Source organism: Pipistrellus kuhlii, unplaced genomic scaffold, assembly GCF_014108245.1.
Source record: "Pipistrellus kuhlii isolate mPipKuh1 unplaced genomic scaffold, mPipKuh1.p scaffold_m20_p_55, whole genome shotgun sequence".
NCBI classification, from domain to species: domain Eukaryota; kingdom Metazoa; phylum Chordata; class Mammalia; order Chiroptera; family Vespertilionidae; genus Pipistrellus; species Pipistrellus kuhlii.
In genome coordinates this window covers 1,329,307-1,398,302 of record NW_023425557.1, presented here as the reverse complement: position 1 = coordinate 1,398,302, position 68,996 = coordinate 1,329,307, and the positions used below count along the sequence as shown (strand labels likewise).

The window sequence follows — 68,996 nt, the reverse complement described above, 5'->3', positions numbered from 1 at the left end:
GGATATTTGAGTTAGGGAATCTCTGAGCGAAAGTCTTTGTGCTGCAAAGGTCGTGAGGGGTCCTTTGTTCCTCACAGCCCCTTTGGAGGATGGGAGGTGGAGGTCCAGGATGGTTTCACTGCGCCCTGGAGCCCACAGTGAGCTGGGGGCTGAGCCAGGGCTCGAGTCCATCCCAGGCCTGGCTGCCTCCTGGGTGATTATGGCATCTGCCCATGTCCCCTCCCCCCACTCCACCAGCCTTACTACTGCCTCTGGGATCAATTCCAAACTCTCCCAGTGGTTCAGGCCAAAAAACCTTGCATTTGCCCTTGACACCCCCTCTCTGCCTCACACCCACGACCAATCCATCAGCAGACGCTGTCTGCTGCACCTTCAGATTCCAAACCTGACCTCATGTCGCTGCCTCTGTCAGCACCACCAAGGCCCAGCCCCTCAGCGGCTCCCCCGACTCATAGGACCTTTCCTGCCTTCCCACTCCCACCCGTGCCTGTCATTTCAACAGACAGAGTTCTTCTCCCCCCCCCCCCGCTCCTCCTCTTCCTTCTTTTCTTCTTCTTCTTCTTCTTCTTCTTCTTCTTCTTCTTCTTCTTCTTCTTCTTCTTCTTCTTCTTCTTCTTCTTCTTCTTCTTCTTCTTCTTCTTCTTCTTCTTCTTCTTCTTCTTCTTCTTCTTCTTCTCTTCTTATTCTCCTCCTCCTTCTCCTCCTCCTCCTCCTCCTCCTCCTCCTCCTCCTCCTTCTTCTTCTTCTTTTCCTCCTCCTCCTCCTCCTCCTCCTCCTTCTTCTCCTCCTCCTCCTTCTCCTCCTCCTCCTCCTCCTCTTCTTCTTCTCTTCTTCTTCTTCTTCTTCTTCTTCTTCTTCTTCTTCTTCTCCTCCTCCTCCTTCTCCTTCTCCTCTTCTTTTTCTTTTAAACTACAGCATTAGTTTTGCTTTAAAATTTATATTTCTTTCAACATGTGGTTTAGGGACAAGTCAGCAACTTGAAAAAAATTTAGATCTTTAACTTAGACTGTAAACAAAAATATGTAACTCACAATATATTTGAATATGTTATTATTATACCTAGAAAAAAACAGAGTTTTAGGAAAATTTTGGAGAAGGCATACATTTTTAAGTTTAGAATTACAATACAAAACATATTAAAATTACAAGATTTAACAGTACAATTTTTTTATTTTTAAAAAATATATTTTTATTGATTTCAGAGAGGAAGAGAGAGAGAGAGAGAGAGAGAGAGAGAGAGAGAGAGAGAGAGATACATCAATGATGAAAGAGAATCATTGATTGGCTGCTTCCTGCACACCCCCTACTGAGGATTGAGCCTGCAACCTGGGCATGTGCCCTTTTTAAAAAATATATATTTTATTGAATTTTTTACAGAGAGGAAGGGAGAGGGATAGAGAGTAAGAAACATCGATGAGAGAGAAACATTGATCAGCTGCCTCCTGCACCCCTCCTACTGGGGATGTGCCCACAACCAAGGTACGTGCCCTTGACCGGAATCGAACCTGGGACCCTTGGGTCCGTGGGCCGATGTTCTGTCCACTGAGCCACACCGGTTAGGGCTGGGCATGTACGCTTCACTTGATCTTAGCCAAAAGGTCGAGAAGCGATGGCACGTACTCTTGACCGGAATCAAACCCAGGTCCCTTTAGTCCACAGGCCAATGCTTTATCCATTGAGCCAAACCGGCCAGGGCAACAGTATAATTTTAAAACTCATCATGCTAAAGGCAAAACCATCTATACTATGAGACAATCAATTGGTTATATATGCACTATATCTGACTGTGTTTCTATCTTTTGTCAATTCATGGTCCTTGGTGCCAAACCATTGCCCTCAGGAATCCCCAGTTTGGGGTGCGGTGAAGAAGGAGACTTGATTCAGCACACAGCTCCACTGTGCTACAGCAGGACGGTGAGAACAGCAGGGCCGGGAGGCAGCCCGGGGCCAGGCCCCCGCTGCAGGCAGCTCGCTCTGCTCTGCTCCAGACTGGCCTGTGGAGCTGTGCTGGTCCGCTCCGCCTCATTCTGGTCAGCTCCACCCGGTGTGTCACTCTGCTCTGGCCCGCGCTGCTCTGAGCTGGCAGGACACCTTCCGGGTTTCCATGGGAAGGGAATGTGCACTTCCAGAGCCATTCCTTTAAAAAGCAAGTCAGAGGGGAAATGGTGAACAACATAGACGGATGAACAAGATCAGACCCAGAGACAAGGAGCCATGGGTCAGACGGTTGGACCTCAAAGGGAGGGGGATAAAAGGGAGAGATCAACCAAAGGACTTATGTGCACACATATGAGCCTAACCAGTGGTCAAGGACAATAGGGGGGTGGGGGCATGAGTGTGTGGATGGGGGATTGGGATGGGGGGGGGTTGAGGACAAATATGTGATACCTTAATTAATAAAGAAATTAATCTAAAAAAATTAAAAAATAAAAAGCAAGTCAGATCATACACTGCACTGTAGGCAAGAGAGGGGAAAAAAAAGATTTCTGTAAGAACTTGGAGGAACAGTGTAGGTTTCTGGTCTTAGGTTTGCGGAGGGAGAAGGAGCTTTCTGGGCATCTCTCCCACAGCGTGGGCATTTACAAATATTATGGATGGGGAAACTGAGGCACAGGAGGTTAAGTCACTTGTAGCAGACCTGGGACTTGAACCCTGGCCACCTGGCTGCAGAAGCTACTTCCTTAACCATTCTACCTCCCTGCCTCTTTCTCACATGTTTCTCTCTTCTCAGCCAACTTTCTCCAGGTATGCACCACCTCCTTAGCACCCCTCCTCCCCCCATCTAGCTGCTTCTCTAGCTCGTCACAGTGCATAGGATTCAGCTGATTCTATGCAATCGTTTCTGGTTGGATTTAATTTTAGTAATTTCTCCCCTTCATCTCCAACCCCCCTCCCAGGGGTACCCTCTCTAGGGTGCTCTGGACCCCAATCCCTCTTCTATGCTTTCACGAAAATCCGTGTATAGCCTTCAAGGTCATTTTGTGACATATATTTCTTCAATTTGCAAAGACGCCTTTGAACCGCAAGCCTCCCTTTCTTTCCTTGTGCTTCCTGAGAGCTCTCTGCGTGGTTTTGCTTATTTCCAGCTCTTGATGAGTGAGTGAGGAGGGCTCAGGAGAGGCTGCCTGAGCTGGGTCTCAGCCTGGATGGCCTGGGGCAGGTTACCTAACCTCTCTGGGCTCCAGCTTCTCTGTTTGTAAAACAGAGGCTGTGGTCCTGGCTGGTGTGGCTCAGTTTGGTGGGTGTCGTCCTGTGCAACAAGAGGTTACCAGTTAGATTCCTGGTCAGGTCTTATGCATGGGCTGTGGACTCAATCCCTGGTAGAGATGTGCAGGAGGCAGCCAATCAATGATTCGCTCAATGTTTCAATCTCTCTCTCTCTCTCTCTTCCTCTCCCACTCCCTCTTCTTCTCCCTCTCTCTCTCTCGTGTTATCATATGTGGAATCTAAGTAACAAAATAAACTGATGAACTGAGTAGATCCAGAGACATGGAAGCATGGAACAGAGTGTGGAATCTCGGAGGGAAGTCAGGGGAGGGTGGTGGGTGGGAGGTAATCAACCAAAGACTTTGTATGCATAGATGCATAACCCATGGACACATATTGGGGCAGTGAGGGCCTGGGGTGGAGGGGGGGCAGGGGCAGGCTGGAGGGGGTCAATGGAGGGGAAAGGGGGCATATGTAATACTTTGAACAGTAAAGAATTATTTTTCAAAAATAGAGTGTTGCCGAAACAGGTTTGGCTCAGTGGATAGAGTGTTGGCCTGCGGACTGAGGGGTCCCAGGTTCGATTCTGTTCAAGGTCATGTACCTTGGTTGTGGGCACATCCCCGGTGGGGGGTGTGCAGGAGGCAGCTGGTCAATGTTTCTTTCTCATCGATCTTTCTAACTCTCTATCCCTCTCCCTTTCACTCTGTAAAAAAAAAAAAAAAAAAAAAATCAATAAAATATATTTAAAAAAATAGAGGGTGTTAAATAATGGTACCTTTCTTATAAGCTCGTGGCACGCTGGCATCTTCAAGCATTTAGCATCAGGTACTTGCTAAGCATTGCATTGACTCCTTCTGTATTCCTGTGTGGTACTCCCTCATGTGTTCCGCATTCTAACTTCCGAAGCCCTAATAATAAACATAAAATTCCTTCCAACTCTCTGCCACCTAAACTGCCCTCATTCTCATTTGCATACATACCTCCTTTATGAGCCTGCTGGAGAGAGGGGAAATGGGGTTGTCAGCCACCTTCACATTCAATTTCCCAAAATATTGCTAGATGGCTCTTCAGAAAGGATGCGCCCAACTGTACCCCTACCCTCAGTGCTGGATGGCCCCTCCTTCCACACTCTTCTCTAGAACTCGGTGTTTGTTTTTGTGTGTGTGTGTTTTTTTTTAAATATATGTTTATTGATTTCAGAGAGGAAGGGAAAGGGAGAGAGAAATAGAAACATCAACGATGAGAGAGAATGATTAATCGGCTGCCTCCTGCATTCCCCCTACTGGAGATCAAGCCCGAAGCCCGGTCATGTGCCCTGAGCTGGAATCGAACCCGGGACTCTTCAGTCCGCAGGCTGACGCTCTATCCACTGAGCCAAACCAGCTAGGGCACTAGAACTTGGTGTTCTTAGACTGCCTAATTTTGGCCAGATGAACGCACGTGAAAGCACTGCTTTACTTTCTTATGTAGATCAGTTTAGCGTTTCTGGGCATTAGTCTTCCTCGCCACCCAGAGTTACTAAAAGCAAACACATGCCTGTGCGCGCGCGCGTGTGTTTGTGTGTGTGTGTGTGTGTGTGTGTGTGTGTGGGTGTGTAAGGCTCTGAATGCTAACACTTTAATATTTTAGCCCCTGTCACAGTAAACAAGGGGTCATAATAATACCCCTTTCTCAGGTTGTTAAGACGATTTAATGACATGACAACGGTCCCTGCTTATTGAGTCTTTACTGTGCTAAGCACTTTACATGCATCCATTCATCCCCTCATTCCCCCAAACACTCTGGGGCCCATGCTGCTGTCATCACCTCCATTTCACAGATCAGGCAACTGAGACGTGGAGACGTCGACGGCAAGAAGCGGAGCAGGGAGTGGAACCCAGGCAGACAGGCTCCTGGACCACCTCCCTGCCTGTCCCTGAGGTGACCCGGGAAGAGCGCCGAGGGCTGAGAAAATCCTCTGAGGCACCACAGCGATAATAACCACACAGGACAACCCGCGGGGGCTCAGGCGGTGTTTGCTGCTTCAGCAAAGATGATGATGGATTTGGCTTTTGGACCGTTTTATAATATAGCATCTTTAAAAGATGAAATAGAGAAGGGCGGAGACCAGGATGCCAGGACACAGGCTTTATTGAAGAGAAGAGTACCGCTGCCGGCTGCTGAGAGAGAGAGAGAGAGAGAGAGAGAGAGAGAGAGAGAGAGAGAGAGAGAGAGAGAGAGAGAGAGAGAGAGAGAGAACGAGGGCCGGGGGTCCCTGTATTTTTAAGGGGAGGATAGGGGACGGGGCTTAGGGCACTCAGCACACGCTGATTGGTGATTAGGGACCTAGGGACTTAGGAGTCGGGGGCTTAGGGTATTTGGCAGGTGCTGATTGGTGGTTCAGAGCTCAGGAATGTCTGGCTGCAGGTGGGGTTTACGTCTGTCCATCAACTGGAGGAAGGGAGGATCTAACAGCATCTCATATTTGAAAAAATCACGGGTGAAACTTGGAAGGGACTCACCTGGCCTCCGTGTCCCCATTTGTAGTCCCCATCCCTGTCACAGCCCTTCCATTTCCTAAATCAAAGCACCTGTGACTCTCACAGTTGGCTTCCTTCCCAGCACCCACCGGGAAACACGGACTGTGTGAATGAGACTGGTGGGCAGGTGTCACTCAGCTCTCCGCCTACTCTATGCCCGCGCCCGCCGAACGTGGCTGGACAGAAACACACGCTTCAATGAGGCTGGGCTCACCGTAAGTTCAAGGTCACTCACGTCCATTCGCTCTCCCATGCTCCTGGAAGCACTTTCTCTTCCCTCCTTTGACCTCTGCCACCTCCTCACGGTCCTCGCTCTCACCTTTGACCCCACTCCTATTTCGCAGCGAGAGGTGAGGCGGTCAGAGAGAACTTCTTTTTTTTTAATTTTTAAAATTTATTTTATTTTATTGATATTGTACAGAGAGGAAGGGAGAGAGACAGAGAGCTAGAAATATCGATGAGAGTCATCGATCAGCTGCCTCTTGCACACCCCCTACTGCGGATATGCCCGCAACCAAGGTACATGCCCTTGACCGGAATCGAACCCGGGATCTTTCCGTCCTCAAGCCGACGCTCTATCCATTGAGCCAAACCGGTTTTGGCGGTCAGAGAGAACTTCTACCGGTTCCCAGGATATCTACTCGCTGCCTGCACCCGAGACCCCGTTCTCTGCCCTTCCTCCTGTCAAAGACACACACACTCCTGGCTAAGGCCACTTCCTCATGTGCGCACTACACTCCTCCCTTTCTCCCCTACCCAGGGACGTAAGCCAAGCAGTTCTCTCCCTCTCTCCGGCATCATCAGTTCTCCTCTCTCTTCTCCATCATTCCCATTGGCATAAAAGCACGCTCTGAGACAAACACGCTTTATTCCCTTGTCTAGCTACAGCTCTAACATTCTTTTATTTCTTTCTTTTTAAAATATATATTATTGATTTTTTACAGAGAGGAAGGGAGAGAGATAGAAAGTTAGAAACAAGGATGAAAGAAACATAGATCAGCTGCCTCTTGCATGCCCCATAATGGGGATGTGCCCACAACCAAGGTACAGGCTCTTGACCAGAATTGAACCTGGGACCCTTCAGTCCACAGGCCGACGCTTTATCCACTGAGTCAAAACCGGTTAGGGCTTCTTTTATTTCTTGTTGATTCTCACCCGAGGATATTTTTCTATTGATTTTAGAGAGAATGGAAGGGAGGGTGAGAGACAGAGAGAGAGAGAGAGAGAGAGAGAGAGAGAGAGAGAGAGAGAGAGAGAAACATCAATGTGAGAGAGACACACTGGTTGCCTTCCACATACAACCCAACCAGGGTCAGGGATGGAGCCTGTAACTGAGGTCCGTACCCTTGACCTGGGACCTTTAGTCTGTGGACCGACGCTCTATGCACTGAGCCAGACTGGCTCCTATGTTCTTTTACAACAAACCCCTAAAAACAAAAACAAAAACAAGAACAAAACACGTTTGGCCCTAGCTGATTTGGCTCAGTGGATAGAGCATCCGGCCTTCAGACTGAAGGGTCCCAGGTTCGATTCCGGCCAAGGGCACATGCTTGGGTTGCAGGCTCTCTCCCCAGTAGGGGTTGTGCATAGGCATCCAATCAATTATTCTCTCTCATCATTGATGTTTCTATCTCTCTCTCCCTCTCCCTTCCTCTCTGAAATCAATAAACACACACACACAAAACACACCCAAAAGCGTTTGGATCCATATTCAGGTGTCCAGTGTCTTTCCTCCAAGCATTCTCCAATCGCTCCAGCCGGGATTTGGCTCCAGCACTTGGCCAAATCAACTCTTGAGGATCTCAGTGGCCTCCGTGTGGCTCAATCCAATAGGCCAGTGACCCACCCTCATGACAGAGCCTCTCACTGCTAATCACACCCTCTGCCTACGTTTGTGTTCTTCCCTTGGCCTCCAAGAGACTACATGCTCACGATTTCCCTCCTTCTTAGTAGCTGTTCCATTTCAGTCTCTACTGCTGTTTCTTTCTTATTTTATTTATTTTTTTATTTTAAAACTATATTTTATTTATCTTTTTACAGAGAGGCAGAGAGAGGGATAGAGAGCTAGAAACATCGATGAGAGAGAAACATCGACCAGCTGCCTCCTGCACACCCCCTACCGGGGATGTGCCCGCAACCAATGTACGTGCCCTTGACCGGAATCGAACCCGGGACCTTTCAGTCCGCAGGCTGATGCTCTATCCACTGAGCCAAACCGGTTTCGGCTTGTCTTATTTTTATTTTTTAAACACTGGAGGGTCTTTGGTACCCTTCTTCTTTCTCTCTTCATCACTCCTTTGGTGATGGTCTTCCAAGTTTACATATCTCTTTGGTTGGACCTGCCCCCAACCCTGAGTTCAGATTCATACGTTCATCTATCCTGACAACACGTCCATTGGGAAGTCCATTAGGTACCTCAACATGTCCAAAACCAAACTCCTGATGTCCCCACCCCCGAGTAATCTCAATAAAGGAAAACTTCATCTTGGCAGATTCTCAGATAAAAAAAAATCCCGCAATCATTTTTTGACTTCTTCTTCCCAACACCCAATCCATCAGCGAATTCTGTCAGCTCTACCTTCGGAATATATGCAGATTCTAAACATGTCCCACCACCCCCACGGCTACCACCCTCATACAAGCTACCATCTCTCTTTTGAATCATTACAAAAAAAAAAAAAATCTCTTGCTTAAAACTTTTTTATTGAGGTGAAAGCCACATATAAAATGAACCATTTTAAATGGCACAACCCAGAGATAGTCAGTACATTTGCAATATTAGGAAAGCATCATCTCTCTTTCGTTCCAAAACATTTCGTCATCCCCAAAGGAGACCCCACACCCACTGAACGGTGACTCTCCATCCTTACATCCATCCCACTCATCTCTTCCTGTCCCTGTGGATCTGCCTGCTTGGACATTGCAAATGAGTGGAATCGTACAATGTCTGACCTTTTGGATTTGGCTTCTTTCACTTAGATAATGTTCTTAAGGCTCATCTATATTGTAGCATAGATAATAATTTTAAGGGTTTTTTTTTTTATGGCTGAATACTATTCCATTGTATGGCTAGATCACATTTTGTTTATCCATTCATTCACTAATAGACATTTGGCAATTCTGAATGGTGCTGCTATGGCTATTTATGTACAAGTGTCTGTTTAAACATCAGTTTTCAGTTCTCCTGGGTGAATATGTAGGAGTGGAATCACTGGGTCATATGGTAATTTTATGTTTATTTTTTTGAGGAATTGCCAAAATGTCTCATTTCAATGATTTTAACAGCCTATTTTTTTTTAAAATATATTTTTATTGATTTTTCACAGAGAGGAAGAGAGAGGGATAGAGAGTTAGAAACATCGATGTGAGAGAATCATCGATCAGCTGCCTCTTGCACACCCCCTACTGGGGATGTACCCGCAACTGAGGTACATGCCTTTGACCGGAATTGAACCCGGGACCCTTCAGTCTGCAGGCCGATGCTCCATCCACTGAGCCAAACCGGTCCCGGACAGCCTATTTTTTTTAAATACATTTTTATTGATCTCAGAGAGAGAGAGAGAGGAAGAGATAGAAACATCAGTGACAAGAAGGAATCATTGACCAGCTGCTTTCTGCACGTTGGATTGAGCCCACAACGTAGGCATGTGCCCCTGACTGGACCCAGGACCCGTCCCTCCCCGCCCTGATCCACAGGCCAACACTCCATCCACCCAGCCAAACGGGCCAGGGCATCACAGCCTGTTTCTGACACAACCACCAGCAGGACCACTTAAAGTATGAGTAAAGTTATGTTCCTGCTGCCCCCCACCCTCAGTGGGTCCCTCTCATTCAGAGCAAAACTCGAAGATCTCATTCACAATGGCCTACACGACTTGGCTTCTACCACATTCCATTCACTCTGATTGGTCTCCTCACTGTTTTTTTATAATTGATTTCAGAGAGGAAAGGAGAGGGAGAGAGAGAGATAGAAACATCAATGATGAGAGATATGAGAGAATCGTTGATTGGCTGCCTCTTGCACGCCCCTTACTGGGGATCGAGCCGGCAACTGGGGTAGGTGCCCTTGACCAGAATGGAACCTGGGACCCTTCAGTCTGCAGGTTGGCACTCCATCCACTGAGCCAAACCAGCTAGGGCCTCACTGTTCGTTAAATGCATCAGTGTGCTCCCACCTCAGAGCCTCTGCATAGTTTGTTTCTTTTTTCTGGAAGGCTCTACCCCTGTACCCAGGAGGCTGGCTCCTTCACGTACTGCAGGTCTCGGATCTAAGTCAGCTTCTCTGAGATACGTTCGCTGACCAGCCTGCCTGCTTTACTCTCTCCCCCAACACTTATCCTCCTCTGACATTTCATTTTTTAATTTACTTTAAATATATTTTACTGATTTTTTTTTTTCCCCAGAAAGGAAGAGAGAGGGATAGTTAGAAACATCGATGAGAAACATCAATCAGCTGCCTCCTGCACACTCCCTACTGGGGATGTGCCCACAACCAAGGTACATGCCCCTGACTGCAATCAAACCTGGGACTCTTCAGTCCGCAGGCTGATGCTCTATCCACTGAGCAAAACTGGTTAGGGCTATTTATTTCTTTTTAATGGTTTATCTCCCTTTCACCCAGCACCCTGGAAAGTTCCTGGGACTTAGCAGGTGCTCAGTAATGCTTGATGAATGAATGAATGAATGCACTGAACTCTATTTATTGATAGAGAAAAGGGAAGCCCACAGAAGATGCATGATTGGTGTGAGTGCCCCCAGCTGGTAATAGGAAGCATTGGCCTCTATTCCAGGTCTCTGACTGCAAAGCTCAAGCGCTTATTTATTTATTTTTTTAAAATAGTGATATGTGTGTGTGTTTTTAAAAAAAAGTTTACTTTTTTTTTTTTTGAGAGAGAGAGAGAAAGAGAGAGAGAGATAAAGGGAGAGAAAAACATTGATTGACCTCCTGCACAGCCTCCTGGGGATCAAGCCTGAAACTCAGGCATGTGCCTGACCAGGAATCAAACCAGCGGCCTCTTGGTGATGGGACAATGCTCAACCAACTGAGCCACACTGGCCAGGGCTCAAGTTTTTAACTGGACTATTTTGTGACTTTAAAAAAGATATATATTTTATTAATTTTTAAAAAAATATATTTTATTGATTTTGTACAGAGAGGAAGGGAGAGAGATAGAGAGTCAGAAACATCAATGAGAGAGAGTCATTGATCAGCTGCCTCTTGCACACCCTCTACTGGGGATGTGCCCACAACCAAGGTACATGCCCTTGACCGGAATCGAACCCGGGACCCTTCAGTCCCCAAGCTGACGCTCTATTCATTGAGCCAAACCGGTTTTGGCTATTTTATTAATTTTTTTACAGAGAGGAAGGGAGGAGGATGGAGAGTTAGAAACATTGATCAGATGCCTTCCATACACCCCCTATTGGAGATGTGCCCGCCACCAAGGTGCATGCCCTTGACCGGAATCGAGCCTGGGACCCTTGAGTCTGCAGACCAACGCTCTATCCACTGAGCCAAACTGGTTAGGGCCATTTTGTGACTTTTATATCTAGGTCTCATCACAACCCTAAATGTTAGTCTGTCAGGAATACTCAGTTCACAGACTAGACCCTCATACCTCAATCCGTGGGTGGCAATGGCACGCCTGGCTGTTCTGCCTCAGGGTAGGATTTCTGGTACTAGCCTCTGGCACTCCCTGGCCACTCAGTAAACGCATAACGACTGGTTCAGGGTGGGGTTCTGGGAAAGCTCATGAAAGCTTTAGGGCCCAGGATTTGCACAGGATCTTCCGAGGCCCTGCCACTGTGTTCTGATGGTCTCGTTTACAGGAGGATATTTAAAATGCAAGTGGTTGCCGAAACCCGTTTGACTCAGTGGTAGAGCGTCGGTCTGCGGACTGAAAGGTCCCAGGTTCGATTCCGGTCAAGGGCATGTACATTGGTTGCGGGCACATCCCTGGTAGGGGGTGTGCAAGAGGCAGCTGGTCGATGTTTCTCTCTCATCGACGTTTCTAGCTCTCTATCCCTCTCTCCTCCTCTCTGTAAAAAAAAAAAAAAAAAAAAAAAAAAAATCAATAAAATATATTAAAAAAATAATAAAATGCAAGTGGTTGCTACCACTATCTTTTTCCGGTTCCCTCCCCGCTGTTGCACTTCCCTGTACCAGGGTGGTGATGGCGTAGTCGGGCATTTATGGGTCCTAGTGGGGAGAATAGGATTTGAGGGTACACTGAGGCTGAGGTTTGTGGGTTATTTGGTGGGTCCAGAGACACTTCCAGGTAGACTTCAATGACCTACCTAGTTTCATGGTGTAGGCATGGCTTCCAGGAATGCTCCTGTTGGCCAGGGTGCTAGCTCCCCAGATGCAAGGCCACTGTCTATTGTGGCATGAAATGTCCTATAAGTGTCTCACTCCAGAAGCACCTGCACAGTGAATAATTAAAAGGAATGAGCCGAAACCAGTTTGGCTCAGTGGATAAAGCATCAGCCTGCAGACTGAAAGGTTCCAGGTTCGATTCCGGTCAAGGGCATGTACCTTAGTTGCGGGCACACCCCCAGTTAGGGGGTGTGCAATAGGCAGCTGATCGATGTTTCTAACTATATCCATCTCTCTCTCTCTCTCTCTCTCTCTCTCTCTCTCTCTCTCTCTCTCTCTCTCTCTCTCTCTCTCATAAAGTCTCTCTCTCTCTTTTTAAAAAAATATATTTTATTGATTTTGTACAGAGAGGAAGGGAGAGAGATAGAGTTAGAAACATCGATGAGAGAGTCATCGATCAGCTGCCTCTTGCACACCCCCTACTGGGGATATGCCTGCAATCAAGGTACATGCCCTTGACTGGAATTGAACCCGGGTCCCTTCAGTCCCCAAGCCGACGCTCTATCCATTGAGCTAAACTGGTTTCGGCTCTATCCATCTCTCTTACTCTCTGTAAGAAATCAATAAAATATATCATAAAAAAATAAATAAAAGGAATGAGCCAAACCCTAGCTGGTTTGACTCAGTGGATAGAGCTTCGGCCTGTGGACTGACGGGTCCCCGGTTTGATTCTGGTCAAGAGCATATACCTCAGTTGCAGGCTCCTCCCCTGCCCGGGCCCTGGTCAATGTATTTCTCTCACATGGATATTCTATCTGTCTTTCCCTCTCTCTTCCACTCTCTAAAAATCAATGGAAAAATATCCTTGAGTGAGGATTAAAGAAAGAAAAAGATGAATGAGCCAGAAGCCAGTGTGTGGAAACATTTTCCAGAATTTCCAGCTAACAGATGAGATAAACTTCATGAAAGTTTTCACGAATTTCCTGCAAATTTAGACGACATCACCAATGCTGACTTGTGAAGCTGAAACTTAAATAAAAAATAAAAAAAATTCTGCCCTACCTGGTTTGGCTCAGTGGATAGAGCATTGGCCTGCAGACTGAAGGGTCCTGGGTTTGAGTCTGGCTAAGACACACGCGTGGGTTGCAGGCTTGATCCCCAGTAAGGGGGCATGCAGAAGGCAATTCTCTCTCATTGATGTTTCTATCTCTCTCTCCCTCTCCCTTCCTTTCTGAAATCAATAAAAATATTAAAAAAAATTCTAATGACTAAAAAAAGTTCCATCAAATATGCTAGAGGAAGGAGAATGCACTTTTCTTTTTTTTAAAAAATATATTTTATTGATTTTTTACAGAGAGGAAGGGACAGAGATAGAGAGCTAGAAATGTCGATGAGAGAGAAACATCGACCAGCTGCCTCTTGCACACCACCCACCGGGGATGTGCTCACAACCAATGTACATGCCCTTGACCGGAATCGAACCCGGGACCTTTCAGTCTGCAGACTGACGAGAATGCACTTTTCTTTCTGGAGATAAGGGTATTGTGAAATAAGCATCAGAAGCCAAAAAAGTAGGAAACATATCACAGAGGTGTGTCAGGCAGTAAATTAATAAAAACATTACGCTATCATCTTTTGGGATTTAGCAATGTTTGCCGTATTTGCTGGCTTAAAGAAAAAAATGATTGTAGAGATTGGAAGGGGAAGCGAGAGAGGGAGAGAGAGAGAGAGAGAGAGAGAGAGAGAGAGAGAGAGAGAGAGAGAGAGAGAGAGGAAGAGAAAGAGAGAGGGCGCGTGTGAGATAGAAACATCAATCGTTGCCTCCCCTACGTTTCTGACCAGGGCCACCTTTCCGTGTACCAGATCACGCTCCAATCACCTGAGCCATATCAGCCAGGGCAGCTCTTTTAAATATGTAATTTGTTGCTCCCGCCATTTGGCTCAGTGGATGGAGCGCCGGCCTCCGGGCTGAGGGGTCCCAGGTTCGATTCTGGTCAAGGGTACATGCCTGGGTTGTGGGCTTGGTCCCCGGTGGGGGGGATGCGGGAGGCAGCCAAGCAATGATTCTCTCTCATTCATCACTGATGTTTCTGTCTCTCTCCCTCTCCCTTCCTCTCTGAAATCAACAAAAATATTTTAAAAAATAAATATGCAATTTGTTATTAGTTCACGTTCGAAGTAAATGTTCACGATCATACACATTCTGTGCTTGTGATTTTTGTATTCCTTAAAGAACAATTCCCTCCCCTGCTCCCTCACCGCATTCTGTAAGCTGTATTCGCCCGATGATGCCTCATTGGTTTAGAATAGGTGTTCTCAAGCTGTATGGTCCCCAGCCAGCGGCTGTCCTTCTTTGCACCTGTTTCTTTGGTGGCAAAATGGGGATTGCAATAGCGCCTACCTTGCAGGGTTGCTAACTTTAAATAAAAAGCCAAGGCCTACTAAGTACTTAAGTGCAGGCTTGGGACGCACTGAGCGATGATGACAAACCTCAACCAGCCTTTCTTATGCTAAGAGCGCTTCCGCCGCTTTTAGACTACCGTCTAGACCTCTCCTTGCGCATGCTCGTCCGACCCCTTCCCCCCCCCCCCCGCCCCCTTTTTATGCCAGTGGGCGCGGCTTACTCTATCGCAGGGGGTGATGGGCGGGGTCAAGGGACTACTTCCGGGATTTCCCTCTCAAAAATAACAAAAAACCTCTTTGTATGACCGGCAGTAAGGATGAGCCAGCGGGGATTGGACAGGAGACTAACAGCCCCACCCCTTTCGAGCCTCTCTTCCGAGTTGGCCAATTGCAAGCTTTGGGGGGCGGGCTCTTCTCTGGGGGGCGGGACCAAGGAACGGGCGTCCTATCTGACGAATGGGAACTTGGTTGTGAGGAAGCCGGAGCCAATCAGAAGTGAAGATCCCTGATCCTGGGGCGGGGCTGGAGCTTCGGCGGTTGAACCGCTCGCGCGGAGGGTGGCGGCGGAGAAGGCGAGCGGCGCGGAGAGCAGAGCGGCGGGTGCGCGGGCCGGGTTGGCGGAGGGTGGGGTGGGATGGGGGGAGGGGGTCCCTTGGGGAGAGTGGGCCGCGGCCGGGCAGCCGACCCTGCCGTGTGGGAACCGGGAGGGCGTGCCCTTGAGCGCGGGCGGGCGCTTTGAGGAGGGCCCGGAGGCAGGGGGCGGACTGCGAGCCGGAGGATGTTTTGTATTTCGCTTTATTCCCCCCAGCATCTTTATTGGGGGAAGTGTGCAAGGCAGGAGACAGACAGCAGGTGGTAAAATATAGAAACGCCCTGGTGATAACTAGCCTTGCGATCTCACGGCGGTTTTCAGGCAGAGGGTTCTTACAGCGCAGCCCGGAGGGGCGGGGGCCCTGCGATGGGCTACAGGCTCTGATTTGGGGGGAGGGCACATGCAGAAGCAGTATTGGGAGCAGGGAGCGGGGCCTCCGGAGAGGAGGGTGTGCTTCAATGAGGTGCAAGGCTCAGCCTTTACTGGAACTGAGCATGTGCAAAGTACCCATCGAGTGTGTCATGTGAATTAACTCCTTAAACTTTTTTTTAAAAAAAATATATATTTTATTGATTTTTTACAGAGAAGAAAGGAGAGGGATAGAGAGCTAGAAACACTGATCAGCTGCCTCCTGCACACCCCCTACTGGGGATGTGCCTGCAACCAAGGTAAATGCCCTTGACCGGAATCGAACCTGGGACCTTTCAGTCCGAAGACCGACGCTCTATCCACTGAGCCAAACCGGTCTGGCAAACTTTTTTTTTTTTTTGCCTTAGGAGAAACTTGCTGTTTTTATTTTTGTTCCCCCCCCCTCCATTTTATTTACTTATTTATTAAAATATATTTTATTGATTTTTATTTATTTATTTATTTTTACAGAGAGGAAGGGAGAGGGATAGAAAGTTAGAAACATCCATCAGCTACCTCTTGCACACTCCCCACTGGGGATGTGCCGGCAACCAAGGTATATGCCCTTGACCGGAATGGAACCTGGGACCCTTGAGTCCACAGGCCCATGCTCTATCCACTGAGCCAAACCGTTTAGGACCCCCTCCATTTTATTAAGGTATTATTATATGTGTACATATCTCACCATTGCCCCACCCCTCCTTAAACTTTCTAACAGCCCTGTTGTTGAGGTTGTGGCCTCCGGGTTGCTAGGGTTGGAATCCCGGCCTTGCCACTGGCCCTGCCCTGGAACCATAGGGTGGTGTGGGGGAGTGATTTCACCCTTTGTGCCCCAGCTCCATCATGGGTGGAACGACCTCTTCTCTGACGGTTCCCGGCCTCACTCAGGGTTTGGGCTTCAGGTAGTCTCCATGGTGATATGTCCAGGCTGGCTGTCCGCGGTGAAACCCAGAGATCCAACGGCCGACCCTTTCCTACTTGCAAGTGCAAAGGACAAGCAGACTGAAAAACTTGTCCCAAACCAAACTCATGGGTGTTTTTTTTTGTGTGGTTTTTTTTTTTTTCCCTTCAACCTCCAAACCCATTTGATGGCATTTCTATTTTCCCAGGAACTCGGGACAAAACCTGGGAATTTCCCACCACTCCTCCTTTTTCTCAAAGCGCTCACCTATGCTCTGTCAGTCAGCAGGTCTCATCTGCTTTACTTTCAAAGCACACCCAGAATCCAGGTGCGTCTCACCACCTCCCTGGCCTAAGCCCTCACCTGTTCCTACTTGGTTGTTGCAGTGAACTCACTGGGGTCCCTGCCTCTGCCGTTGAGCCCCCGTTCAGGGGGGTCTGGGTAAAACCAGCCGGTTCAGGTCAGGTTGCTCCCCTGCTCAGATCCTCCCCAGTCTCCGCCTCTGGAAGGAATCCTTGCCAAGCCCACAAGGCCCCATCGTGTCCAGCTCCCCTCCTCCCTGCCCTCAGCTCCTCCCACTGCCTCTTGCTCACCTGCCTCAGCCACCCTGGCCTCCTCATGATCCCTCAAACATGGCAACTACCGTCCCACCTGGAGAATGTGCTTGCGGTCCCCTCTGGGTCCTGTTCTCCCCAGATGTCCAGCTAGCTGGCTTCTCCCTCACCTTCTTCAGGTCTCTTTTCAAACAGTCACCAGGCCCTCGCAGACCAGCCAGGCTAAAACCGTTTCTGTCACTCCCTGGCCCTTCACCACTGGGTTTGAGTTTTCTTTACAACATCACCACCTGACATACGTTTTTTTTTTTTTATTTTTATAATATATATATCCACTGGGATTCTTTTATTTATTTATTTTTTAGTTATTTATTGATTCCCTTTTCAAAATTGAATTTATCGAGAGTATAAAAATCCACTGATTTCTGGATATTTATTTTGTATCCTGCTACCTGTTGGATTCATTTATCAGTTCTGTAGTGTTCTGGTGGAATCTGTAGGGTTCTCTTATACTGTATCACGTCATCTGCAAATAATGACAGTTTTGCTTCTTCCTTTCCAATTTGGATGCCTTTTATTTCTTCTTCTTGTCTGACTGCTGTGTGTGGGCCAGAGTGTGGCTCTGGGGTGTCCACACTGAGCACAGCATTCAAGGGTTGACCTGGAGGATTGGCAAGAGTGAACCCTTGAAGGCTTGGCTGGGAGGCGGGGCCTAGGAGCTGAGGAGGGGAAGAGGAACTGGGAGAGACTTGGGACTGGAACAGAGCCAGCCACCGGGATGGGCCGCTGGCCACAGAGTGCGGATGGAGGATGCAGGTAGAAAGAAGCACAGGGTCAGCGTGGGGGCTAGCGGAAAGGAGATGGGAGGGAGGGGCTCTGGGCCCAGGAATCCCAGAATGGGGTGCGGTGTGTTCAGGGGTTAGGGCAGGGGTGGCTAGGAGGGAGGGGGGACAGGTCCAGCCCTGCACGGCACCCACTTTGGGGTCCAGAGGATGAGTGACACGTTGAAGTGGGTGGCTGTGGGGACCTCTGAGCTGGCCAGAGGGTGAAGCACAATTAATTGCAGGAGTGAGTTTTCCGGGGAAAGAGGCCTCCAGGTTTCAGGAGCCCCTCCAAGACCGGAGACCCCTCTGCCAACAAAGCCAAGAGCTTGCTTGGGTGTAGGGACAGGTGCCTGGCAGGACGTGTGGGGCTGAGGCGGTTGTCACTGGGCCTTTGAGAAAGGGGATCATCTGCAGATGAGAGCCAGGGAGCAGTGTTCTGGGAGCCCCTGAAATTAATTGCAAAAGTCATGGACCTGTTCATTTATCTGGGTGTTCAGAGATCTCATTAGATTCCAGGACTGTGAAAAGTTAAAAATCACTGACCTAGAGTTTCAGGGCTCATCTCTTTCTCGCTCACAAATGACGTCTCCCGATATCAGACTTAGGAGGGATCTGCCGGGGAGAGTGAGAGACTAAAGGAGGTGAATGGGGAGAGATCAGACGGTGGGCGGGGGGGGGAGGGGGGGTGCGCACAGCCCTGGGTGGCTCTCTTTGGCGCAGCTTTGGGACTCTGGACAGGGCCCTCATTCTCGCGGAGCCTCAGTTTCCCTATCTGTGCCCCAGGGAGGGAATGCACTTGCCTTGTCTCTGTAGGCCCTTTCAAGCTCAGAAACAACAAAGCAGTGATGACAGTGATGATGATGATGATGATGCCAGTTTGTATTGAGTGTTGTGTGCCAGGCGTGGCTCAGTCTCTCCAAGGATTTTAACGTGATTCATTCATTTCAGCCTTCACCCGTCTGGGCACTGTTATCCCCCTAGTTGTCCTCATGACCGTCATCTGGCGCGTTCACCCCTGCTCTCCTCACTTACCCCCTCCCTCCCTCAGGTTGCCCTTCTCGCTGTTCTTAGAACAAACTAGGAACTACTCACCTTGGGCCTGGACACTCTTCCCCAGGCATTCACCTGACTCCTCCCTCCCTCCAGGCCCTGCTCAGAGGGCCTTCCCTGGCCGCCTTAGCAAAAAGAGCAACCCCAGCCGTAACCGGTTTGGCTCAGTGGATAGAGCGTCGGCCTGCGGACTGAAAGGTCCCAGGTTCGATTCTGGTCAAGGGCATGTACCTTGGTTGTGGGCACATCCCCAGTAGAGGGCGTGCAGGAGGCAGCTGATTGATGTTTCTCTCTCATTGATGTTTCTAACTCTCCCTCTCTCTTCCTCTCTGTAAAAAAATCAATAAAATATATTATTACGATAAAAAGAAAAAAAAGAGCAACCCCATCCCCAGCATTCCCTTTCCTCACTACCTGACCTTTCTTACCTCTGACTGCTGCCAGCCTCCTGACAGGAGGGCCATAATCTGATGCCTGGATCCCCAGCACCCAGGGCGGCGCCTGCTTTAAGGATAAGGAATCTGGCTGCAGGGGAGGCCGAATAACTTGCTCATGTCCCTGCACGTGGGTGGCTCAGCCTGGATGCGAACCCGGGCAGTGGGGCTGCCATTGTGAGCCAGCCCCTAGAACCCAGGCTGGGGCGGAGGCCTGGCTCTCTCTTCCAGCACCGCATGGAGCCAACCATGAGTTACTAGTAGCTCTTCGGCTTAGAGAAGGTGATTGTGCTCACAACAGACGGATTCATTAAATCAAGTTTTTTTTTTTTTTAAATATTTTTTATTGATTTTTTACAGAGAGAAAGGGAGAGAAATAGAGAGCTAGAAACATCGATGAGAGAGAAACATCGACCAGCTGCCTCTTGCACACCCCCTACTGGGGATGTGCCCACAACCAATGTACATGCCCTTGACCGGAATCGAACCTGGGACCTTGCAGTCCGCAGACCGATGCTCTACCACTGAGCCAAACCAGTTTCGGCTAAATCAAGTTTTAATTCAGTGTGAACGACTTAGCGTGCCACTGATAATTTTGGCGCTGGCTGTTCTCTCCCCGGGACCTCTCTCTCCGGGGAGTCACATGGCCCTCCCTGCCCTCCAGTTCTCTGCGCAACTGTCAGCCGCTCACGGAGGCCTGCCCTCATCCCTGTTTGAAATCTCTGCGCCCCCCCCCCCTCCACTCTCTGTCCCCTTCCCAGCTGGATTTTTCTCTGCAAATGTTTGCTGAATGAATGAGTGAATGATGAAAAATATAAAATGAGCATAAGGATTAATAAATAATAGTATTAGCCATGGTATATTCTGTCAGCCAGCATGTTTTGGGCATAGTAATGTGCAGGGCACAGACTAAGTGCTTTTATGTGTATTGTTCAATTTAATCCTCACGTCAGCTCTGGGAGGCTGGTGCCGTTTTATACCCATTTTCCAGATGAGGAAATGGAGGCAGCGTCTCCTTCCCAAGGTGCCACAGCTGGTAAATGGTGGAACCAGGAAATGGACGCTGGCCTTCCAGCCCCTGAGCCTGGGCTCTCAGCCCCACTGGGTCCCTGTCTCATTCCCTTCTCCAGTGACCCTGACCATGGACCAGCCGGCCGGCCTGCAGGTGGACTACGTGTTCCGGGGGGTGGAGCATGCCGTGCGCGTGGCGGTGTCGGGGCAGGTGCTGGAGCTGGAGGTGGAGGACCGGATGACGGCTGACCAGTGGCGGGGCGAGTTCGACGCCAGCTGTGAGTGTGCCTGCCTGGGTGGGCTCGCCTGTTCTTCCGGGATCAGCTTCTCCTAGGACAGTGTTTCCCAAAGTGCGGTCCGCGTACCCCCAGGGGGACGGGGAGAGTTTGGTGGGGGTACGCGTTGCACCGGAGTTCGGTGGGGATATGCACTGCACCGGGCTTAGCTGCGCCTAATTCTACGCTCTCATGAGGACGAGGGGTGCTCAGCGTTACGGAAATTATGGAAGGGGCACACATATGTCAACAGTTTGGGAAACACTGTCCTAGAAGATGAGGCCAGCTGGGGCCCTGCCCTTGGACCTGACCAGAAGCTCTAAGGAGGGGAGCGGGGTAGGGCTCATCCCTCAGGCCGGAGGCCCCGGAGTCCGGGAACGTCAGAAAGCTCGGAGGCACTGCCCTGGGATGGGGCAGGTGCCAGGCCTGAGGAAGGACTTTCTTCCCACCTAGTCATCGAAGATTTGACTCACAAGACGGGGAACTTCAAACAGTTCAGCATCTTCTGTAACATGCTGGAGTCGGCCCTTACCCAGGTAAGGACCAAGCGGGGGCCGGGGAGGGCTCCGTCCCCTGGATTCCTGGGGGCAGAAGCCCGTCGGATGTATGCAAGACCTTCCCTCTCCTCTTTCATCGAAGGGGCAGGGCTGTGGCTTTCTCTTCTTTCCCAAATGTAAATGGCGTATTTTGGTTCTAATGAGAATTATTCTCATGTAGAATATTCAGGTCACAGAGAAATGTAAAGAAGAAAGAAAAAAATCACTCCATACGCTCCTGGTAATATTTTGGTGAAGATCTGGTCATTTCTTCATTTCTCTATTCATTTGTGAATCTGTGTGTGTGTGTGTGTGTGTGCGCATTTACATATCTATGATTATACAGGGCGGGGCAAAAGTATGTTTATAGTGTGAGTATGCAAAACACAGAATTTATTCTTGTGTTATTATCTATTAATTCTTGTATTGTTTTTCATACGAACAACTGCAAATCTACTTTTATCCTGTATATAGTAAATACTTTTGCCCTGCATATAGTTAATCCTTGTCCAAGGATATTTTTTCATTGATTTTAGGGGGGTGGGAGAGAGAGGGCAAGACAGAGAAACATTGATGTGAGAGAAACATGGATTGGTTGCCTCCTGCATGAACCCCGAGCAGGGCCCCGGGCAGGGAGGAGCCTGCAATTGAGGGATGAGCCCTTGACCGGAATTGTACCCGGGACTCTGGTCCTTAGGCTGATGCTCTATCCACTGAGCCAAACCGGCTAGGGCTAGTTGACACATTTCCCTAGGAATTCTATAATCTGCTTTTGAAAGATTCAACAATATTTCATAAACATTTAGTTACATTAGTGAATATAGCTAATGTTGGCATGGGGACACAGCCGTGAACAGAGACGAAGTCCCTGTCTTATGACATTCTAGTGGGAGAGAGACAATTGAAAAATATTATGTAATGCCAAGTAGTTAAAAGTAGTACTAGGAAGGAAAGCGCTGGTTGAAACTTAGAGCGACAGGGGAATGCTACTTAGGAGTCACTTTAAAACTGCTAACGGGAGGCTGCTGGGGTTTCCTCTGTGTTCGGTCCATGGGGAAAATCTGCCTGACCTGGACACGTGCTCCAGAGGGAGCCCTTAGTGTTTTCAGATAACCGTGCATGTCTTTCTTAGCTTAACACTGGATAGGTGGTGCTTTATTCTTTTAAATAAATCTTTATTTTTATTATTATTTTTTAATATAGTCTATTGATTTTTCACAGAGAGGGATAGAGAGCCAGAAACATCGATGAGAGAGAAACATTGACCAGCTGCCTTCCGCATGCCTCCCCTGGGGATGTGCCCGCAACCAAGGTCCATGCCCCTGACCGGAATCGAACCTGGGACCTCTCAGTCCGCAGGCCGATGCTCTACCACTGAGCCAAACCGGTTTCGGCATGACATTTGAGTTTTATCATTGGCAGCAAACACCGTCAGCTGTTTCTCTGGACGTGACAGCCTCACTCTGTTCATTTTTGAGAAAATGCCTGCCAGACACCCAGGGCTGAATAACCCTGGTTTTGTCTGTCAGTGGTTCTTCTGAGTAAAAATAGCGTTTTGTGAAAAAGTGGCCAACTTAGCTCAAAACTCGATGGCACAGTGCTTCCTGAGCCGGCTGTCGCTGGTGTGCAGCGGGCTGCATGCTGCCTGTTTGGTCGCAGAGAGGAGTACAAAGCCGTGCACGTAAGGGATGCGATGCAATAAAATTAATACATTTCACAGCGTCATCAAGAATATTCCCAGGTTCCATTTCCTGTGTTTTATCTGTCTGTCTGCTTATTTCGCCTTCCTGGTCCCCCACTGAGACGGCATGGCAGGTAGTGACTGCTAGGACATTTGGTGCCACGGGCTGAATTTCTCTAATGGCCCCAGCGTATTTACCCACCTTTACTTTTGCACCATTAGTGTAACACACACAGCGCAAGGGCAAAATGATCTTAACTTTCTAATGCAAATTGTGTTGACCTCTTGGGCTCCCTGGAAGGGCCTCGGGGATCCCTAGGGGTTGGCAGGCAGTACTTGGACAGCCACAGTCCCAAGCTGTCCCATGGTTGAGGGTTTAATTCTTTCTATTGTAGTTTCTCCCTCTGACCATGTCCCAGTGTCAGCACCTTGGACAGGGCCACCTTGCTCATCGGGCTCAGCCTGGGAAAGCCCCAATAGCTCCCAGAACAGGTCAGGGCGCGGTCCAGTGAGTGGGTTGGGTGCTCTGGTTATGGCCACGTTGAATCTTTTTAAAAAATGTATTCTATTGATTTTTCTCAGAGAGGAAGAGAGAGGGATAGAGAGTTAGAAACATCAATGAGAGAGAAACATTGATCAGCTGCCTCTTGCACACCCCCTACTGGGGATGTGCCCGCAACCAAGGTACATGCCCTTGACTGGAATCGAACCCGGGACCTTTCAGTCCGCAGGCCTACGCTCTATCTACTGAGCCAAACCGGTTTCGGCGGCCACATTGAATCTTGTGGTAGCTCCTCCTACATTCTCTCAACAGAGCAGCGAATCAGTCACCCTTGACCTGTTGACCTACACAGATCTGGAGTCCCTGCGGAACCGCAAGATGGGGGGCCGCCCAGGTCCCTCGGCCTCGAGGTCGGCCCAGCTCAACTCGAAGCGCTACCTGATTCTCATTTACTCCGTGGAGTTTGACAGGTGGGACCAAGGACCGGCTTAGGGCCAGGCTGGCTTTAGGGGGGCGGACGGGGGAGGATGTGGTTAGACCTCAGGTACCCAGGGTGGGTGGGGATATTGCTTTGAGCTTGCCTTTGGAATCTTCATTGTTGAGGTTTGTGTCACTTAGTATCGTGTTTAGCTACAAGCACCAGCGCCTTAAACAAACATTAGTTATCACTTAACAAGATGTCTAGGCAGGTGGTCGAAATCAATAATCTCATTAGAGACTTGGGCTCCTTATGGTTTTTTGTTTGTTTTCTTGTGTCATCCTTAAAGCGTTGGCATTTAAAAAAAAATCCTCATTGACATTTTTAGAGTGAGTGGAAGGGAGGGAGGAGGAGGAGAGAGAGAAACAGTGATGTGAGAGAGCCACATCAATTGGTGGCCTCTGTACTCAACCCCCGACCTGGCCTGGGGATGGAACCTGCAATCAAGGAACGCGTCCTTGACCGGGAATCAAACCGAGGGCAGGCTCTCTAACCACTGAACCAAACCGGCCAGGCCAACGTGTTGGCATTTTGATTTTGTCTGTATCTCTTCATGAGTCCCAAGGGGCTGCTGGGACTTCAGGCTTCGCACCCGTATCCAAGCAAGAGGAAGGGGAACAGGGCCGTGCTTGCTAAACGCAGCTACTGTCTTATCAGGAAAACAGTGTTTCCAGAAGACTCCCAACAGACTTTCTGTAATATGTGGCCGGAGATGGTCATATGCCCTTTCCCGCAGTATTTGGCGCTGCGTGGTCACAGGAAAGGGATGCTGGGAAAATGAGTGGCTATCTGTCTTTAGAGCGGAGGCAGGAAGGGAGAAGGGCGTTGGGAATGGCGGTTGGGTAGCTGGGCACAGCGTCTGGTCCAGTAATGAAGAGCTCCTGGATTTTCCCGTGGGAAGTTATCAGTCTTCTATGAGTAGCGCTTGGTGGGGCAGCTCATCAAGGTGCCCTACCTTACTCCAGCCTGGGGCACCCAGGCCAGGGTCCCAGGGTCTCCCACTATGGAGTCTCAGTTCGGATTGTGCTTGGTTGCAAGTGACATGACCCAGGGGTTCCATAGCTGCTATTATATGTAAGAGGGTTTTGGGGTGGGGGGTGCTGCCTGGTGCACAGGGGGCAGGGAGGGCTGGAAGCTGTGTTTGAACGTAAGCCTCTGGGCAGGTGAAGCTGTGGGAATTGTGTGCTTTTGTACCCCAAGGCCCTCAGGGTCTGGTAGACGCCCTGGGGATTCTGAGATGCCACGGTTCTAATCCTCAGGATTCACTACCCGCTGCCCCTCCCGTACCAGGGCAAGCCGGACCCCGTGTTCCTTCAGGGCATCATCCGCTCACTGAAGGAGGAGCTGGGCCGCCTCCGAGGGCTGGACGGCCAGGACCCTCGGGACACCCGGGATGCTGAGATCTGGCACCTGCGGGAGCAGTGAGTCTGGGACGGGCGGGCAGTTGGGGCTGTGGGCAGGGACACATCCCATCATGCACTGCGGCACCCTGTGCTCAGCACTGTTGGGAGGAAGGCGGCCCATCATTCACCAGATATTTATTGCGAGCTCCCCTGGCCGCCATGTGCTGGGTGGTGCTGGGGTCACAGTGGTGACGGGACAACCTTGGCCCTGCCCTGCTGGGACTCCAGGCCCGTGGGGGAGACAGATCTGTGAAGACGCAGCGTGCGCAGGGTGGGGGATCCCAGAAGGAACTGACCCGGCCTGGTAAGGGTGGTACTGCAGGCAAAGGGAACAGCAGGTGCAAAGAGGGTGGGAGGAAGCGCGCTGTTCGGTGCCTCTTTAGTGCTGGCCCCCTCCCTGTCCCTGAGTGACCGCCACAGGCTGCTGGATGTTGGTGCATAAGCACCGAGTGCATCACTGCGAGGGGAGAGGAGTGAGGGCCGGAGCCTGCGCTGTGGAAGGCTGCCGCAGGAACCTGATCCGGTCTTGGGCTGGGTCAGCGAAGGCGCTGGGAAGAGCGTGCTGGGCAGAAGGGACAGCATGTGCAAAGGCCTGTGTTAGGTGGGAATGTGGGGAGAACAGGGGGCTGAGAGGGAAGTGAGCAAAGGCTTTGGCCATACTGCGTGCCTGCTGCGTGCTGTGGGCTGAGGGGGCGCTGAACTGGGGCCGGGTCTCTACCTGGAGGAGGCCCCACACAGTGAGGGGGCGGGAGCTAACGGTAGTAATAATAATAATCCTATATAATAAAGATGTGATGCGCAAATGGTTGTTACACCATGAAGAGTAACCACCATCTGCATGATGACCCGATGACGGATCAGCAGGAGGGTGGGGCAGCGAGCTGCAGTGGGCTGCGGACAGCTACAGAAGGGGGCAGGGCAGCAAGCTCTGCGCGGGGGGAGGAGGAGGGGGCAAGGGGAGCTGCAGGAGGGTGGGGCAGCGGGTGAAGAGCTACTGGAGGGCGGCAGTGAGCTGCTGGTGCACAGATTCGTGTGCAGGGCTCCTAGTAATAGTAATACCAGTAGCAGATGTTGTTTAGCATTCAACAGGGTGCTCAGTGCTTTATGATTCGGGCCTCACAAAGGAGGAGACTGAGGCCCAGAGAGGTTGGAGAGCTTGGCCCAGGTCACGTGATTAATGTGGCCAGGCTGGATCTTGAATCCGGGCAGCCAGCATCAAGTCCCTGTGGGTTCCGCAGCCGCTGTGCACTTTTGTTTCGGTAATCCTCACCTGAGGACATTTTTTCTTCCCTTGATTTTCAGAGTGAGTGGAAAGGAGGGTGAGGGAAACATTCTTGTGAAAGAGACACATCCATTGATTGCCTCCCAAACGTGTCCCCACGAACTTGCAACCGAGGTATATGCCCTTGACCGGAACTGAACCCTCCACCCTTCAGTCCATAGGCCTGTGGTCTAACCACTGAGCCAAACTGACGAGGGCAGCACTGTGCACTCTTGGCAGCTACTAGCCCAGGACTGAGTCCTCAGTGCCCACAGGGAGGACCAGCCTCTCCCTGGCGGGTGTGAGAGCTCAGGGGGCTCGAGAGCCCTCTGGGTCTGGGAGGAGCGCGGGCTGGCCGCGCAGCGCGCCAAGCAGGAGGGCTTTACCTCCAGCCTCAGGAGCTGCCCAGGCCTGGTGGGTGCCTGCGTGCGTGTTTCTCAGGCTGGCCGCAAGGTGGCGCCCTCTGCCCTGAGATCCACAGCTTGGCAGTGGCTGCTGCTTTAGCGAGTTTGAGGACTAAGATTTATTCGTTCATTCATCCAATATTTAACGAGTTCATACTGTGTGTCAGACACATCACCCAGCACTAGGAATTTTTTTTTTTTGGCCCTTAATCAGTGCCAGCCCTGGTCTAAGCACTCTTCCTAGATTCCTACACGTTCTAGGTATTTTATTATCAGTGTCCCACTTCACAGAGTGAAGTGGAACTGCCCGAGGTCGCCCAGCTGTCCTAAGTGTGGCAGAGCTGGATGCAGGCAGCCTGGTCACAGAGCCCAGGTTCCTTCCCTCTGGCCGGGAAGGGGGAGGACCCAGACAGAAGACGGTGATCCCACTGTCCTCAAGGGGGAGGACCCAGACGGAAGACAGGCGATCCCACTGATAACCACCAGCGGAAGCCAGGAGGGCAATGCAGGGAGAGCCAGGAGAGCAGAGAGCAGGGCGAGGCGGCCTCTCTGGGAGGTGATGTCTGAAGGATGAGCGGAGTCCTTCCGCCTGGAGGAGGAGGAGGGTTGGGGGGGAGTGGGGAGGGAGCTATATCTGCTAAGGGAAGCTTGGAGAAGGGGAAGGTGGGAGCAGTGGGGGAGGGGATAGCTGCTGGAAGGGGCTGAATGGGAAACTCCTTGGAGGGTTTGGGACAGATTTTGAAAAGCATTTTATTAGGAAACATTCCTAACACACACACACACACACACACACACACACACACACACAAATGCGCAGCACTGGAGACCCGGCCTCAGGGGTCACGACATTTTGCCCATCTTTGTTTGGTCTATGTTCCTCCCTCTCCCCTGAGAAAAAAATTCAATATGTTTCTTTTTTTCTTTCTTTCTTTCTTTCTTTCTTTCTTTCTTTCTTTCTTTCTTTCTTTCTTTCTTTTTAAAATATATATTTTATTGACTTTTTACAGAGAGGAAGAGAGAGGGATAGAGAGTTAGAAACATCCATGAGAGAGAATCATCAATCAGCTGCCTCTTGCACACCCCCTACTGAGGATCGAGCCTGTAACCAAGATACACGCCCTTGACCAGAATCGAACCCAGGACCCTTCAGTCTGAAGGCCGACGCTCTAGCCACTGAGCCAAACCGGTTTCAGCTTACTGTAGCTTTATAATTAATCTGATATGGGCAGAGCAAGTTTTTCCCTTTTGTTTCTCATTTTCAAGATATTTCTGTTGTTATTAATCATCACGTGAGCATATTTTCCCCCCAATGATTTTATTTTTACTTTTATTTATTTAAAAAAATATATATTTATTGATTTTTTTTTTACAGAGAGGAACGGAGAGGGATAGAGAGTTAGAAACATTGATGAGAGAGAAACATTGACCAACTGCCTCCTGCACACCTTCTACTGGGGCTGTGCCCGCAACCAAGGTACATGCCCTTGACCGGAATCGAACCTGAGACCCTTCGTTTTACAGGCCAACGCCCTGAACACACTGGCCAGGGCTCAATATATTTTTGGCAATTTGCATTTCCATGTAAATTTCAGAATCAATAGATTTTTCAGTACAAGCACAAAAAACTTGTTGGAAATCTGATTGGCATTGCGTTGAATCAATAGAACTGTTTAGGGAGAGAGCTGAGATCTTTACAAATACTGTATTTGTATTCCAGTCTATAAACAATTTCTCTCTCTCTGTTTGTCTCATTTAATGTCTCAATAATGTTGTTCCATCCCACTTTATTTATTTATTTATTTATTTATTTTTAAAATATATTTTATTGATTTTTCACAGAGAGGAAGGGAGAGAGATAGAGACCCAGAAATGTCAATGAGAGAGAAACATCGACCAGCTGCCTCTTACACACCCCCTACCGGGGATGTGCCCGCAACCAACGTACATGCCCCTGATCAGAATCGAACCTGGGACCTTTCAGTCCGCAGACCCATGCTCTACCACTGAGCCAAACCAGTTTTGGCATCCATCCCACTTTAGATGCCCTTGTTAGTGGTTTCTTTACTTTAAATGTAAGCCATATTGCTTTTTGTATAGTTGATATGTATGTATTATTGTAGAAACTTCAGTCAAATGTCTTATTTATCTAGATTGTTTTTGGTTTTCAATGTTTACAAATGAGCTTTGCTAATTCCCTCTCAATCCTTATCTTTCCTTTCAATTTCTTGCCTCATGGCACTGGCGAGACCTGCAGAACGCTGAGAAGGAGATACCAGCAGGTGGCATCCTGGTCTTGATTGCAAAGGGGAAATTCAGTATTTTGCCCCAAATATGGGCACCTCTTTATATATTTCAGATCTTTAATTGGTTTTGATCTTCAGGCCAGGTGGTAACCACTGAGTTAATATACAGTTTTGGCAGCTATTGACAATCAATGGCTAGATGGATTTTTCATTAGGGGTTTTAAATGACTGATCTAATTCTCTAATACTTTTTGTAGCTGGGATTCATCAATAAAGAAAAGCATTCTCTCATCAACTATCTCGTTCCCCTGAGAGACATCTCCTATGGGAAAGGCATGATTCATGCTGGATTTTTTTATTTTTATTTTTTTTAATTTTTTTTTTTTTTACTTTAACTTTTGTCAGAAGAATTAGTTGGTTCTCTTACATCCTCCACGGAGACTGATGAGTTTTGTCTAGTTTTTACTGTCATCATGAACGCGTGAATTTAAACCGAATTGATGCCATGTTGGTGTCCTATGGCTTTCTGACAAATGACCATAAGCTTCGTGGTTTGAGACCACAGGAATCTTCTGTTGCAGCCGGAATCCCAGAGGCCTGACGTCACTGTCATTGGGATTCGGTGAAGGTGTGGGCTGGGCAGGGCTCTGCGGGAGAACCCAGTTCTTGCCTCTTCCAGCCGGCGGCTGCCATCGTCCTTGGGCTTGTAACCACTTGATGCCAGTCGATGTGCCTGTGGAGTGGCATTGCCTTCTCTCTTATGAGGATACTTGTTGGTTATATTTAGGCTCACTTTATAATCTCCTCTTGTTAGGTGCTTGATTTATTATTATTATTTTTTAATCCTCACACAAGGACATGCTTAGAGAGAAGGGAGAGAGAGAGAGAGAGAGAGAGAGGAACATCAATTGGTTGCCTTCCGTGTGCTCCCTGAGAGACAGAGACAGAGAGAGAGAGAGTGAGAGAGAGAGACATCAATTGGTTGCCTTCCGTGTGCTCCCTGACTGAGGATTGAACACAAAACCCAGACACATGCTCTGACCAGGAATAGAACTGGCAGTTTTTCGGTGCTCAGGATGCTGCTGCAGTAAGCTGAGGCACTTTGGCTGGGCAAGGGCCTTGGTTTCATTGGGCACATCATCAGGTGACGTTCACAGGGCCCGGGGTCTGGGCATGCGTACATTCTGGGAGGCTATTTTCTGGCATGTCAAGATGTCCTGGACTTCTTTCCGCTTTTCCGGCCTCAGAGCTGGTGTCATTTCCCCAAGGAGCTGTGGTTTCTTTTAGTGGGAAATTGTTTTTAGAGATCACGGTCTGGTTATTAGGGGTGCTAATTGCCATTGGGTTGACATTACTTTTAGGCCTTTTACATTTTTAGAAAGAGAAAAATGATGTCCATGTTGACCTCTTTCATTTGTATGGCTTTTTAAAAAATATATATATTTCATTGATTTTTTTACAGAGAGGAAGGGAAAGAGAGAGAGAGAGTTAGAAACATCGATGAGAGAAACATCAATCAGCTGCCTCCTGCACATCCCCTACTGGGGATGTGCCCACAACCAAGGTACATGCCCTTGACTGGAATCGAACCTTGGACCCTTCAGTCAGCAGGCTGATGCTCTAGCCACTGAGCAAACTGGTTAGGGCTGTATGTCTTTTCTCATACTGAAAGTCTTAGTTTCTAGTTACAATAACATAATTATTTTCTTTATCCTAATGACACCAGTATAACTACTAAGAAGAGCACTGAATGAAATTTAAGGTTTCTTTGCAGTTCTTTGTGCCCTTAGACTATTTCCTACTTGCTAAAATAAAGTATGTGTGTGTGTTTTGTTACTTGACATAATTCCCCAATATGCCACTAACTTTGATATACAGTTAGGTCTGTTTGAGTGATTGCTTAAAAAATTTTAGTGATTGCTTTTATTAAAATTTATTTCCATAAAACATTTTCATAGTTCCAAATTCAAAACTAACAAGGAGGTACATTCAGAGGGGTCCAGCTTTTATCCCTGTTGCCACCTTTGTTCCTCCCATTTAAACGTTTTTGATTTATCCTTATATATTTTTGAAAATATGAACGTTATAATTTATAATATCCCTTTTTCTTTTACACAGATAGACATACAAAACATTTTTTTTCTGTACTGTTTCTAAACTTATATCCTGTCAGGATATAGAGATCTTCCTGTTCCTCCTTAGGGGTGTGTGGTACACATTTTGGTGGATGTACCATAGAAATTCAATTCCTGTTGATGCACATTTTGGTTATTTCCACTCTTGATATTACAAAAAGTGCTGCAAGTAGTAGCCTCTGTGTACATCTTTTTCTCAGAGGATTTTGATCACTGTAGTGCCGGATTGTATTTGCATTTTAGAAAGAGTCCTCTGGTGAGTAAGCAGTGAGAGGCAGCTAAGGGGCCAGAGGAGGCTGGGACCTCAGGGTTAGGCTTGGAGGGTGTGGAGAAAGATGGGTGCTATATTTCGGAATAAGAACAACACAGCTGTGTCCTCCCGTGGGAGGGATGGGGTAATGTGGCCAAGTCCTTGTCACGTGGGGCAAATGGAGGAGGGGAGGGGGTGGCACCACGGGGACAGCAGCGAGTGGTGGGTTTCCATTTGTGGGGCAGGTGAGATGGTGCGTGTCCGTGGAGGAATGCGGAAGGGACTCCGGGCTCCCCCCCAGCCCTTCCCCTTTTCTCCCCCCCACCCAGGGTGTCCCGCCTGGCTGCTGAGAAGCGAGAGCTGGAGGCCCAGCTGGGCCGATCGCGGGAGGAGGCGCAGGCCGGGCGGGCGGCGCGCCAGGAGGCCGAGTCGCTGCGCGGGCTGGTGCGCAGCCTGGAGCTGGAGCTGCGGCAGGAGCGCGGCCTCGGGCCCCGCGGCGCCGGCCGCCGCAGCCAGGACTGCCGCCGCCTGGCCAAGGAGGTGAGGTGGCGCGGCGCCGGCGGGGCCCGGGGGCGCAGGCCTGGGCCTCGGACCGACCTCTGCGCTCCTGTCCTCTCCTTGCAGCTCGAGGAGGTGAAGGCGTCCGAGCGGAGCCTGCGCGTCCGGCTGAAGTCGCTGAACTGCGAGCTGGCGGCGTACCGGAGGGGGTGAGGGCGGGGCGGGGCCTGGGCCCAGGGGCGGGGCCTCGGGCCTTGGGGCGGAGCCTGCGTTGAATGGAGGGTTGGGCGAGGCTGCCGGATTGCCCGTGGCTAACGGGACTCCAGCAGATGGAAAGGGTGAGGGGCTGGAGAGGGGGCAGGGCTGGAGGCGGCATTCTGGAGTTGGGCTGCTCGCAGGGACCAGGGAAGGGGGGCCCTGAGGGCGGGACGTGGCGGGATCTGGGTGATTGGTTCAGGTCTTTATTGGGGTGGGTGGTAGGTAATTAGTGGGGGAGGACCCGGGAGCTGTGGAGACCCCAGGAAGCAGGCTCAGGGGAAGGGCTGCCAGGCTGTAGGGAAGTGACACGGTGCTTTTAGGAAGGGGCAGTGGGGCTCGGGGGGGGGGGGGGGGGAGCGGGGGCGGGGCTCCGGAGGAGGTTCTGGGGGGTTGTGTGCATGAACGAGGGCACGGATGTCTGGAACCCGTGGTCCTGAAGGTCCGCAGGGGGGAGTCCGGGAAGAGGCTGGGGCAGGAGTGGCCGTGGCCGGTGGGAAGCTGACGGCGGGTCCTGTGCTCAGGAGACGGGCCTCGCCGGCGGGGCCGCGCCCAGCCCGGGAGGACCGCGCCTCGTCGTCCAGGGAGCGGTCCACGTCGCGGGGCCGCGGCGCCGCCCGCTCGTCCTCCCGGGAGAGTGGCCGCGGGGGCCGCGGGCGAGGCTGCCCCGCGCGCACCTCGCCCTCGCCCTCAGGTCTGTGCAGCCTGCCCTGCCCGCGGCGGGCGGGGGGATGGACCAGGGAGGTGGAGGCAGGATCCTGTGACCCAGCCTCTTCCCTCCGCACCTCCTGCCCCATCCTAGGTGGTCGCCTGCCCCGTTTTGACCCCACAGCCTTTGTGAAAGCCAAGGAGAAGAAGCTGCGGGAGATCAAGATGAAGTTAGCACCTATTCCCCCCCCCCTCCCCGCCCCATCTCTGCCCCTCCCCGCCCCTCTGCTCTGTCCCCATCTCCCGTGTGTCCCATCACCGGCCCCCCGCCCAGCCCCCCTCTTGCCTCCGGTGGCCTCGGCGCGTCCCCGCCCGGGCTGTGCCCGCCGGGCGCCCTCCCCGCGCTGGCTGGCGCTCAGGCGGCTTCTGCTCGGGCCCGCAGGCAGCAGCAGCAGCAGCGGCGGCAGCGGCACCGGCTGGGCAGCGGAGGAAGCGGGGACGGGCCGGCCATCTCCTGGGCTCGCCAGGCTCGTCCCCCTGCTGCCGTGACGGGCCGAGGGGACGCGGCTAACCGCTCCCGAAACCGCAGCTCCTCGGGTAACCGGGCTGGAGGCCGGCGGGCGGGCTGGGCGGACAGACTGGGAGTGCTGGGGGCTCACCACCCCTCCTCCCTCCAGTGGACAGTTTCCGCAGCCGCTGCTCCTCCGCCAGCTCCTGCAGCGAGTTCGAGGATTTCTCGGGATCCCTCTCTAGGGGGTAACGCTTGGGCCGGGATGTGGGTGGGTGAGGGGGGTGAGGAGGACGCCTCCGTACAGGTGGCTGGGGAGACTGGGAACAGCCTTGTTGGGAAACAGACGGGAGGCGAAGGTGGGAGATGCCAAAGGTCCCTCCCCTTGGTCTCATCCCTCCCCCTTTAGCATTCTCAGCCGCGGGAAGCGGTCCGGATCGGCAACCATGAGTGGGTCCAACACGGTGAGTGTCTTCCCTCAGGCCTCGGAGAGGGGCTGGCAGCACGAAACCACCAGAAGCCGATGCTCCCTTCTCCCGTGTGCAATGTGGGGATTGGGTTGCAGAGGCGCCTGGAAGTGCTTCTGGACACAGTGTTCTTGGACCCCTGGATTGGAGGGGAGGAGGGGCCGGTGGAGGGACAGAGGACACTGGTCAAGAGCACAGCTTGACCACAAATTGCCTCCTACGGCCTGTGTGACCCCAAGATAGATTCTCAGTCTCTGTGCCTGTTTCTTTTAAAAAATATGTATTTCCATTGGCCCCAGCTGGTGTGGCTCAGTGGATAGAGCATTGGCCAGCGGACTGAAGGGTCCCGGGTTTGATTCCGGTCACTGGCATGTACCTTGGTTGTGGGCACATCCCCAGTAGGGGGTGTGCAGGAGGCAGCTGATCGGTGTTTCTCATCTATTTTTCTTTTTTTTTTTTTTTTAAATATATTTTATTGATTTTTTACAGAGAGGAAGGTAGAGAGCTAGAGAGCTAGAAATGTCGATGAGAGAGAAACATCAACCAGCTGCCTCCTGCACAACCCCAACCGGGGATGTGCCCGCAACCAATGCACATGCCCTTGACCGGAATCGAACCTGGGACCTTTCAGTCCGCAGACCAACGCTCTACCACTGAGCCAAACCGGCTTCGGCTCTCATCTATTTTTCTAACTCTCTATCCCTCTCCTTCCTCTCTGTAAAAAGTCAATAAAATATATATTTAAAAAATATTTTTATTGATTTCAGAATGGTAGGGAGAGAGAGAGAGAGAAAGAAACATCAATGATGAGAGCGAATCAGCGATCAGCTGTCTCCTGCAGGCTCCCTGACCAGAATGTGCCCTGACCAGAATCCAGTGCTGACCTCCTGGTTCATAGGTCCAAACTCAACCACCAGCCACACCAGCCGGGCCTCAGATTCTTTATCAGTTAAACGGGGATGGGAATAGTATTCACTGCGAGGATTTTGGTGAAGGTAGAAAGTTATAGGTGCCTAATACGTGTCAGCTCTTATTTTTCCCGAGGTGCTCAGGTGCAGAATTCCTGGTGGGGTTTGGGGGCAGGAGTGGAGGGAGATCACCGACTCCTCTCCTGTCTCCCCAGTTGCAGAAGTTCACTCCCATGGAATGCGGCCGCCGTCCGAAGCATCTGGCCACTTCTGGGGGCTGGGTCCCCATCAAAGGTGAGCCGGGGACTCCACGTCTCCCCCTCACTCCTCAGAGCCTGCTGGGGTGGTACTGAGTGCATTGATGGGGCCCCAGAGCTCCCGTGGCTTCAGCCCCTCACAGTCCCCCAAACCCACGTCTGCTCTCACAGAGTACAGCTCTGACTACCAGTCAACCGACATAGCGGAGATAGACGCCCGTTTGAAGGCCTTGCAGGAATACATGAACAGACTGGACACAAGGTCATGACCTTGAGGAGCACTGCCCCTCCATCCCTTGCCCACCCATGGATTGGCTGGGGGCGGGGCTGCTGTGTCCTCTCAGCCCCGCCCAGGCCCCTACTCCTCTCACTCTCCCAGGCATTGCATGCTGGGAGGGAAGGTCTGTGTATTTTGTAAATAAACATATTTACCCTTGGGATCCCTATGCTTATGGCTTAAGGGTAAGGGTGGAACAGGGAGATATCAGGACTAGGGGGACCATTTCTGGGCATGTCCGACTGGGAGGCAGACTGGGGTTCAGGCTCAGGAAAAATCTTGCACCCTAACGCAGTCAAAGTGGGGGGACCTGCCGGGTGATGGCGAGCAGGCCATCCCCATGGGATCCCGGCAGAGTCCTGCGCAGGACATCTTGGACTGTGTGGTGTGGTGGGGAGCCTTGCAGGCTGGGTCACGGCCTGGGAGGCCCCAAGCTGCTGCCAGTGACATCCGGGCGGCTTGTGCTGGTCCCTGCGCACTGACCTGAGAACTCCGGCTACTGGGCCGTGATGCCGCTCTGAGTTGGCATCTCTGGGTGTGGGTTCAGGGTTGGGGCCTCTGGGTGCTAGGAGGTGGGTGAGTGACAGGGCTCTGAGGGAGGAGGTGTGTGGCGGGCATGGGAGCACAGTTGGAGTTGCACTTTTATTGGAGGGGGCTTCTCACTGAGGGGTGGGGACAGTCAGGGCCTCACTCTTCGTAGTGGTGTGGCCACTTCCGGATGATTTCGTAGAGCTGGTCGCCTGGAGATTGCGTCTGCTGCACCTGGCGGTGCCCTCTGACCTCATAGTTGGGACTCAGAATTCCCTGAGCCACTCCGCAAGCCAGCAGGCTCTGGGCCGCCCGGATGGCCCGGGGCGGGGGTACCCGTTCTGGGGGGACAGAGGCAGGATGTAAGCTGGGGTCTCCTCAAAGGGCAGAGGTGGTGTGGGTAGTGGTTCCACTTGTGCCCTCCCAGCTTGGCCTGCTAGGACCCAGAACCCGGTCTGCCACTCCCTGTCAGTGACTTGGCCTCGCGTGCCTCAGTTTCCTCGTCTGTGAAAGGAGAGAATACAGTGGCACCTGCCACAGAGCTATGGCACCGACAGACGAGTGAAGCCCTCGGAATGGCGCCTGGCCCAGCAGGTGCTGACCGCAGGGTCCCTGTCATTCTCCCCCTGCCCCTAGGCTTGGGGTCCTGCCCACGGCAGTGACATTGTCAGCACTTCTTAGGTGGCAGGGCCTGGCCTGAGAACTTTCACACAGATTAACTCCTCCTCATCCGAACCATGTGGCTGAAAGTTCTCATGATCCAAAAAGGAAGAAATGAGCCCTAACCGGTGTGGCTTAGTGGATAGAGCATCGGCCTGAGGACTGAAGGGTCCCAGGTTCGATTCCGGTCAAGGGCATGTACCTTGGTTGCGGGCACATCCCTCGTAGGGGGTGTGCAGGAGGCAACCGATGGATGTTTCTCTCTCATTGATGTTTCTAACTCTCTATCCCTCTCCCTTCCTCTCTGTAAAAAAATCAATAAAATATATTAAAAACAAACAAAACAAAAAAGAGGAAATGAGACTCGGAAAAGCAGTCACTTGTCCAAAGTCACAGAGCTATGGGTGGCAGAGCCTCTTCACAACTACACACCATGTTCTCCCCACCTCTGCGGGCGACCCCCACGCCCACCCCCTGCCCCCCGCGCGCCGCCCGGCCATGGTGGCCCCTGTCCTGACCGGTGGAACAGCCACTCACTCATGTAGTTGCCCATGAAGGTGATGCCGATGGACATGGGGTTCCAGGTAGGACCGGAGTGGTCACCCTTGACCTTCCAGCCGCGGCCCTCGTACACGAGCCCGTCTTCTCCAATCAGGAAGCTGCGGGGGTGAGGGAGACTGATGGATGAGAGAGGGCTTCCTGGGAGAGGACTCCCTCCTCCACCTGCCCTGCCCCTGCTCCCGCCGCTCACAGTTTCCCCTGCACCCCTCTTCTCCCCGGTGACAGCGGCCCCTAAATGCCAAGCACAGCTCTGGGTGCACCTTTTTCATCCTCACAGCAACCCATGAGTCACTATCGCCCCATTCTGTAGATGATCAGAGAGGTAGAGACACCTGCCCACCGTCACACAGCCCGTCAGGGGCGGAGGCAGGATTTTCACCCGGGGCCTCATGGCTCCCACCCCCAGGATCTGACGCCTCGCTCTCTCCTGCCCCCGGGGAGGATGTGTTGAGCTCTCGCGTGATGTCCTCTGAGAGAGGCACTGCTGTCACCCCCCTTGAAGCTGAGGAAGCAGACTTAGAGAGGTGACTGGCCAAGGTCATGCCCCAGAGCTCCTGCCTTAGATATCTCCACTGAGAAGCTCCGACGCCCTCACCCCAGCCTGCCTCCTGCTTCCTGCTTCCTGCTGGGGGTCAGGACCAGGGACTGAAGGGCTGGGCCACCACCAGACACGGACCCTGGAGCCCGAGCACCTGGCAGGTCTTTAAGGCTCTCATTCAACACGTCCTGATCGAGCGAGCCTGACCAGCTTGTGGAATTAACTAGAAGGTCAGCGTCTTTGGAGAAGCAGAACCACTGCTCACTCTTCCTGCTCCCTCCACACCCTGAGCTCTGGCCTTCAGGCACGAGGGGCTGTCTCTCCCCCCCCCCCCCAGCCTTCCCCTCTGCAGTGCCCCAGGCCACCTCAGAGCCACCAAGACTAAGGTGACCAGACGTCCTGATTTGACCCGCGTCGTTTTAAAAAGTCCCGAACAATGCGGGACAAATTGTTAGAAATCGGGACGACTGGTCACCTTAACCAAGACGGGAAGCCGGTCCCTTCGGAAGGAGCCCCGGTGGGTGTGGCTGCAGCTTCTGAGGCCTCCCTCCATCACTTTTTTTTCTAGAGAAAAGTTTCCACTTATTTCTTTAGAATAAAGATTTAGTGCACAAATACAGCCCAAAGCCAACATAAAAATAGCTTTGCCCTGTCATTTCCCTAAGAAAGCACTGCAGTTCTTCAGAATAGGCCAAAAGGAAAAAAGCAATCCCTGGAGATCTAGATTTCATGGAAGGACCACGCTTGCTCATCACGTCTTTCGCCCCCTGAGCTCCCAGTGCTGCGTTATCTCCCCATCCCAGCATCCTGCCCCGTGGCCGCGCGTGGAGCAGGTGCCTAAGGGCAGAGCCCACGGACTCGGGGCTCCCGCTACATGCCAGGGGGTGTCCAAAGCACTCTGCGTGTGCGGGCTTCATGATGAGGTGGGCCAGTCCTGCTGACCGCAGAGGAGGCAGTGGAGCGATGGGACAGCCCGCCGGGTCCCAGGCAGCCCTCACAGAGCTGGGGGCCGGGACTGGCCTCTTAACAAAGGCGCCGGGCGCCGGGCGAGGGGGGCAGAACTTGAACTTCAGCCCTTCTCTCATTGGGGCATCCATGCCTCGGGGCATCCCGGCCCAGCCGTCTATAGTCAGGTGACCAGATCGTCCCCCTGTTGGCGGGACAGTCCCGATTTTTAACAATTTTTCTCATTTTAAAAAACCGCGGGACGTGGGAAAAATTGTTGAAAATTCTTTCCAGCCAAAACCGGCTCGGCTCAGTGGCTAGAGCACATGTGTCAAACACAAGGCCCGCGGGCCAAATCCGTCCCGCCAGGCCTTGCAATGTGGCCCGCACCACGCTGTCATCACTGCACTCCGCTGCGTTTCCATCACAATGACAGTTTATGACTGTTCAGTAAACCATTCGGCCCGCGATTTAGGCTGGATTTTAGATTTTGGCCCCTTCTCTGATTGAGTGCGACACCCCTAGGCTAGAGTGTCGGCCTGCAGACTGAAAGGTCTCGGGTTGAATTTGGGTCCAGGGCATGTACCTTGGTTGCAGGCACATCCCCAGTGGGAGGTGTGTAGGAGGCAGCTGATCCATGTTTCTCTCTCACCGATGTTTCTAACTCTCTGTCCCTCTCCCTTCCTCTCTATAAAAAAAATCAATAAAATATATTAAAAAAAGAAAAAAATTCTTTCAAAAAAATTGGGACTTTTTAAAAAATATATATTTTATTGATTTTTCACAGAGAGTAAGAGAGAGGGATAGAGAGTTAGAAACATCGATGAGAGAGAGACATTGGTCAGCTGCCTTTTGCACATCCCCTACTGGAGATCTGCCTGCAACCAAGGTACATGCCCTTGACCAGAATCGATCCTGAGACCTTTCAGTCCACAGGCCAACGCTCTATCCACTGAGCCAAACCGGTTTCGCTGGAACTTTTTTTTTTTTTTTAAATGCTGCGGGATGTGGGAAAAAGTGTTGAAAATCGGGACTGTCCCGCCAAAATTGGGACGATTGGGTCACCTTACTGCAGTGTTTCCTGTTGTGGCCAGCAAGACCCGGTGGAGGCAGGGCTCCAGATGGCTAGCAGGACCCTTTTGAAGCAGGGCTCCAGGCCAGGGAAGGAACGAGCAACCAGACCCACAACAAAGCATGCAGCATGATATGCTTTGGCTAAGCATAACTGTTAGCCATAAAATAGTTCTGTTGCAGGGCTCAAACCCCAGGCAGCCACGCCCTGTTTCCAGTAGCCGCATGGCAGAGCAAACAGACCGAACCAGGTGAAACAGAGACTGCTTAAGCTGAAAATAAACCCCAGCCTCAGGTGTTGTATAAACTTTACATGTTACTGTACTAGTGGAATTTTTCTATAGCTTCTAACTGACCTTTCTTTGTTAAAACTTTTAGCCAATCATAGTCTGCCAGGCGTCCCTAAGACAGGGATAAAAGGAGCATGCTTAGAGTGGGCCGGGGCTCTCGCTGCTGGCTGCTGTGTCAGTTGAGACGTGAGCCCAGACTCTCTTGAATTCCAATGTGGCTGACTGGTGGTCGTCATTCGCGGGTCACCCACAACATTTCCCAAACGTTTGACATATGTGTGTGCCCCTTCTAGAATTTCCATAACGCTGAGTACCCCTCGTACTCATGAGAAGGTAGAATTAGGCGCAGCTAAGCACGGTGCAGTGCATATCCCCACCGAACTCCGGTGCAATGCGTTCCCCCACCAAACTCTCCCCGTACCCCTGGGGGTACGCGGACCGCACTTTGGGAGACACTGCAAGCGGCCGAGGAAGCTGCGCAGGCGCCAGCGGGGCGGCTCCAAGACCTGCGCCCCCCCCCGCACCCCCCCCCCGCATCCCCCTCCGGGCCCCCCACCTCCCGCCTCCCGCCTCCCACCCCCGCTCCCCGCTCTCACTTGTAGGCCACGTCGCAGTAGCCCAGCGTCCGCACGTGGTAGTGCTGCACGTTCTGCGCCTGCTGCAGGCACAGGGCCGGCGTGTCGCAGGGGCTGCCCGCCGTGTGCGACACCACCACGTAGGGCACGGGCACCTCCAGCTCCCGGGCGCACGTGGACGGCAGGGCCCCCCACTCACTGCGCGGCACGATGGTGCCGCAGCACGCCTCGTCCTCCGCCTTGAGCCCCTTGAGGGCGAGCAGGGCCCAGGCAAGCAGCGAGCAGAGCAGGGCCATGGCGAGGAGCAGGCGTGCAGGGCTGGCCAGGAGCGCAGCGGCCTTTATATGCTGGGGCCCGAGGGCGGGGGTGGGTGGGGGTGGGGGGTGGGAAAGAACCTTGCTTCACATCCTGGCAAGTTACAGGGACCCCAGGTTCCAGCTTCCTTCTCTGGCCTGGCTGCAACAGGATGCGAGTGGTTGGTTGGGCCTGAGGGAAGCGGGAGAGGGGTAAGGGTGAGGGTGGGGGAAGGGGACCCAGGGGCGGGGAGAGGCGCACAGGCCCCTGGGCACTTAGCCAGGTGGTTTCTGGAAGGCTCCCTCAGGGCCTGGATCCTTGCCCGCGTTGTCTCCTCCCAGTGGGCATTGCTCACCTCTCCAGAGAGAGGCCCCAGGCCTCTTCCTTCTTCCTGCAGAGAGGTCACCAGGCTGCCTGTGTTTTAGTTCTCCCATTCCCAGCCCCAAGCCCGAGGTCATTTCACCCTCTCTGCGAACCGGAGAGGGGAGTATGGAGAAGCCCACTTCACAGCTGGGTACACTGAGGCTGGGGGAAGGGAAGTCAGGTTGTGGAGTCCGGGGGCCCAGAGCCTGGACTCAGAGCCAGGCTGCCTGCAGCTGAATTCTGGCCACATCCCAGTGTGTGGGCTCAGGCAAGTGGCCCAGCCTTTTCTGTGCCTCGGATCCCCCCACCTGCAAAATGGGGGAGGTGTTTAAAAACAGGGTCCTTGTGGGATTAAATGGGGTGACAGCGCTGAGCCTTCAGAGGATGCCTGACCCATAGTGTCACGTAAGCTCCACTGGGACTTGAATTCATGTCTGTCCTGGTAGTAAGCAGCATGCTTTATGTGGGTGCCCCTACCGGCTCCGCGCTGCACAGGAGGGGATCTGGGGTCCCGAGAGGAACAGTTGTTTGTCCAGCGCCAGGCAATGGCTTGGGGCCACCTGTTGGAGCAGAAAGCTTTCCTGGGGCTTCTGCTCTGCCAGGACCTCTATCCCACTCCCCGATAGAGACCTGGTGAGCTCAGAACAGACTGCCTAGTTTGCTCATCCTCCTTTCCTGCTACTTTATTGGGGGAGGGGGGTGGACGTGGGATGGGGGGAGACAGCCTGGCCAGCATGGCTCAGTGGCTGAGCATTGATCCATGAACCAGTAGGTCATGGTTTGATTCCATTCCTGGTCGGGCCACATGCCCTTATGGGTTCATTCTCCGGAGGGAGGCGTGCAGGAGGTAGCCAATCGATGATTCTCTCTCACCATTGATGTTTCTCTCTCTGTCTCTTCCGCTCTGAAATCATTAAAAAATATATATTTTAAAAGATGACAAAAGGGTTGGGGCACTGGGTGGAAGAGGTGAAGGGACTAAGAAGCATGAATTGGTAGTTACAAAATAGTCAGGGGCACATAAGTAAAGCATAGGGAATATAATCAATAATGTTGTCATGACTATGTAGGAATACTGCATAAAGCATATGATTGTCTAATGGCTAAGCTGTACACCCAAAACCAATACATAAATAAAAATGATGAAAAAAATGACAAAAATGACACATGCTAGCTGTAAGAAGTTGAATTGAGACGAAATGTTAATCACCCGTGTCCTGCTTTCTCCTGCTCTGCCCACCTGAGGACACCAATGAGAACACTGTGGTATGTTTTCTTCCACCGTATTTTCCATGCTCAGGTAGATCATGCTTATACTCACAATAGCACAGAATGGCACACCAGGTATCTCCAAGCGTTCTTCCTGGATTACCTCCTCATCTGTTCCCAGCAGGTCTGTGCGGTAGATTCATTATTAACCCCTTTTACAGCCAAGGAAACAAGCCAGAGGCCTTACCTCCCTTTGAAGATGGGGATGCCAGGGTTTAGGCACAGGCTTCCTAGTTCCAGAGATTAAATCCTAAACCATATATTCCACTACCTGCAAACATATAGAAGGACAAGTATCTATAATAGTAAAAGCATAATATGCTAATTAGGATGGACATCTTTCTGGACAACCTTCTGGATAAAGCCAGGGCTGCGAGGACCAAGGCGGCCGCCCCAGCGGGCGGGGGCCAAGGCAGAGGAGGCAGCCGCAGCGGCGGTGGTGGTGGTGGTGGTGGTGGTGGTGGTGGCGAGGGCTGAGCCCCTTGCATGAATTTCGTGCACTGGGTCTCTAGTTAAAAAACAAAAACCACACGTATCACTTTGTCTTCTGTCACCTAGTATTTAATGCACATTGCCCCAGGTTACTACATCTAGTTTATTTTTTCTTTTAATGTATAATAGACAATTTTATTTAAAGTTTTCAAACTTGCAGAATGCTACCTTTTTTTTGGGGGGGGGCAGGGGCATAAAATAGGTACTAAGAGCATCAACTCATGGTCAGAAATTAAACAACCAGTTTATGATAGTGGTTACCTTTGATGGAGGGAAATAGGGCTGAGAAAGGGCATATGGGGGTCCCCAACTGTAATGCTTCTTTTCTTTTTTTTTGGGGGGGGTATTGCTTATTTTCTTGAAAATCAGGAATATACACAGCCTTTTAGCTACATCCTTTCAAGTATTTAATCATTTTAAAAAATCAATTTTTAAGTGAATGGTAGAAAGATGGTAAGAGTATAGCTAAAGAACTAAACTGAACCTCTACATTTTTTTTTCTCCTAAAAAAATAAGGGTCTTTTAAGTAAACTTGTGCCAGTTTCAGATTCTTGGCAAATACTTTCAACAATTCTATACATTTTGTAGTAGGTCTATTTTTATAGATGAAGCCAGATGTTGAGATATCATTGTTATCCCTGATCGTTTAGGCTCAGTGGATAGAGTGGACTGAAGGGTCCCAGGTTCGATTCCCATCAAGGGCATGCACCTTGATTGCGGGCACATTTCCATTAGGTAGGGGTGTCGAACTCAATCAGAGAAGGGGCCAAAATCTAAAATCCAGCCTAAATCGCGGGCCGAATGGTTTACTGAACAGTCATAAACTGTCATTGTGATGGAAACGCAGCGGAGTGCAGTGATGACAGCGCGGTGCGGGCCACATTGCAAGGCCTGGCGGGACGGATTTGGCCCGCGGGCCTTGTGTTTGACACATGTGCTAGGGGATGTTCAGGAGGCAGTTGATCGGTGTTTCTCTCTCTGGATGTTTCTAACTCTCTATTCCTCTCCTTTCCTCTCTGTAAAAAATGAATAAAATATATTTTTAAAGAAGATGTCATTGTTAAATGGTCTACTGAACATTTGAACACAGGTATTATTTAATCAGTTTGCAAACCAAGAAGGGGTAATTCCTCTTGAAAAGGCTCGTTTAAACTATACACTCCATAATCGTTCTGTGTCAGAGGACGTTAGCTATACATTGCAAGGCTGGTGGGGAAAATGGTTAAGGGAAAGGGGTCAATGTCAGGAAGCGTTAGCGTTAGCAAGGTCCTTGGGGTGGGAAGAAACAGAACTACAGCGCTGGTGGCCTTCAGAGCCTTGAACAAGACAAGTCTCTAAAAAAGTAACCAAGAATTGGCAGCTTGTTCACTGTACAGAAGGACGGATGAGCAGATGAATATCCCTGTTTCTTCCTGAAGGGAGGATTACTGGCTGGCTCAGATTTGGCAGCCATGGGGCCTATTGTTAGCCTCCTGAACCGAACCTGTTGTGTCCCAGTGACATGGAGGCGGGACGTCATTGTCAGTCAGAAGTCAGTTTGTGCTTCTCCAGGAAAGCCTGCCACAAAGAAAAGGTACACACGACTGAAACCGGTTTGGCTCAATGGATAGAGCGTCGGCCTATGGACTGAATGGTCCCGGGTTCGATTCCAGTCAAGGGCATGTACCTTGGTTGTGGGCACATCCCCAGTAGGAGGTGTGCAAGAGGCAGCTGATCGATGATTCTCTCTCATCGATGTTTCTAACTCTCTATCCCTCTCTCTTCCTCTCTGTAAAAAATCAATAAAATATATTTAAAGAAAAGGTACACGCAGTACTTTCAGTGACTGTCTTTGGCAAAGTCACTTAACCTCTCTGGTCTTCAGCTTTCACATCACTAAAACAATACTCTCATAGGAACTGAGGAGACTGGATTCAATAAAATGCCTATAAATTTTAGATCCAGAAGTCTTCCAGGATGTTAATCTTCCTTTCTAACGTTCCTTCTAGGTATAATATCACTTATTCACTTTAGATCCTTGCTTCTAAGTTACTTGTAACCTTCCTATTTCCAAATTTTCGTCCCATGCTTTACCCTCGACCCTATTAACAACCTAAACCCAGGAAATTTAACTTTACTCTTCTTAGGACTTCTATAGCACAATGGATATTCATCATAAGCTGGGTAATCATATGTATGTTCTGGTTTTCACTTGTCTTAGCATGATGAAGACTACCCTAATCATAATTTACTTGTAGATTAAAATATTTGAGAGCAGAGTGTTTGCATCCTATATAATAAAAGCCTAATATGGTAGGTGTCCAGTCGACTGGTTGGCCCTTCTACCAATCAAAGTGTGATATGCTAATGATATGCTAAGCCTGCTCAACTGCTCACTATGACATGCACTGATCATCAGGGGGCAGATGCTCCGACTGGTAGGTTAGCTTGCTGTTAGGGTCCAGCTGATCGGGAATGAGTGAGACGGGCCAGACATGCCCTAGAGCCCTCCCACAGCCCCTCCCCGGCTGGCCAACCTCCCCTGTTTCTCCCAGGCCCTGACTGTGCACCCTCCTGCAGTCCGGGACCCCTGAAGGGATGTCAGAGAGCTGGTTTCTGCCTGATGGCAGAATGACCAGTGCCTGTGATACACACTGACCACCAGGGGGCAGACCCTGAATGCAGGAGCTGCCCCCTGTGGTCAGTGTGCTCCCACAGGGGGAGCACCGCTCAGCCAGAGCCTGGGCTCACGGCTGGCGAGTGCAGCAGTGGTGGCAGAAGCCTCTTCCACCGTCTCCACGGCAGCAGTGCTAAGGATGTCTGACTGCTGGGACCAGGCCTAAGCCAGCAGTCAGACATCCTCTGAGGGCTCCCAGACTATGAGAAGGCGCATGCCGAGTTGAGGGACCACCCCTCCCCCCAAAGTGCACGAATTTCATGCTCTGAGCCTCTAGTTGTATGTGATAGCCAAAATCCTTCCTTGTATAAGGTAGCTTCTGATGTTAGACAAAGTGTAGTCTTTTCATCACATCCATTATGCGGTCTCTCCAATGCTCTATCAAGCTCTCACGTGTCAAAATGCAACCACTCTGCACTGCCTCTCATAAAGGAAAGATAAGTGCCGGAAACCAATCATTGTCTCACTAATAGAAAGAGGCTGGTCAGCCTTGAAGCTCTGAAAGGTGAGAGCCAACCACTCCCTATCTAACTGAGACAATGGTAACTGAGGCAACTTCCCCATCTTGTAATCATGTAAATCCTTACTGATATGATAATCTGCTTTTACCTGCCTAAGGGCTATGGGTGTTTTCCAAAGCTGCTTAAGGGTAATGGGTGTATCCCATAGCCTCAATAAAAGGGACCCAAAGCCAGAGCCTAGTGGTAGTCTTCCCACTAGAGGTTGACTCCTGCCTGGATGCCATTTTGTCCCAAATTAACTCTTTTCTAGTCTCTCTCTTCATTTTAGTGTGCAGCCTCCTCCAGAAACCGGACTCTGAGTGGGCCCTGAACCATGCAGGTCGTGTTAAGGGTTCCCACAGATAAGGTCCAGAGTGTTCAGGCAGATTGTAGGTTAGAGAAGGAGCTAATCATTAACTACCCTGTTTCCCCGAAAATAAGACAGTGTCTTATATTAATTTTTGCTCCCAAAGATGTGCTAGGTCTTATTTTCAGGGGATGTCTTATTTTTCCATGGAGAAGAATATGGTACACATTTATTGTTAATGAAAATAAAGGAAATTTATTACCTGTATACTGTACGGTAGTACGGTAGTTGTCAACACAAACCAGAGAAACTGTGAATCCTACAATATCAAGAATTTACTCATTTATTCAATGACAATCATGTCGTCATCTTCTGGAACATCATCATAGCAATCCAATTCCTGAATTTCCTGGTGAATTTCTTGTGAGTCCATTTCTTTCAGAATCAGTGGACCAAATCTCTCATGTTTAGCCTAGGGGAGGCCTTATTTTGGGGGGATGCCTTATATTTCACTCAGAAGGAAACCTGTAAGTAGGTCTTATTTTCGGAGGATGTCTTATTTTCGGGGAGACATGGTAGAGAAGAATCAGCATGTGATAATGGTTAATATCTGGGAAAGAAACCAAAACCGAGAAACTTAACAATTAAGTTATAGTCTCTGAAGACAAGATGGTCCTAGCCTAGTGGTTGGCAAACTCATTCGTCCACAGAGCCAAATAGCAATAGGACAACGATTGAGATTTCTTCTGAGAGCCACATTTTTTAAACTTAAACTTCCTCTAATGCCACTTCTTCAACATAGACTCGCCCAGGCCATGGTATTTTGTGGCAGAGCCACACTCAAGGGGCCAAAGAGCCGCATGTGGCTCGAGAGCCACAGTTTGCCGACCACGGGGCTAGCAATAGGGAGGCCAAGGCTTGTTGCGAGCTCTAAGGGTCAATGGGAGGTAAAAGAGGACACAGGTGATACTTCCAACAATAAAGATAAAAGAACACAAAACACAAGTTCTTAACAGACAGCCTAATGCAGACAGTGCTTTCCTTCTTACAAGAAGGGAAAAGGCTGAGATTGTAAGGGTTGATCTTTTCAGCTGGAGCTGAGGTCTTAAGAGAAATAAATGTGCTTCCGTTTCTCAAGTCTTCATGCTTTCTGGGGGCAGGGGGAGAGATCCAGCGCCCGCTGAGTGCATACCACAAGAAGCCATGATGGAAACAGTACAGATTCTCACCAAGCTGCAGTAACTCTTTTATCTTTTTAAAAAAATATTTTATTGATTTTCTTTTTTTTACAGAGAGGGATAGAGAGTTAGAGAAACATGGATCAGCTGCCTCCTGCACACCCCTCACTGGGGATGTGCCCACAACCAAGGTACATGCCCTGGACCAGAATCGACCCTGGGACCTTTCAGTCCCCAGGCCGACGCTCTATGCATTGAGCCAAACCGGTTTCAGCTGCAGTAACTCTTTGAAACGCATGGAGAAGGGTCCCCTTTTTTCGATGGTTCCATGGGTAATTCCCTAATAGCATCTGCAGCATCGTTACTCTTGTGCTTCAGGCCTCCGACTGCCTTGGCTTTCGACACATTTGCTTGCGACACGACCAATTCTGTGTCCTTCACGCCCACACCTGTTTCATCAGCCTCGTCCTCTTCCCGCTCCTCCAGGACAGATGGAGCCCGTGTGTTTTCTTGAGTGTCCGAGACAGCTTCACCTTGAACGTTGGACTTCTCAGCAGCGGCTGGCTGTGCTTGCTGAGATAAATCCTCGATCTTGGCTTCTCCCCCCACAACTACGTAGGCATCGGAAGCAGGGCTCTTGCAGACTTCTGGCTTTGTCTAGTAGTGAGATGGGCTGGACATGCCCGAGAGCCCTCCCACAGCCCCGCCCCCGGCTGGCCAACCTCCCCTGTTCCTCCCGGGCCCTGACTGTGGGGTCCCGTGGCCTGGTCTGCACCCTCCTGCAGTCCGGGGCCCCTGAGGGGATGTCGGAGAGCTGGTTTGGGCCTGATGGCAGAATGACCAGTGCCTATGATGCACACTGACCACCAGGGGGCAGGCCCTCAATGCAGGAGCTGCCCTCTGTGGTCAGTGTGCTCCCACAGGGGCCCTTCATGGAAATGCAGGTAACCTCCAGATTTTTGTGTCCAGCCTAGAACTTGCAACTGATAGAGGATATTCTTAGATTTCCATTTGGGGGCCCTGGGAACCCCTGTAAGTTGTCCAAGACCCAGTTTGGACCTAGCCTCCTGCGCCTGCTTTTCAGCCGAGCTCTGTTTTGCTTTACTGACTGGTTCTTCTTCGATTTTAGCTGCTGCTGCCGCCAGGCGGGTGCTGGCCGGAGCTCTGGTACTGATCCATCAGGGTCAGATTCTGTTCCAGACCCTGCCTCAGCCTGGGGCTGTGGCAGCTCCTGCTCTGAAGCAGGGATGGGACCTGTGGCTTCACCAGGTAGGGCCAGTGGGGGCTGGCGGGCCAGGGAGGGACTGCGGGAGGGTTCCTGTCCCTCTGGCCAAGTCCCATTGGCAGGACCCCAGCAGCAAGCTAACCTAACCTCCCGGTCAGAGAGTCTGCCCCCTGGTGGTCAGTGCCCATCATAGGGACTGGTCAAGTGATAGGTCTTGGTAACTTTAATTGGCATTTTTATGACCATTCAGGAGAACGAGTATTTTTCTATGTATGCTGTCCATTTGGATTTGCCAATCGGATTTGTCAATTGTCTGTTCATCTCCCTTGTCCATTTAAAAAATAAATTGGGGCCGAAACCAGTTTGGTTCAGTGGATAGAGCGTCAGCCTGCAGACTGAAAGGTCCCGGGTTTGATTCCAGTCAAGGGCTGTACCTTGGTTGCGGGCACATCCCCAGCAGGGTGTGTGCAAGAAGCAGCTGATCGATGATTCTCTCTCATCGATGTTTCTAACTCTCTATCCCTCTCTCTTCCTCTCTGTAAAAAACAAAACAAAAAAAAAAATCAATAAAATATATTAAAAAAATAAGTTAGGGTGTTTGCTGTTCTGTTATCAACTTGGAGAGTGGAGAAAAGAATGTCGTAGCTGGTATTGCTGAGTTGTTGGATATGTACATTTTGTGTCTCAGTTCTTTTTGAAAGCATGAGAGACTAACGCACGTACAGACCAATGTTCAGATGTACTTTTTGTAGGCTTACTAGAATTAGGGGAGTGGAGAGCTCTATTAATTTCCACATCATGAACACGCCCAGAGCTACATTTAAAACAATAGTAGGTATTGCCAAACACCATTTCACAAAATGTATTGCCAAACACCATTTCATTCCTTCCCTGTCACCACGGCAATGTGATCAGTTTCAAAATGCTTCACCAGCCCAGCGGATGGTATCTTATTAGTGTTGTATCTGCAACTTCTTGAACATCAGAGAGGGTTTCGTCTTTTTACATATTTATGACTACAGCCATCTTCTGCAAACTGTTAACCTTTTAAAAACATTTTTATTGATTTCAGATAGGAAAGGAGGGAGGGAGGGAGGGAGGGAGGGAGGGAGAGAGAGAGAGAGAGAGAGAGAGAGAGAGAGAGAGAGAGAGAGAGAGAGAGAGAGAGAGAGACACATATCAATGATGAGAAAGAATCATTGATTGGCTGCCTCCTGCATGTCCCCCCTATTGGGGATGGAGCCCACCGGCTAGGGCAGACCTTGCTTTAAATTTTAGCTCTACCACTTATTAGCTGGCTGATCTCAGGCAATTGGGCAGCATTTGGCACAACTGGCCACTTCCTTCTCGCAATACGCTCTTCCCTTAGCTTCTGTGTCATAAGACTGCCTGGGTTTTCCTTCTGCTCCTGTGGCTGGTCCTTTTTGTCCCTTCCACTCGTTCTTCCCTGTTTGTTACACTTCTCCTGCCAGGTGGTCCTATCCAGGTAATGGCTTCAGCACCCACTGACGTGCAGATAACCTCCAGGTTTTTATTTATTTATTTTTTGTTTATTATTATTATTTTAAATATATTTTATTGATTTTCCACAGAGAGGAAGGGAGAGGGATAGAAAGTTAGAAACGTCGATGAGAGAGAAACATCGACCAGCTGCCTCCTGCACACCCCTTGGCTGGGATGTGCCCGCAACCAAGGCACATGCCCTTGACTGGAATCGAACCTGGGACCTTTCAGTCCGCAGGCCAACGCTCTATCCACTGAGCCAAACCGGTCTCGGCTATAAGTGTATTTCTTGTATCACATGATCTCATGCATCTAGGGGAAATAATGAACAACATAAACTGATGAACGTAAACAGACCCGGAGACAGGAAAGCATCAATCAGATAGTCAAACCTCAGAGGGCGTGTAGGGGAGGGTGGGGGTAAGAGGGAGAGATCTATCAAAGGACTTGTGTGCATGCATATGAGCCTAATCGGTGGTCATGGACAACTGGGGGGTGTGGGCATACGTGGGGAGGGGTTTAGATTGGGAATGGGGGGATGAGGACAAATATGTGATACCTTAATCAATAAAGAAATTTAAAAAAAACATTAAAAAATGAGTCACATTTTTCTGTGGCTTCTCATGACTCTCAGGAAGGGTCCCAAGCTCCTCACCATGGCTGCCTTTACCCGCCCACCTCACTCACTCCCTCTTCCTGCATCTCCCCCTCCCCCCCATTTCTGGCTGCCCTTGAAGATGCTTTGACCGCCCTGCCCCTGAGCGCACAGCTTTAAACCGAGGAAGCTTGTGCAACCCAGGAACCTCGTACCTTAGCCTTAAGGTTACAAAACAGGCAGCCGGCCTTTTGTCAATATTTGGGCGTCAGGTTCCTCCATGATAATAAGACGGTAATTATGAGCCGGGGGTGGCGGTGAGGTCTTCTCTTGTTAGAATTTTATCTGGTCTGCATCGTATCCGCCTGAAATGGTGACGTGCACGTGTGAGCACTCGCTGACACGTTAGTCATTGGGCAGTTGTTCTATTGCCTTTCATCTCAAGGTTTTCTAGGAGGAAATTCAATTAGATTTGCTCCCCGCATGCTTTAGGAAGTTAACATTTTAAATATTTAACTTATCGAGAGTGCGAGAGTGCGGATGGAGGCCTCCTCTTGCTAAGCAGGTGCGGCTCAGTGGATAGAGCATCGACCTGGGGACTCAAGGGTCCCAGGTTCGATTCCGGTCAAGGACATGTGCCTTGGTTGCAGGCACATTCCCAGTAGGGGGCGTGCAGGAGGCAGCTGATCGATGTTTCTCTCTTATCGATGTTTTTAACTCTCTATTCCTCTCCCTTCCTCTCTGTAAAAAAATCAATAAAATATCAATATATTAAATAAATAAATAAATATTGAACTTACCTACTGCCTTTATGTGGTCGCGTTACAGTTAATCCAGCCAGTTATAAAGACTCACCGGGTTCTCTTGCCGCTAGCAAACGACACGTGTGTTCCTTGTTGTATCGACAGGGGTAGGAGTACGATTAGATGGTGGTTGGAAAGAGGGCAAGTGCAAAACACAATGCAGAGTTTTCATTTTTTTTTTTCCCTTGACATTCCCCAGCCTGCAACGCTTTCTCTGCTCATTTTCCTTTCCCCGTCCTAATTGTCACAGACAATTCCTTCCCGGTTACCTCTGAAGAGGTGACCGATTAATCCCCTCATTTGCTTTCCCTGCGTGGTTTCTGCTCCTTCGTACCTATCATAACTGTGGTTATTAACTCACCTGTGCCATCTTTTGATTCATTTCTGTCTCTGCGGTACAGTGAGGTCTAGACGTAGTGCCGTGGTTCTTTTTCCCAGCCTTACAGAGGGTTCAGCCTTCTGGAGAAAGGGCTGCGCATAGATGATTAAGAATCAAATATATATAAATAATTTAAATTTATTTTATTGATTTTACAGAGGAATTGAGAGGGATAGAGAGTTAGAAACATCGATGAAAGAGAAACATCGACCAGCTGCCTCCTGCACACCCCCGAATGGGGATGTGCCCGCAACCAAGGCACGCGCCCCTGACCGGAATCGAACCCGGGACCTTTAAGTCTGCAGGCTGATGCTCTATCCACTGAGCCAAACCAGTTTCGGCAAGAAGATATTTTTGAAAGGCATTGGGGGTCAGAGGAGCTTCCAGCTGAAGGAGCTAGAAGGCTCTCACCTTGACCAAGGAACCTGCTTTTATTAGTACAATTTGTCCCAAGGCAAGGTGGAAATATACACTTCATAGGGTATGGTGTCAAAAGGTATACAGAAACATTATCAGTCTGGGGAGGAGCCTACAGCTGTTCAGGTGTTTGGCCAACAGGAGGCAATAAAATGCCCTGAGCTGTCTGGCAGCAAACTATTATCCTATTCAGGTTTGGGGGAAGTGCCGTTTAGCCGTTTCCAACAGGTAGACTACATGTGTGGCTCACCCTTGTTGAGCCTCCCAAGCGTCACCAACCTTTTGGGAAAACTCTTGTAATTATTTACATGCTGGAATAGGTTCTCAGCACATAGGGTCATGGTATCCTTTATTACCCAAACAGTGACACCTGAGAGTCAAAGAGGGAGGAGCGATGACTTATTCTGTGTCGACAGGTGTACCTGGTCCGTCCCCACTAACCCAGGATGGGCAATTTCCCCATTTAAAGACAAAGAAGGGATGCCGAAACTGGTTTGGTTCAGTGGATAGAGCGTCGGTCTGCAGACTGAAAGGTTCCAGGTTTGATTTCGGTCAAGGGCATGTACATCGGTTGAGGACATATCCTCAGAAGGGAGGTGTGCAAGAGGCAGCTGGTCGATGTTTCTCTCACATCCATGTTTCTAACTCTCTATCCCTCACCCTTCCTCTCTGTAAAAAACCAATAAAATATATTTTAAAAATAAAAATAAAATGAAACAAAGAAAAGAACAACAACAAAGAAATAAAGACGAAGAAGGGGCCATCAGGTCCCCTCTCCCTCCTCACTGCACCTCCCGTTGCTAAGCGCATAGTTGGAGACAAATGCCTGTGAGAGTCACACATGAAGCCGCCCTCAGTTTCTCTGTCTGTGAAATGGACCTAAGGACAGCCGGTACCTCCCAGGGCAGGGGTGGGCCTCGGGCGGCCCTCGGGAGCATGTTCCCGGCCAAGAGTGCGGATGGAGGCCTCCTCTTGCTGAGCAGGTGAAAGTTAGAGTCAAGCCAACAGCGGCTGATAGCAATGCGTGTCCCGCTTCACAAAAGCACCCGCAAAAAGGTGAAGCAGAAAGCTGTGTGCACAGCAGCAGCCCACACCCAGTGACTGTGGACCAGGCGCTTTCACAAGGGTTTCCTTTTCCGTGGGAGACCCAGGAAATCGCACCCTGGGGAGCTGGGTGGGAGGAGGGGAGCAGGCAGTCTTCTCCCACTTTTTTTTTTTTTTTAAATACTAAATATATTTTATTGATTTTGTACAGAGAGGAAGGGAGAGAGATAGAGAGTTAGAAACATTGATGAGAGAGTCATCCATCAGCTGCCTCTTGCACACCCCCTACTGGGGACCAAGGTACATGCCCTTGACCGGAATGAACCCGGGTCCCTTCAGTCCCCAAGCCGACGCTCTATCCACTGAGCCAAACCGGTTTCGGCTGTCTTCTCCCACGGTTGTTGACTCGGTCCCTCTTTGGTCATTTGGGAAACTCACGTGATAAGTCCCCGTTTTTTCCTTCTTCCCTGCGGGGGAGGGCACTGCTCTCTCGGGGGGAGCGGACTGCTCCCCTTCGCTCCTGTCTGGGGTCTCCTCCCTTCCTCGGGTGAATGCGTCTCTTCACATCCCTTTGGTAAAACTTTTGTAATTATTACACGCTAGAATAGGTTCTCAGCACGTAGGGTCATGGTGTCCTTTATTGTCCTGCGGGCCACTCCAACGAAGTTCCCCAGCGGAACCTCGGCGGAAAGACTCCATTGGAACCTGGAATTACTTGGATTTTTTTTTTTTTTTTTTTTTTTTTTTTTTTTTTTTTTGTTAACCCTCACTGGAGGATATTTTCCCACTGACTTTTATTTTCTTGTTTTTTTTAAAAAAATATATTTTACTGATTTTTTTTACAGAGAGGAAGGGAGAGGGGTAGAGAACTAGAAACATCCATCAGCTGCCTCCTGCACCCCCTCCCCACCCCCACTGGGGATGTGCCCGCAACCAAGGTACCAGAATCGAACCTGGGACCCTTCAGTCCGCAGGCTGATGCTCTATCCACTGAGCCACACTGGTTTCAGGCCCCCTCCCCCACTGACTTTTAGAGAGAGTGGAAGGGAGAGAGGGAGAGGGAGAGAGAAACATTAGTGTGAGAGAGACACATCGATTGGTTGCCTTCTGCAAGGAAGCTGGGGATTGAACCAGCAACCCAGCTATGTGCCCCTGACCAGGAATCAAACCCCTGGCCCTTCGGTCCACCGGCCGATGCTCTAACCACTGTGCAAACTGGCCAGGGTAGAGTTCCTGGAGGCTTCTGGAGAGCAGGCTCCTGGCTCTCAACCAGCAGCCCACCCCTCTTTTTCAACCCCCCTTCCCCGTCTCATCATGGGCCTCCTGTGCACCCCATTCGCCTGCCCCAGATCTGCCTACAGCCCCTGAAATGGGGGGGGGGGGGGTTAGGGGTTCATGCCTGTCCCCCTTGCATCACGGACTCAGGGAAAGGCCCAGACACGTTCTGGGAGGAGGCTAGGGGCGGCTGCCTGCTCTGGGAATTCTGGGGGCTTGAGGCCCAGAGCATGTCCAGAGCAAGCGGCCCATCTTGCTTTTGGGGGATCCCTCGTCCTGTGGGGGAGACTCAGGCCTGAGTCTAATGGCAGGATGGTTGCTGGTTCCTTTCCACACAACTTACTGACTGCCGGGGTCCGGCCCCAGAGGTGCAGGGGTCCCCAAAGGGGTGGACGGCATCGACGAAGAATGAAGGACATGGAGACAGCACTCAGATCATCAGCATCATCAGGTTCTCCCCCTTTATTGCCCTGTTACAACTGTACTTACACTATTTTTTTAAAAAAAGTATATTTTATTGATTTTTTTTTTTTTTTTTTTTTTTTTTTTTTTTTTTTTTTTTTACAGAAAGGAAAGGAGAGGGATAGAGAGTTAGAAAGATCGATCAGCTGCCTCCTGCACACCCCCTACTGGGAATGTGCCCACAACTAAGGTACATACTGTTGACTGGAATCGAACCTGGGACCCTTCCGTCCGCAGGCTGACACTCTGTCCACTGAGCCACACCGATTAGGGCCATTTACACTGTTTGATTCTACAAGCATGTGTCTGTAGTTACATCCTGGTATGCTTTGGTCTCCCCTTTGACCTTTCACAGTTTCTCTTGTTTTATGTTTACAGTTTCTTGTCTGACCTTTGCTAAAAAAAAAAATAAAAAAAAAATCTCATTTCTACTTAGCTCTGCTGATTTTAATCTTATCTGTTGCCTATGTGTCTACATTCTATCCTAAAGGCTAGTTTCCGTGTCCCATTATAAGGGCTAGATTGTTATTTCTATTCTCAGGTTACCATGCAATTGCCCTGCTGTTAAGCTACGAGGAAATAACCGAAGGTTTCCCTATTCTGTGGCCTAAGTAAAGGTTAGGGAGCTTAAGCGTGTTAATTCTTAGCTACGGTGACTAGTCACCTATCTGGCACTTAGTTTAAGTCTTTCTGCTTGCAGAGCTCATGTCAGATTTTTAGATAAGGAGCCTTCCTGCATTGTGTGCAGCGTTTTTTTTTTTCTTCCATTTAAAAAAATTTTTTTTAAAATACATTTTATTGATTTTACACAGAGAGGAATTGAGAGGGACAGAGAGTTAGAAACACCGTGTGCCACTGACGAGGAACGTAGACGAAGACCGTTAGCAATAAAGTTAGGACTTGCTGAAACCGGTTTGGCTCAGTGGATAGAGCATCAGCCTGTGGACTGAAAGGTCCCTGGTTCGATTCCGGTCAAGGGCATGCACCTTGGTTGCGGGCACATCCCCAGTAGGGGGTGTGCAAGAGGCAGCTGATCGATGACTCTCTCTCATCGATGTTTCTAACTCTCTATCCCTTTCTCTTCCTCTCTGTAAAAAAAATCAATAAAATATATTAAAAAAATAAAACAAATAAACAACAACAACAACAACAACAGCAAACCCAGCATGCCATATACGCCAGGTTCCTTGGAACATATGCTGTGCAGATGTTTCTTCCTTGCAGCGACTGTGTCAAGCAGCAAGGATGGAACGGCTTCCGGCAACTGACCACCTACTGTGCGCTCCGCCTACCTGCTGAAGGTGCTGGCAATGCAGCTGTGAACAGAAGTTCTTGCCTTCACATTCTAGTGGGGGAAGACAGACAGTAAAGAAAGAAAATAATCCCTACTAAAAATACATATACTGATTGCACGCGGTTGCCTAGGAGCCCGGTGCCTGGCGGGGAACAGGACCAGGGAGCATCATCAGCTGCGACCTTGGGATTGGTCCTTGCGCTGGGGAAAGGCAGCAGCATCCCTCGTCGCTGTTGCCTCCTTTGGCCGCCAGAGGGCGAGCGGCAGCGGGGTGCTCTCTAATACGTTCTAACAGGATGAAGCATCTTAGAGCCATGAGTATGGATGAGCAAGCGGCACTTTGGTCCCTCACATCTGTCTGAGTCACTAGCACCATTAGCAGAAGGGGAGGGCTGGAGGAGAGAGAGTGGGGGAGTTAAAGGGGGGGGGGAGAGAGAGAGAGAGAGAGAGAGAGAGAGAGAGAGAGAGAGAGAGAGAGAGAGAGAGAGGCTGTTGTAAGCAGAGCCATCAGGATGAGCAAGGCATGAAGGAGAGAAGAGGCAGGACACTGTTGTGAAACCATAAGAGACTTGATGTTGCTGGGGCCTAAAGGACCAAGGTGTGTGGGAAGCCAGGTCTGCAGGATTTCTGGGACTTGTCTGGTGACACTGAGGGGCTCAGCTTCGTGCTGTGGGCACTGAGGAGCCAGGGAAGAGCATATATGGATGGGAGTGATGTGAGCCACTTTGCATTAAAATATATATATATATTTTATTGATTCCGGAGAGGAAGAGAGGGAGAGATGGAAACGTCAATGATGAGGGAGAAACCGTTGGCCAGCTGCTCCTGCACGCCCCACACTGGGGATGGAGCCTGCAACCCCGGCATTGCCCTGAGCAGGGATCGAACCGTGACCTTCTGGTTCATAGGTTGACGCTCAATCTCTGAGCCACACTGGCCAGGCACCACTTTGCCATTTTTTGGGAGATCCTTCTGGGGAGCGGAGGGAGGTGGAGGGGGAGATAGACACTCTTGGAGGGCACCTATGACCACGAAAGCTCTGGAAACCAATTTTCAACCAGGAGGCAAGTCACGATCAGTGTGGTCCAGGCTCCAGAGGCACAGAAGATGCGGGAAGAAACCAAGTCTGCGATAGTATCGCAGAGCCCCTGGAGGTAGCCTCTCCTGAGACCAACTCTTCCGAATTCCTTTTATTTTATTTTTATTTTTTAAATACATTTTATTGACTTTTTTATAGGGAGGAAGAGAGAGGGATAGAGAGAAACATCGATGAGAGAGAATCATCAATCAGCTGCCTCTTGCACACCCCCTACTGGGGATGTGCCCACAACCAAGGTACATGCCCTTGACCGGAATCGAACCTGGGAGCTTTCAGTCCGCAGACCGACGCTCTATCCACTGAGCCAAACCGGTTTCGGCCTCTCCCAAATTCTTCTGCCCTTTGACGCCTTCTTTTTCTGGGCCTCTGTTCACTTCATGGGTATCGAGGGCAAAAATGCTCTGCGCTTTCTCACCCCACCCTTTCGCCCTCTCCACCCTCCCTAGAGAACAACTTTCTCGCTGGCACAGGCTTATCAGAAACTCAGTTTTGAACTCAAGCAGTTAGAGGCCTGTTCCGTCCTCCCCCTGCCTTTTCTAAATATTTTCAATAGCACACAATAATGGAAGAAAAGAAAAAGAAGTTCTAAAGTTAGCTGTTGACAAGAATTTTAAAAGGACCCACTCACCTGGACAGTCCTGCCCCAGGGATTCAGAGAGAGTACTGATCTGTTTGGCCAGGCCTCACCCAGAGACCTCCGACAATGTCCGTTAGAACCCAGCACTCCCCTCCAGTAGGCAGATGATCTTCTCTGCTGCCCCTCCCTGGACACATCTCAGAGGCACACAGCTGGCCTCCATGGGTAGGATTTCTCCATCATTGGGTCCCAAATGTTTCTCTCCTGGCTAAGCCCTTATACCAGGTCTCCTCATCCACCCTCGTTCGCCAAGCTTTTTCTAACTCCGGGACACCCTTCTGCGCTCTCTCTCTCTCTCTCTCTCTCTCTCTCTCTCTCTCTCTCTCTCTCTCTCCTGGACATCTCTAAGCCTTTCCAACTATTTACTGATGACAGACAGGCAATAGCCATGGGGGTCCTCACCCTGCCCCTAGGGCCAACCTTCCCCCCATAGCCTACCTGCACTGACAGCTAGATCCCACAGTTTGGGGACTGCAGCCCTGCCTCTGGGCTCTGGCTGCAGCTGCTGTTCTCATCAAGGAGGCCCAGAAGATCTGCCTCCAGCTACCCTTACAGGTGTTCTCCACCATAGACCACAGGATCTTCTGTCACACTGATCCTGATCTCTCCTTAACTCCATCTCCTGTTCCTCCAGAGTCCTGACATCTCCCTGACCCAGTCCCCAGCCCTGACCCCAGCCACTCTCCTGCCTGCTGCCTCCACCCAAACTGCAGCGAAGTGTCGGGAGCCAAAAAAGAATTAGTGACTACATCTTAAAAGACACCTCCATCTTAGACACTGAGTTTCTGATTTACCAGAACTCGGTGACAAGCTGCGGTGTGGCAGTTAACTAGAAACAATCTAAATGCCTAGCAGCATATCTGGCCATTGAGCATGGCACACCTGTTGTGATAACTCGCCCCGCCCCGGAGAATCTCTGCTGTATCCTCCCCTGCAGGCACATCCTGCTGATACACAGCCCTCCCCGCCCTGGAATGTCTCCGTGGCAACTTTCCCCTACAACCTGTGTACATATATTGCAGCTGCAACAAATAAAATTTGAGGCTTGATCAGAACCCTGTTTTGCCTCCATTTCTCCGCGTCTCCTGTCCTCCCTCATTCCCTTCCAGGTGTCTCCTCGCTCCCACGTTGCTGTCCCGCTGGCCGGCGCAGCAAAGCACTCCTGCCCGAGGTTGTCAGAGGCGCTCACTCAACCTCGGTTGGGACTCTCAGATCTTCCTCTCTCTAATTCTGACTCAACTCTGTTTGTGGATGGAAGCTTGTGTCTAGACCCCCAGGAACATGGGAAAAACTCCTACGCGATTGTAACACTCAAGCGGACCCTGGAGATGGCCTTCATCCCTCTTCACCTCGTCCACACTGCGAGAGGCAGTCATGAGTGCCTGCTCTTCCTGCATTACGTGTGCAGCTGCCGCACCCCAACTTTCCTACCCATCAAATGAAGGGAACACCTCCCAGGGCAGACCGGCAGGTAGACTTCACCCATATGCCTCCCCACAAGAAGACCAAATATCTGCTCACCATAGTAGACACCCTGATAGGGTGAGCAGAGGCCTTCCCTACCTGCAAGGAAACTGCTGAGGTTGTGGCTGAGATCTTTATAACACACAGAATCTCTGGCATCTCCTGGAAACTGCACACACCCTACCACCCACATTTACCGGGTAAGATCCAGAGGAGCACCGGCTTCCTTAAAGACCATCTAACTGAACTCTCTCTCTCTAGAAATTCGCAGCTCCTGGCTGGACCTTCTGCCCATGGTCCTGACCGGAATCTGGGCTACACCAAGGAGCCCCACCTTTTTACCTCCCCAAGAATCTGACCCCCCAGGCTGTATTTCAGCTCCAGGCTCAGACAAGCAGCAAAACCAGACAAGTGATGCTGTGTCAGCCTCAGGACCAGCCTTGACCTCCTAAGTGATTCAACAGGATTGCTCTCGAGACCTTCACCAACCAGTCCCTTTGGGAAATTAGGTTGCTGTCTAGCCTCTTATCATTAGGCCAACTGGTGTCTATTTCTTTAAGTTTCCTCTTTACCTACCCCCTTTCTCATGCGCCGTGTCACTAGTCTTTTGCAGAACAGATTGCAGGCATTCACCAACCAGAAGTTGGGAGAGAACATAGCATCAGAATCCTTGAGATGCCGGGTAAAATCCCCTAACGATGTCCCCTCTCAGCTGGAAGCAGCTATGACTTTGCCCGGCCCCTGAACTTGCCTGGACTCTCAATTTTTAAAAATATAATATATCAAAAAGCATGGAATGTGAGATCCTCCCTCCCCCCAGCTGGTGGGCAGAGTTAGGACTTTACCGACATCTGCCGCCGCGGAGACATCCCCAAGACACTGAACCACCAATCAGCGTGTGTCGAGTGCCCTGGGGCCCACCCCTTCCTGTTCCACCCTGGGTCCAACCCTTTCTTGTTCTTCCCCTCTTAAGGCTCTTCAGTGCTCCATGAGTTGCTGTTCTCTCACCATCTGCGAGTCAGCCCAGCTGGGTCCTTTCTCCTCTCCCCGATCCTTTAATTCTGATTTCTCTACCTTCGTAATGAGTCCCGCTCATTACTGGGGAATAAACCTTCCCATATTTCTCTCTCTCTCTCTCTCTCTCTCTCTCTCTCTCTCTCTCTCTCTCTCTCTCTATATATATATATATATATATATATATATATATATATATATATATATATATATGATGAGAAATTACCCAATCTGAGAAAAAGAGAAAAAAAAGAAAAACAGAACAAAACCCTAAAAACTGTAGGACTATAACAAAAGATCTAATGTATATGTCCCAGAAGGAGGGAAGGAGAGTAGAACTGAAAAATTATTCAAATAAATAATAGATGAAAAAATTTCTAATTTGGCAAAATAAAGCCTAGGTGTATGGAATCCACACGAATAAAACCAAAGGAATTCATTCACTCAAGATACAACATACTCAAAGTTCTCACAACTAAATATAAAAGAAAATGTCTTGGCCCTGACTTGTTTGGCTCAGTGGATAGAGCATTGGCCTGTGGACTGAAAGGTCCCAGGTTTGATTCCTGGTCAAGGGCATGTACTTTGGTTGCAAGCACATCCCCAATAGGGGGTGTGCAGGAGGCAGCTGATGGATGCTTCTCTCTCATCGATGTTTCTAACTCTCTATCCCTCTCCCTTCCTCTCTGTAAAAAAAATAAAAAAAAAAAAAAAAAAAATCAATAAAATATATTAAAAAAAAAAGAAAAGAAAATGTCTTGATAGCAACAAGGAAGAGAAGAAACACCTTACCTGTAAGGAAAAAACAATTCAAGTGACAGCAGATTTCTCATCAGAAACCATGGAGGTCAGAAGGAAGGGGACCTAGTATTTTTCAATCACTAAAAGTAAAAAACTGTCAACCAGAATCCTCTATCCATATTCCTCAGAAATAAAGGGTGAAATGAAGATATCTAGATGAAGAAAACCTAAAAAAATTTGTTTCCTACAGATCTACCCTAAACAGATGGCTAAAAGGAAGTCTTGAAATGGAAAGGAAATGATAAAAGAAATCTTAAAACATCAAAAAGGAAGAAAGTACAACTCAGAGTAAAAGAAACACCGAAACCGGTTTGGCTTAATGGATAGAGCGTCGGCTTGGGGACTGAAAGGTCCCGGGTTCGATTCCGGTCAAGGGCATGTACCTTGGTTGCGGGCATATCCCCAGTGGGGGGTATGCAAGAGGCAGCTGATCGACGTCTATCTCTCATCGATGTTTCTAACTCTCTATCTCTCTCCCTTCCTCTCTGTACAAAATCAATAAAATATATTTAAAAAAAAAAAGAAAAAAAAAAGAAATAGATTTTCTCCTCTTTAGTTTTCTAAGTTACGGTCAATAGATTTTCACAAAGTTGTCAAGGTTGTTTGATGCAGAAAAGATAATCTTTTCTTTCTTTTTTTTGATTTCAGAGAGGAAGGGAGAGGGGGAGATATAAAACTTAACAATGAGAGAGAACCATTGATCTGTTGCCCGCTGCATGGCCCCCACTGGGGATCAGGCCAGCGCCTGGGCATGTGTTCCCAACTGGAGTTGAACTTGGGACCCGTCAGTCCATAGGCCAATGCTCTATCCACAGAGCCAAACCGGCTAGGGCAGGATGACCTTTTCAACAAATGATGCTGGAGGAATTGCCATATCCATTAAGATAAAATTAAACCTCAACATTTAAGCCTCTTGCCATACCAAAAGTTAACTTGCAGTGGGTCACAGGAATAAAAGATGATGCTAAGCCTTGGTTGGATAGCTCAGTTGATTAGAATACTCTACAGAGGGGAGGCAGGTTGAGGGACTGGAAGATATTAACCAAAGAACATATATGCATAGCTCATGGACACAGACAATAATGTGGTGAAGGTCTGGGGCTGGGGGCTGGGTGGAGGGTAAAGGGGAGAATTGGGGGACATTTGTAATAGTCAATAATAAAAACAAACAAACAAATAAAATAACTTCTTGTGGAAAAAAAGTACTTTGTACACTTAGTAGACCAAGACTTTATAACTAATTAATTAATCTTTATTGACTTTATTGGGGAGATCTTGGAAAATCTATACTAATAATAAAGGAATATGCAAATTGTCTGGGATGCCATCACAGTAACAGTAACAACTGAACAGCAGGCTGTGTGGAGTGACCAGGCCAGCAGCAGGGGCAGTTGGGGATGACCAGGCTGGCAGGGGGGACAGTAAGGGGCAATAGGGATGATCAGGTGGGCAGGCAGAGGTGGTTAGGGTGACCAGGCTGGCAAAGGGGACAGTTGGGGGTGACCCAGCCTGCAGGGGGGCAGTTAGGGGTAATCAGGCAGGCAGGCACATGAGCAATTAGGAACCAGGGGTCCCAGATTGTGAGAAGGATGTCCGATTGGCGGTTTAGGCTCGATTTCCAGCTTGGGCCTAAACCGGCAGTCAGACATCCCCCAAGGGGTCCCGGATTGGAGAGGGTGCAGGCTGGGCTGAGGGGACACCCCTCCTTGTGCATGAATTTCATGCACCAGGCCTCTAGTAAAACTATATCGGTTTCAGGTGTACAATTTTATAACACATTATCTGTATATTGTATTGAGTGTTCATCACCCAAAGTCAAATCTCCTTCCATTAGCATTTATCCCCCCTTTATCCTGTTCTATCCCCCCTCCCCTCCGTATCTCTCTGGTAATCACCACACTGTCTGTCTACGAGCTGTTTTGTTCTTTATCCCTTTCACCTATTTACCTAGATCCCCAGCCCCCTCCCCTCTAAGAGTTGCCAGTCTGTTCTCTGCATCTATGAGTCTCTTTCCGCTTTGCTTGTTAGTTTATTTTCTTCATTAGACCCCACAAATAAGTAAAATCATGTATAATTTTATTAACCCCAATAAAAAGACTGAGATACATACCGTGTTTCCCCCGAAAATAAGACATCCTCCGAAAATAAGACCTACTTACAGGTTTCCTTCTGAATGAAATATAAGGCATCCCCCCGAAAATAAGGTCCCCCTACGCTAAACATGAGGGATTTGGTCCACTGATTCTGATAGAAATGGAGTCACAAGAAATTCACCAGGAAATTCAGGAATTGGATTGTTATGATTATATTCCAGAAGATGATGACATGATTGTCATTGAATAAATGAGTAAATTTTTTTTTAAAATTTAACTTTGTATGTATTTTTAAAAATATATTTTATTGATTTTTTACAGAGAGGAGGAGAGAGGGATAGAGAGCTAGAAACATCGATGAGAGAGAAACATGGACCAGATGCCTCTTGCACACCCCCTACAGGGGATGTGCCCGCAACCAATGTATACATGCCCTTGACCAGAATCAAACCTGGGACCTTTCAGTCCGCAGACTGATGCTCTACCACTGAGCCAAACCGGTTTTGGCTAAATGAGTAAATTCTTGATACTGTAGGATTCACAGTTTGTCTGGTTTGTGTTGACAACTACCGTACTACCATACCGTATACAGGTAATAAATTTCCTTTATTTTCATTTAACAATAAATGCGTACCGTATTCTTCTTCATGGAAAAATAAGACATCCCCTGAAAATAAGACCTAGAGCATCTTTGGGAGCAAATATTAATATAAGACACTGTTTTATTTTCAGGGAAACAGGGTACATATGTACAAAAATTATTTGGAGTCTAGATAAAGAAATATAATGAACTCTACTACCACTCCCCCTGGTTAAGGCAGGACTGTCTAAATCAACTAACAAGTACAGAAGGTCTTTAGGTTACATCGGAGATCCATTCCTAGGGCACAATGTAATGTGATTTTCGCCCGAAGTCGGAACCCACCTACATAAGCACCTACGTCACTCACATGGACACATACACAGCAGCAATGAAGTGAAACAGTGAAAAAAAATTTAAAAGAAAGAAAACAATTCCTGACCTTTACTTGTGGTAAATACAGTAAATTAAAAAAAAACAAACCCATAAAGCACATATGTACATATGTCGAAATGACGAAACTTAAAAAAAATTAAAAAAATATATATTTTATTGATTTTTTACAGAGAGGAAGGGACAGGGATAGAGAGTTAGAAACATCGATGAGAGAGAATCATAGATCAGCTGCCTCTTGCACACCCCCTACTGGGGATGTGCCCGCAACCAAGGTACATGCTCTTGACCGGAATCGAACCTGGGACCCTTCAGTCCGCAGGCCGTTGCTCTATCCACTGAGCCACACCGGTTTCGGCTTAAAATTTTTTTATAAATAACCACGAAACTACGTATGTAGAGTCTGATGTAACCCGAGGATAAGGTGACCAGACTGTCCCGCCAAAAGCGATTTTTAACAATTTGTCCTGTGTCCCATGGCGTTTTAAAAAAGCCTCGATTTTTGGAAAGAATGCACGACAAGCTAGGGAATGGAGGGAAAATGGGAGAGGAATATACTGTTTTCGGCCGCCATGTGGCTATTTAGCCAGGATATGAGTTTTATATTATTTTTGTTAACTTTATAATGTTAAACTTTAATAATAACAAATAACTGTTGAGAACTGATTATCGAGAACTGCTTATCAAAGTTCTCATTGTTGATCAGTTGTTAGAATTGTGGAATACGCACTGTCCTTACCAGGAACTAATGCTGCGACTGAACGTGTTTTTTCTACGGTAAATAAAGTGTGGAATCAGAAAAATCACAATTAAGTGTTGAGACTTTGAAAGCCATTTTATGTGTGAAATATAATTTAACAAATTTCATGACCTTTTAAACAATGACAGCAATCTACTAAAAAAATTCACTCAAATGAGAAATATGCCAAAGAATAAAATAATACTATACATAAATTTTATTTATTTATTATATTTGTAAATTGTACTTATGTTGAAATTTAAAAAATATATATTACAATATTATTTTTGCGTTCTATGAAAATTTTTGTTGCTTCATATAGACAAAATTTCTAATCAAGACCCCCCCCCCCCCCACACACACACCCCAGTCAATGGTGTCCCGCTTTACCAATGTTAAAATCTGGTCACTTTACCCGAGGACTGCCTGGGTACCACTATTTATCTAGCACTGTTAAATACAATAAAGTATTTAACCTTTTTTAAAATGTTATTCATTGGTTTGAGATAGAGAGGAAAAGTGATGGAGAGAGAGAAACACCACTTTGTATAGTTTATTTATACACTAGAGGCCCGATGAACAAAAATTTGTGCACTAGCGGGGCGAGGTCCCTCAGCCCGGCCTGCACCCTCTCTCGGTCTGGGACCCCTTGGGGGGTGTCCACCTGCGGGTTTAGGCCCGCTGCCTAGGGGATTGGGCCTAAACTGGCAGTCAGACATTCCTCTGGCAGGCTGGGAACCCTTGGGGGGTGTCTGACTGATGGCTTAGGCTCACTCCCCAGAGCGGGCCTAAGCCGTCAGTAGGAATCCTTAGCTCTGCTGAGCAGGTGGGAGAGGCTCCTGACACTGCTGCTGTGCTTGCAGCCTTCAGCCCAGCTTGTGGCTGAGTGGAGCTCCCCCTGTGGGAGCGCACTGACCTCCAGGGGGAGCGCCTGTGTTGAGCTCCTGCCCCCTGGAGGCCAGTGCACATCATAGCAACCAGTCCTTCCCACTTCCACCCTTAGGGTCATTTGCGTATTACCCTTTTATTATATAGGATTCCAGTTGTTTATTTATTTAAAAATATTTTATTGGTTTTTCACACGGAGGGAGAGGGGTAGAAAGGTAGAAACATCGATGAGAGGAAAACCTTGATCAGCTGCCTCCTGCACACCCCCCACTGGGGATGTGCCCGCAACCAAGGTACATCCCCTTGATGGGAATTGAACCTGGGACACTTCAGTCAGCAGGCCGACGCACTATCCACTGAGCCAAACTGATTAGGGCTAGGATTCCAGTTATTTATACATTGTTTCTGGCATGCGCTCTGACTGGAGATTGAACCCACAACTTTCGTGTATCAGGATGATGTTCTAACCAGCTGAGCTATCTGACCAGGATCAGAGACCTTATATGTTATCATAGGACTGCTAACCAGCAAATATTACAGTCTTAAGTGTCTTGATTCTATGCTCTTCAGGAGGTTCCAGATTAATTTACTTCTGGAAGAAGTCTTGCTGGGGAAGTATTCCTTGAGAGAGAAAGAGAGAAGATGAGAGATAATCAGAGAGAGATAAAGAGAGAGAACAGGTCACATATTGACCCAGAGATGGGTGATGGGAAACTCAGCAGAGGCTTATGCAACAAATGCCATCCCCTTCCCTGCCCACGGCCAGAACTGGACTCTTACCTGGCCACAGATCCTGCTGAGGGGGGCATCAATGCAGCTGGACTTTGTGCCTGGGACCTTAAACCTGACAACAGCCTGCCAATTCTGGGGGCCTAGGGACTCAAGGCAGCAGTGCTGGAAGCAGGGCCAGAAGGTGCAGTCGGGGCCACAGAGGCGGGTGTGGTTCAAGGACAGGATGGTGCCCTCATCACAGCACTGCTCCAAGGGGTTGTAGATCTCGCCCTCACACCTGGGTGCTGGATGGCACATCCACAGCCCAGTATCTGAACAAGCCAGAGCAGAATGGGCTCCTAGGACCAGTCTTAGACCTTGGAAGCCTCCTCCCATGTAAAGTGCCACCTCCTCCTTCTTACCTGCATCATTGTCATCTGTGAGTCCTTCTGAGCCTGAAAACAGGAGTTCAAAAATGAAGATGGCAGCTGAGAAGCAGAAGGGGAATGAGAATAAGCCTTCAGGTTACTATCCTGGGGCCCAAGATGATGCCAATGAGCTTCTTTCATTGCTAACAGCCCAGAGTGGATTCTGAGACGGACTCTGGGTGGCAGCGAAGGTTCTAGGGATAGCTAGGATTGTGAAATTTGCAGGTTGGGGGAGAGATCGTAATGCAGTCAGACATGTTATGGGGACAAGGTTTAGGGGGTGGGAAACCAGTAATAGAGTAGGAGAGAGAATTAAGTTTGAGGTTCAGAGGCACATTTTAGGTGTGATAACACCTACCATAGACTTGGGGCTGGTGTCCTCTTACCAAAGATTCTGGGCGCCATGGTTCTTGATGCTCCAGAGTAGTTTATGCAGAGCAGCAGGAGGACTGGGTGTGGGATTGTACACTCTGACTTATATAGACAACAGAAAAGCAGGGATGACCAAAGGGGTGGGACATGAAGTGTTGCATGGAGGAAAACACCGCCTCAACATGTTAATAAATGTTCCTGAACCAGTTCCAACTGACTACATCTTCCCAGGTAATCTCCAAGCCTCAGGGTGAACACTACCTTACGAGTCTTTCCAAGTTGTGACTTGTTTCTTTGTTATAGGGAAACCCAGTTAGCAAAGACTCATTGGTACCTCACCCACTCTTCTTGCACATAATCCACCTCCAGACCTACACTGTCTATATTTCTTCTGAGTTTTTTTTAGGGGAAATTATGAAGTTGCAGTGTGATCTAGAAGAAGCACAGGGGCTGCAGAAACCCTGGTAGGGAGAATAAAAAGGGAACAGATAGATGTAGGATAGACCCTCTGGGATTCATAAAACCAACTGAAAGAGCACCTTGTAGAGTGCCTGGTCCAAAGAGAGGCTCCATCCATGTTTCTCACTGTTGTTGTATTGTCAGCATCACCGCTGTTGTCACGAGATAATAAGTGAGTTTTCCCATGGCCCCCTGTCTCTGCTGGCTCCCTCCCAGGTCACAGTGAGTAGGTTGGGAAGATGAAAGAGATGTTGATCCAGAGGCAAAGCTGATAAATTCAGTCAGTCAGTCACAAGACAAGGAGACCTTAGAATTTTTTTCATTATTTTTTTATTTTTTATTTTTAAAATATATTTTTATTGATTTTGTGCAGAGAAGAAGGGAGAGAGCTAGAGAGCTAGAAACATTGATGAGAGAGAGTCATCGATCAGCTGCCTCTTGCACCCCCCCCACTGGGAATGTGCCCGCAACCAAGGTACATGCCCTTGACCGGAATCAAACCCGGGACCCTTCAGTCCCCAAGCCGATGCTCTATCCATTGAGCCAAACCAGTCTCGGCTTTTTTCATTATTTTTTAAATAATAGTTTATTGATTTTTTTAGAGAAAGAGGAAGGGGGAGGGAGAGAGAGAAACATCAATACCAGAGCGCAACATCAACTGACAGGCTGCTAATGGGGATGGAACCTACAACCTGTATATACCCTGACCAGGATTGAATTGGCAATCTCCTGGTGCATGGATGACACTCGACCAACTGAGCCACACTGGCTGGGCCCATCAGCCCTTTTTGGATTCAGACAGTTGAATACTTACATAGACAATGAAATTAAGACTAGCCCCAGGTGCCAGCTGCCCCTTGCACAGGGTGGCACTCAAACAAAGGGG

The 68,996-nt window shown here is 49.6% G+C and overlaps 4 protein-coding genes and 1 long non-coding RNA gene across 11 annotated transcripts; 1 reads left to right on the top strand and 4 right to left on the bottom strand.

The window, feature by feature from the left end:
* Positions 1–14,912: 14,912 nt before the first annotated feature.
* Positions 14,913–35,371, top strand: CCDC61 (coiled-coil domain containing 61). Of its 4 annotated transcripts, none has more exons than XM_045573686.1 (15): positions 14,913–15,020; positions 20,342–20,500; positions 20,951–21,033; positions 21,215–21,274; positions 23,529–23,686; positions 24,954–25,115; positions 31,720–31,930; positions 32,015–32,097; positions 32,668–32,837; positions 32,946–33,021; positions 33,234–33,388; positions 33,469–33,547; positions 33,709–33,763; positions 34,890–34,968; positions 35,103–35,371. In XM_045573686.1, exons 2-15 carry the CDS (start codon positions 20,353–20,355, stop codon positions 35,198–35,200), a joined length of 1,617 nt encoding a protein of 538 aa, XP_045429642.1. In that variant the 5' UTR covers positions 14,913–15,020; positions 20,342–20,352; the 3' UTR covers positions 35,201–35,371. The 4 variants fall into 4 exon arrangements, with proteins under 4 accessions (XP_045429642.1, XP_036272220.1, XP_045429643.1 ...); XM_045573687.1 differs by having other exon boundaries at positions 14,966–15,048; XM_036416327.2 differs by lacking the exon at positions 21,215–21,274.
* A 465-nt stretch (positions 35,372–35,836) lies between these two features.
* PGLYRP1 (peptidoglycan recognition protein 1) lies at positions 35,837–40,707 on the bottom strand. Its single transcript, XM_036416329.2, has 3 exons — positions 40,398–40,707; positions 36,934–37,055; positions 35,837–36,077 (listed from the first exon to the last, which is right to left on the bottom strand). Exons 1-3 carry the CDS (start codon positions 40,670–40,672, stop codon positions 35,896–35,898), a joined length of 579 nt encoding a protein of 192 aa, XP_036272222.1. The 5' UTR covers positions 40,673–40,707; the 3' UTR covers positions 35,837–35,895.
* Positions 40,708–43,872: 3,165 nt separating this feature from the next.
* On the bottom strand, positions 43,873–67,764 carry IGFL4 (IGF like family member 4). Of its 2 annotated transcripts, none has more exons than XM_036416331.1 (4): positions 67,666–67,764; positions 67,289–67,339; positions 66,921–67,183; positions 43,873–44,351 (listed from the first exon to the last, which is right to left on the bottom strand). In XM_036416331.1, exons 1-4 carry the CDS (start codon positions 67,682–67,684, stop codon positions 44,316–44,318), a joined length of 369 nt encoding a protein of 122 aa, XP_036272224.1. In that variant the 5' UTR covers positions 67,685–67,764; the 3' UTR covers positions 43,873–44,315. The 2 variants fall into 2 exon arrangements, with proteins under 2 accessions (XP_036272224.1, XP_036272223.1); XM_036416330.1 differs by lacking the exon at positions 43,873–44,351 and adding an exon at positions 66,626–66,761.
* LOC118706844 (nascent polypeptide-associated complex subunit alpha-like) lies at positions 47,706–55,075 on the bottom strand. Its single transcript, XM_045573718.1, is given in 4 exon segments — positions 47,706–48,092; positions 48,413–48,594; positions 48,597–48,739; positions 55,020–55,075. Coding segments are annotated over 4 exon segments (768 nt in total).
* LOC123651445 lies at positions 56,316–60,390 on the bottom strand. 3 transcript variants are annotated; one of them, XR_006740169.1, is made up of 2 exons: positions 60,380–60,390; positions 56,316–56,402 (listed from the first exon to the last, which is right to left on the bottom strand). It is a non-coding gene; the product is annotated as an uncharacterized LOC123651445 (long non-coding RNA). The 3 variants fall into 3 exon arrangements; XR_006740171.1 differs by lacking the exon at positions 60,380–60,390 and adding an exon at positions 58,015–58,026; XR_006740170.1 differs by lacking the exon at positions 60,380–60,390 and adding an exon at positions 57,327–57,337.
* Positions 67,765–68,996: the final 1,232 nt, after the last annotated feature.

Excerpts from the sequence above, each read along its gene's own strand:
- CCDC61 (XM_045573686.1), top strand. The coding sequence starts at position 20,353 with ATGGACCAGCCGGCCGGCCTGCAGGTGGACTACGTGTTCCGGGGGGTG. Across the intron at positions 33,389-33,468 it reads CCGAAACCGCAGCTCCTCGG|TGGACAGTTTCCGCAGCCGC; the intron begins GTAACCGGGCTG and ends TCCTCCCTCCAG. Across the intron at positions 33,548-33,708 it reads TCGGGATCCCTCTCTAGGGG|CATTCTCAGCCGCGGGAAGC; the intron begins GTAACGCTTGGG and ends CTCCCCCTTTAG.
- PGLYRP1 (XM_036416329.2), bottom strand. The coding sequence starts at position 40,672 with ATGGCCCTGCTCTGCTCGCTGCTTGCCTGGGCCCTGCTCGCCCTCAAG. Across the intron at positions 37,056-40,397 it reads TACTGCGACGTGGCCTACAA|CTTCCTGATTGGAGAAGACG; the intron begins GTGAGAGCGGGG and ends TCACCCCCGCAG. Across the intron at positions 36,078-36,933 it reads CTTCATGGGCAACTACATGA|AACGGGTACCCCCGCCCCGG; the intron begins GTGAGTGGCTGT and ends CTGTCCCCCCAG.
- IGFL4 (XM_036416330.1), bottom strand. Across the intron at positions 67,184-67,288 it reads AGGCTCAGAAGGACTCACAG|ATACTGGGCTGTGGATGTGC; the intron begins ATGACAATGATG and ends TGGCTTGTTCAG. Across the intron at positions 66,762-66,920 it reads TCAGCAGGATCTGTGGCCAG|GAATACTTCCCCAGCAAGAC; the intron begins GTAAGAGTCCAG and ends TTCTCTCTCAAG.